Raw genomic sequence first — 71,815 nt, forward strand, 5'->3', positions numbered from 1 at the left:
TTGTATGTCCATTTATTGATAGTTGTTGAACAAGTTGTTGCAGGTTTAGAAGTGTGAAACTGAAAATGAACCAATATGCAAATTGGTTATAAAAACGCACTTATAAAGTTGTGAAATACAATGAAATATGAACGTAAATAATTACATAAGGCATGGATGAATTAAGTTACTTACAAACAAAGCTTCTCCAAGGCTTACACGGATGAATGACGTGAGAGAAAAAATAGGTTTTACTGCGTGGATCTCTGGCTCAAATGACAGATCAAAATGGCTGCCGAAATAATGACCGATCACGTGACTAACAGAATGTGACTCTTATCAGCCAATGAGAATGAACACATATTAAGAAACTACGAAAGAACTGCATACAAGTAATGGCCTGCAGGGGGCTCTAAAATGCCTAATACAAACTCAAAACGTGTAACGTAACATTTAGGGTTAGGTTAGTGTTAAGGCAATACTTAGTGTGTAGGAGGGGTGGGAGGGAGTGGCTATGCAGAATCTAGGTAAACTCTGAACAAGTGAGTCTTTTGCGGGAGCCGGTGAGCGACTCTCTGGTCCAGACATTGGTAGGGAGCTCATTCCAGCATCACAGTGCCAAAACAGAAAAGTTGTATGGCTCTGATGATTGATCTTTGCTTGCCCGTAGCAATGGCAGTACCAGACGTCCAGCTGAATTAGTTGAGCGGAGCGCTCAAGCTTGGGAGTGTGGTCTCACCAATGCTTGGAGGTAGGCAGGAACAGTTCCATTGATCGTCTTGTAAGCCAGTACCATCATCTTGAATCTGATACAAGCTACTACAGGGAGCCAGTGGAGATACCAGAAAAGGGGGGTCACATTGGAGAATTTGGGTAGGTTGAACACGAGGCGTGCAGCAGCGTTCTGGATACGCTGCAAAGGTTTAATCGTGGAGCCAGAGAATCCAGCCAAGAGCGAGATGCAGTAGTTAAGGCGGGAGATGACAAGCGCTTGGACCAGGAGCTTAGCTGCTTCCCTCCTGAGGAAGGGCCTGATCTTGTGGATGTTGTAGGGGGCAAATCTGCAGGATCAGTGCAGCACGCAGCATAACTGATTGTCCAGGACCACACCGCGGTTGGTGATGGAGATACTGCAATGTCCTCGACAGTGACCAGTAGGTCCATGTGAGGGCAATCTTTACCTGGCATAAGCAGGAGCTCAGTCCACTTGAGGTTAAGCTTCAGGTGATGGGTAGTCTGTGCTGATGTCTGCTAGACATTGTGAGATGGTTATTGCAATCAGGGGGCTGTCAGAGGAGGAGAAAGAGAGGAATAGAGTGTCATCAGCATAGCAGTGATAGGATAAACCATGTGATGTGATTACAGAGCCCAATTATCTGGTTTATAGGGAGAACATAAGGTGTCCCAGTACAGAGCCTGGAGGGACACCAGTGTCAAGATTGCAAGGTTTGGACAAGGAGCCGTTCCATCTGATCTGATAGGTGCGATTCGTCAGGTAGGATGTGAATAGGGTAGAGTCAGCGATGCCGAGTTCAGCGAGAGTGGCGAGGAGGATCTAGTGATTCATGGTGTCGAACGCCGTGGACAGGTCGAGGAGAATGAGAACCGATGACAGGGACGAGGCTCTGGCAGCACAGATTGAAGACTCACCACGAGGAGAGCTGTCTCAGTGGAGTGTGCAGTCTTGAACCCTGACTGAGGGTCAAGCAGATTGTTTTGTGAGCATATTATGCACTGTAAAACCGAACAAGTTTGGTTCACTCAAAATGTTATTTGTAACTGATTAAATTAGAATATTTAAGTTGTGGCAACAATTATATTAAGTAAAATATTATGTAAAGAATATATTAATTTCATTCTTTTTTTATTAGGGTTATTTTTTATTTCGACATGCTAAATTAAAATATATTAAATGATGCTTATTACTAAATTCCACTAACTAATTCTTAACTAAATACATTGAATTGTGCAAAACTTATAGCCTGGGGGAAATCTACTCAAATTCTTGTGTGAGTGTGATTAGCCATTACAAGCCGTTTTGTAAACGGCTTGTAATATGCATTTTGTATATCTAGGTGGACAAGCCCACCTGTGATGTCAGAAGCTTCACATTTTCAAAACAGCTTGTAATGGCTAACCACACTCACACGTGGTGGTATAATATATCCCCTTTAAAATGTACAGAAGCCCCAATTTCAGTTAACATTTTGAATACATCTCCACTGTTACAATTCAATTTTTATTTTATTAAAAAATTAAACAGCATTCCTTTTCAAAGGCATTTACCTAATCTGGTAAGGTCCCAGGTTGTGCGGGAGCTCAAACGTACGACACAGACGAGGGTTGTAACCGTTTGAATGTTTATTTGATGGGAAATGAGAAGAAGCTGAATGATGCAGAAGGCCAGCGGTGTAGGAACTGAGCTATAAAGATTGCAGCATACTCTTTGTGCGGGATACGTTTCTTTCTGGAGAAGTGAAGAGGGCGTCCTACTGAACGGAGGTGGGTATCCTACATAATGTTGAAAGAAATTACTTAGATTAAGTGAATTCCCCCCAAAGTATTCCATTAACATGCCGCAAATGTACTTCACTGTATTTTAATGGTCGCCATAACATAAGTTCAGAAATGTTAATGCAATACTTTGGGGGAATTCACTTGAACTAAGTAATTTCATTTAACATAATGTAGGATACCTGCGAGAGTATGCTGCGATCTTTATAGCTCCATGGCTGGCACGCGGTGGGTCCAAGTGTAATTTGAGAAATGCATCCCTGCCGGCGATTTTCATTGGATTAGGAAATTATGGGCGGAACTATTTTGTCCCGCCCACGGACGCTCTGGCATCTACGGATACGAATACTTTTGCTACACATTTAACACCTAGACGTGTTGCAAAACTACCTGCAAAAAAACCCACAGCTGAGACTTGCAGGAGCAGATTCGAGCAATTGTAAAATGGATTTTTGCTCGCTCATTAAAATGCTGAATTAACATAGCGTTCTTTATCATTTTATTTGTGAGGAAATTTTTCACAGATGTGCAACTTCTGATGCATTAGTTTAAATTTGGGTTTACAAATGCACACCTTTTTGGCCATGTTCTCAGATTATGAAACACGGGTGTGCGAATGTGTTTTGCACCAACTGCACTGCAATAATTGTAGCAAAAGGATTTGTACACCTGTAACACAGATTTGCGTACTCGTAGACCCTATTTTGTGTTTACAAAGGTATAAAAAATATTTACGACTACAAATGTACTGTTACACATTTGTGACTTTAGAGTACACATGCGAATTTAAATATATACGACTTCAAATTTACTGTGACTTTAGTGTACGCATTCAAATTCTGCTGTTACAGGTGCTAAAGACTTTTGCTACAATAATACCTTCATACAAATCCCAATTGAAAATGCATCGAAGGCTCAATTTCCGAAAAAAAAGGTTTTAACATTAGAGTCAACGGAGATGGCTTGGGCGATTTTCCACGTCGATGAATTCGCACAGAGGCGGGACCATTTGAAACGCGACTTGAATCTGACGATTCTGATTGAACGATGACAGATAATAGGTCTAGAACACTGAAAACTACTTTTGCCGTGATAGAATAAATAAAAAATAAAAAATCCTTTCTCCCAGTTGGTAGTGCGTCGCCCAAATCGCCCCTATACACCATCCGCCCCTACATTTGAACGTGCACTGCTTTCCCTCTGCCATTTTCATTAATGAGGGAGCTTGTGAACGCAGAGGATTGTGGGTAGTTTGGTATGGAGTTAGAATCATGCCAAAACCCCGCACACACGCAAAACGTGTTTTGCTAGCGCACAATGATTCACACACACTCAAAACATGTTTTACTCACGCACAATGATTCACACACACGCTCAGTGTGGTTTGCAAATACAAAACATCATTCACAATCTAATGCATTTTGCTTCAGAAACAAATACATTATGTTTTACACATAGTACCAACTAAAATCTTTCAAGTACAAACTAAAATCCTTCAAGTACACAAAACAATTCCACAAGTACGGAACACTGAAAGCTGCGCGTGGATTGGAAGGCATTTGCGCGTGGATCAGCAAGGCGGAAAATGAGTGCCCAAAGTCACGTGACAAACAAATGTCCTGTGATTCACACTACACAACAGCAGGTGGCGCTGTTGAGTCAGTTTAAGGCCACCAGGACGATCTTTTTTTCTTTTTGATGCCGGCCAACCGTGTGTGGATTCTATGGAAAGCGAAGGCCACTAACTGGCCCTAGAATGGCGCGGTAAAAGTGTACGGAAAACGTACGGAATCCATGCGGTTTGACAGGAACCAAACAACCAATGCAGCAAAGGGCATTTGCCCTTTGCTGCATTGGTTGTTTTGACGCATACATAACTAGAGGGTGCACTGTAACGCCCCGTGCCCACTACCTCCGTCAGTTGTCCGTTGCCCATTGACTTTGAATGGGGACGGACGCGCAATGCATTGTGGATCCGTCCGTTCAGTTGGAGCGTTCGCCACCGTCACGCCTCGTGCCCACTGCACCGTCAGTCAACGGACGTGGGAAGGCGTGGCTGACGGATGGGGGAGTAGTCTTTGCAGAGGCAACCGTCAGCCAATCAAATCGCTTCGCCGGGTTCTTCCCGCTTCTTCCTGCTTGTTGCGAGGCAAGAAGACCCGCTTTCCCCCTTTCCAGTATCGTCAGAGCCCGAGTCGCGTCACAGTGCTTAAATTTGCATACGCGATCTGATTGGATGACGGAACCGTCGCTGCCGAAAAAGTTGAACATTTTTCAACTTTCTGACGGTGGCGAACGCTCCAAGTCAACGGACGGATCCACAATGCATTGCGCGACCGTCCCCATTCAAAGTCAATGGGCAACGGACAACTGACGGAGGTAGTGGGCACGGGGCGTCAGAAAGTTGAAAAATGTTCAACTTTTTCGGCAGCGACGGTTCCGTCATCCAATCAGATCGCGTATGCAAATGTAAGCACTGTGACGCGACTCGGGCTCTGACGATACTGGAAAGCGGGTCATCTTGCCTCGCAACAAGCAGGAAGAAGCGGGAAGAACCCGGCGAACCGATTTGATTGGCTGACGGATGCATCTGCAAAGACTACTCCCCCATCCGTCAGCCACGCCTTCCCACGTCCGTTGACTGACGGTGCAGTGGGCACGAGGCGTAATAGCTGCGCACCCCTCCCCCTTCTGAAGTCAAAGGTTGAATCCCATTACTTGGCTCGCTTCAAAATCTCAGCCCTAACCCTCGCTGTTGCGCATTCACGTGCCGTGGAGCCATGTCCCAATACCAGTTTAAAGGTAGCTTAAGGGGTAGGGGGAGGGCTAACATCCCCTCAAAATTGAGCTTTTCGATGGGCACACTCAAAGCGCTTCAGTTCTGACTTGCTCCCACAATACCTTGCGAGAAAACGGAAAATCAAGAAATATCCTAGACAAGATGGAGGGCGAAAAGATGCGACAGGATTGGAAAAACACAAATGTAAGTGTTTTCTCTGTAATTAACTAGTAATTATTTTATTAATTATACTCTGCAGCCCGGCCGCGGGCTTCGAAGCCCGGCCGCGGACTCTCGGAAGATCGCGAAAGTCCGCGGCCGACTTTCGCGGAAGATCACGAAAGTCCGCGGCCGACTTTCGCGGGCCGCCCGACCCTCGCGGGCCGCCCGACCCTCGCGGGCCGCCCGACCCCGGTTCTCGGCCGGGCTGCATATCATGTCGTATGATATCCAGATCTTCCATGTTCTAGTGACTCCAGGTTAAAAATAAGCTTTATACTAATAAATTATATTATATTAGTAATATTCTAAAAGTAATATTATATATACTAATATATATTATATTAGTAATATTCAAGTATTATTATAGATACGCTGAAATATATAATAGTCCCCGCCCATTATAATATATATTATATTATATTAGTAATATTACATGGTTAATCAATGTATTTTTTGCCAGTACTATATTGTGTACATAGCTATTATATATTGTACATAACATATGGCCATATCAACCAGTTCTGGCATATAATTCCTAATAATTCCTAAAACGGCCAACGGCCACGGCCAGGTGGCCTAGTGTGAGTGCACCCTAATACCACCTTTAACATGTAGCTAAGTGACATTCAAAATAAAGGTATATTACGAGGGACAAATAGTATTATTTTTTTTTATACTTTATTTAAACATGCCAATTACAAAATATAAATACCATTTCAGGTTAAACATCTTTACAATGGGTCTTGCTCGTTGCCCGAGACAATGGCAGCCAGTCTGTCTCTTGTAACATTACCAGGGGTCTGGTTATCTGCTAGGGGGCACGGGGAGGCCATGATGCCGTCACAGGGTAGGGTTGTCCCATTTGGTAGGGGTAGCAATGAGCATGAGCTATGAGGGTAAGGGTTAGGGTTGAGATGTAGGGTTGAGACAGTGAGCAAAGAAACGGGATTGGGCTCTCCCATTCAAAATGCATTGGTTTACATTTCGTTATGTTTAGCACGAAAAAAGACAGACAACCGGCTCTGGGACACGATTCAATAGGGATATTTTCATTACTATGAGCACGAAATTGTGTGATATCGGGTTGGGTTCTAACACAGTTTTCACTCAATACCTCTGGTTCTAACACGGTACTCACTCCATTATCTCTTGTTCTAACAGGCCCTTCACGCCATTACCTTTGTGTTTCTAACACTGTATTCACTCGATAACCAATGGTTCTAACAGGCTCTTCTCTCCATTAGCTCTGGTTCTAACAGGCTCTTCTCTCCATTAGCTCTGGTTCCATCAGGCTTTTCGCTCCATTAGCTCTGTTACTAACAGGCTCTTCTCTCCTATAGCTCTGGTTCTAACATGATAGGTCCTCACTCCATATTACAGGGGTTGGATCAACTTGTACCTCACCCTGAGCCAGTGACCAATTTACCATGAATCTACAATTAGCTGGCAGTTAACTGGAAACCACTGCACAGGAGTAGGAAAAAGTCTTGAAAATTCAAATGAGGTGGGTTACGTTTTTTACAAAGTCCTGAATTATAACACGCACCTGCTCCCAATGATGCCAATATTTCATTGTGTAATCTTAAAGCATATCACCCATTATGCTGTTTATATGAATGCCAATAACTAAACAACAAACAATAATTCCACTTTCAAAACCACATTGAGTCCAATAAGAAGAAAAACAAAGTCCCATGAAAGAAACAAGGCGGTTTGCACATAGAATGATATTTTATGTAGTCCTTGAAAACACAATACAAAATCAATAATAAGTACCCTCTTATTAATTGCTGGACTGTATTAGACTTTCACGACTGTGCCAAAGTTGTGTCAGAGTTCAAAACCATGTTAAACATATTTAAAAATGCAACTGTTAAAGCCTAAATATGAACCCACTATCGCATTGAGCGGTTAAGGGCTTAGTATAAAATTAGAGTTCCTAATAGTCATGAGGTTTATCAAAAGGACGAGGTAAGAATCCAAAGTGCAGATAAGTATTTTGACAAAGATAATGGGGCAGCATGTCTCTCTGGCATTTAAGCATACCTTCCCCACTGTTCGAATCTCAGGGCCCTGCAAGGAGTGTCAGTCCCCCCCCACTCTTGTAAAGTTTAGCGTGTCGGGCCATCCAGAGTTCCAGGTTGATTAATAGAATTAAAATCAATGGTTATCGTTGTCCTCTTAGGCTTGAACTCCCTGTAAAGAAACACAAGGAGATAGAAGTGAATCCAATGTGATTTATAAATCAGTCTCCCCATCACTACATTTTTGTTCAGTTCAAGTGTTTGCATTTTCTAACCCCTAAACACACACCTACTTCTAGAGAAAGTATCAATGAACACATTTTTTACCTAAATGTTGACTTTTACTGTGACTAGGGTTGATTATTTTATTCATTTAGAAATACCGGATTTCATCCTCCACACACCTCTTTTGGTTATCCCTATGAAAAAGGAAAAAGTACTTCCTTCCTTCCTTCCTAAATTCCCTCCACAGCTCCCGGACCTGTGTATAAACCCCTGCATCCTGCCTAATCTCCCCGTGCATCTGACCAGTGTTCCCTTGACAGATCATTAGAGGACAGGTTGTTGTCTCTACATCCCCCAAGACTCCCACACATGGGCATAAGCCAGTCACAAATCAGTTCAGGCCCACCAGTCCCCGCCCATTATAGATCACAATACCCGATGGAGTTACCTATCGAAAATTCTGAAGTGGGTTTCCTGTGGAGTTTGTGAATGTGAGTGGGTGAGTGCGAGTGTCTCACTTGAACTCTATGCCTGCCAAGCCCAGTAACCTCCTAGAAGCCTTCATCATTGGAGCGTCATGGTACTTGTCAGAGAGATACACCACTTCCTTAATACCTGGTAGGATATTAAGAACACATTAAGGAAATGTTGGTAGACTAAATGCAACTGATACATTCACTACCAAAACGTCAAATAACTTACTTATAGTCCTGACCTCTGCATTACCAGAGGTAAAGGAGAGAGGGGTTCATGACTTTATTTGAATGGATTTATTTGAATCAATTTGTGTGTCCGTATGTGTGCATGTGTGTCTCTTCCAGTCTGCCACCCACCTGCTTGGATGATGAGCTTGGCACACTCATTGCATGGAAAAAGTGCCACGTAAATAGTGCAGTCTTTCACATCAGCGCTGTTCTTATTCATTATGGCGTTAAGCTCTGCATGGCACACTGGAGGGGTGTTGGTGAGTGGGGAGGGGGGGGGGTATATGGCATGTTATGACAATGTTGAGACAAATAAAACAAACAGGATTATGAAAAAAAAAATATATATATCTATATACAAGTTGATGCCTCAAAGCTAATTTGTTGGTTATGTCAGAGCACCCTCTATAGAAATAGATGAGAAACTACATTTCAGAGGTCAATTTCCTTTTTTATTCTGGAAAATGTTCACAGTTTGTAATGAAAAATACAGGTACACATTTGACCCCATAAAATCCAAGTTGAACTCACCATAAGGGTACTTTGTGTCCAATTTGTCGTCAGCCGTTCTTGCCCATGGCATAAGGTCATCGTCACAGCCGTTGGGCATTCCATTGTAACCGATGCCAACAATTTTTTTGTCCTGGTTCACAATACAGGCTCCAACCTGTAGTTAGTGAGATTTTCAAATTATATAAAGTTATTTTCCAATTAACCATAATAGTGTACAACTAAAGTATAGCATTAAGGAAGATGACATCAATATCAAAAATAACACCATGCCCTTGCTCCAAACTAAACAAATTGTCCAGTTGAACAACATGAAAGATACAATTTAATTTATACGATTGTATCACAATACCACCATATTGCCTAAAAACACTAATTCCTGTCCCTACTAACGACTGGTAGTGGAGAGGCACTGGAGTAATACTGCAGCAATTTGCAATCTGGGTGATGGATTTCTCAACTAACGTTTTTTGTGGTCCCATTTGGAACAGTAATGGATCCCTGGCTGTGCATCACACACACACACACGATTGGGTAGATGTCCTCTGTGACTTCAAAGTGCACAATTACAACCTTAATTATACAGATGTTGGCTGATAATTGTGCATCATCTTTACAGCTGGACTACTTTATATCCGTACTCAGTCTTTTCATGGTAGCCTTCTGCAAATCATTATCCACCACCAAATAAAGTGATTATCATGCGTTACTATTTTTTAACATGGGAGTCAATGGGACTTTCCTCTGGTACTTCAACTCTTTAAGACGTTCCTCTGGTACTTCAACTGTTTAAGACGTGATACATTTTCAACCGTTTACCATCGTTCAAACCATTAAACAAATCTAAACATGTGCATCTTCAATACTACCAAAACGAAATTTCGATAGCATTTATACTTTTTTCAGAATCACAGTTTTAGTTTCAAACCAGCATAGTTTTCAGTTGATCTCATTGATTTCCGTTGACGCCAGACATGAGGACGTTCAGGCTGAGTTGATGAACAACACCAACTCAGCCATTCTCTACTCAACTCAGAGTCGAGTGAATGTAGTCTCCAATACTAGAATCCGGAGTTCAGTTCCAGATTTGTGGCTGCAGGCTTACGCCCGCACTCTAGCAAATCATCTCCACATTAAGTTCCAGACACTAAATTAATTTGAAGCAATGGAGCAATGAGTCTGCAAAGTAGCAATGGGTCCAATGGGTCCACATGGGTCGGCAAAGGAACAATGGGTCCAATGGGAACATTTGGTCTGTTGCGTCTAATTACTTATTCAGACGCAAGGCGGACAAGCTTTGCCAATAAACTAGAGAGGATCACTCACTGGTGGAATCTACGGCAGCCTCAAAAGGGTAATCAACAAGGTCAAGACCACTGCTGTCCAACAGGCCCACAATCCTGAAGTAACCCACACCGAAGGAGGTAAAGGGGCGATGCCTGACCGCTGGGAAGGGAGGCCACGGCAACAAAAGCAACGGCTGTGCTTGTCCCCGAGGAGGAAAACCATCGCCATTTGGCAAGGGAGTACGATACAGTGGTAAAACCAGTGTTTCCTCTATAGGCATTCAGCAGAGGACGCTGCTAGATTGTCAGCGGAACTGAAAATAAATATAATAAATAAAATAAAAATAGTTTCTGCCAAGTTCAAGGCACATTTTCACAATGATCTGGTCTCAGCAGATACCTTGACTCTGTTGGTTGTTATGGCATATTTGGAATCTCAATCTTTACATTTTCCCTCAGCAGAAGAAACCATTTTAAGATCCCATGGCATGAGGTTTTCTAACATTAATATGAGTTCCCCTAGCCAACCTATGCTCCCCCAGTAGCTAGAAATTTTGTTGGGTTTAAAACAAGCACTAGGCATTCTGCTCTGCCTTTGATAAAACGAAGCTCAGACGCGCCGTTTTGGAATTTTCCCTGTATGTCGTTATAAGGGGAGATGCCATCTCCCCTTTCTTTGCCTTGCCAGCCCAGAGAATTTGGCCCGCCAATGAGACAATGAGCTACGACCGTGCGAGTGTCATGTGTGTGTGTGTGTGTTACACAAGTGTTGTACACTTCTTTGTTATTTGGATAACCGTTCTGCTGTTGGTGTTATGGCGCATAACACATCGGCTCTTTGTCGTCTCAACAAGACTGTAGTTGGGGTTATCTCAGACATGTTTGAGGAGAAATTGGGGGAAAGGAACTATGGCTTCGACTCCCTGAAGTACATGAACTGCGACATGGAGGAGAAAGGGATTGTTGCCCGTGATTGTCTCCCGCCGGAGCCCGGCGCCGGCTGAATTTCGGGAACGTCTTCAAATACTGTGTTAGGGGCCCACTAATATCGATATTAAAGCATCCATAAAGTAGCATGCCATGGGACCTTTAAAGGGTTATTTTTCCAAATGTTCTTCCGGGGGGGGGCATACCCCCAGACCCCCCTAGCATTGCTCAGTTACCAACTCACAGCACCACTGCTACAAAGAAATCGAGGGGACACACACACACACACACACACACACACACACACACACACACACACACACACACACACACACACACACACACACACACACACACACACACACACACACACACACACACACACGTTGACAGTCCTCCAAACAAATGTTCGGTATGAGGTAAACAATATTTATTTATTCAAATAAATAAATAGAAAATCTACCTGAGAGCTAGGGTCCTTGCTTCTCTGAGCCGACAGGAATGCCACGGCCATAAAATACTCCGGCCATTCCAAGTAGTCCTCCCTCTTTGCAGTTGCACTGGGAGAAGACATAAGAGGAGAGTAAGAATGAGAGACAGATGTAGGAGCAGAGTGTCATTCACACTTTAAACAAAGGACAGACTTACAGTTTCACCAAGTTTGGCTTTTAACTTCATAATAGCCAGCCAATATTTTTACCCAGGTTTGTGAAACTTAATGCTTGTTGTACAAAGTAATGATAACGGAAACCCCTTTCTGACGATTATGAATTGAGCTACCAGAATATGCACCAATATATACCAGTAGGGCTGGGCGATATATCGAATATATGCGATGTATCGCGAGATGTTCTCCAGGGGATGTATAAAATGCCCCTGTCGCGAACATCGAATACAAATTGGCACGTAATCTGTTTCTTTTTGCCGCCGCCGGCATACTCATTGTGCGTTCGGACCAAACGCGACGGGGCGACAAAATCCCATATAAAGTGAACGTAGACGCGTATCGGGCGAATTCTTCGCGAGAGAAAACCGGCAACAAGTTTTGATTTGTCGCGCCACACTTTCGCCGTGCACAGGCGAGCGCGTTCACGAGGATTTGTGGCACGACAAATTCGCTCGAGTTGAAATGTATTTTAATTTCTCGTGATGACAGCCAATCAGCATTCAACAGCGTGGCCACTGAGTGACATGTGTAACGTAAACAGCCAATCAGCGGTGAACCGTCAAACTCAGTGCAGTGCAGTCCGGGGTGAACTGCAGCATGGAGGAGAAAGTGATTGTTGCCGTTTGCGACTCCCGGAGCTCTATATATAATAGTATATAATATAATATAATTGTATAATATCACCGCCAAAAGCTCTGTGCACCTCCGACGTCTCTCCCTCTTCCACAAAAGGTAAAGACATGCAATGGCACAAACACACACTCACTCCCCCCGCCCGTTGCGAGTCCGCGAGATTCTCATGGACGCACGTGTGTGACGTAGACTGGACGGCGCGCTGCTGTAGGTGTGTGTACCTCCGACCGGTGAGTGAGAACAGCGAGAGAGAGGAAAAAGGATGGAAACTGAGGATTTGGTTTTGAAAAAGAATAGCATTGGATCCCTCGTCTGGCAGTGTATATATAATAATTATTATGCAAACAGTTAATAAATAATTAACGGTTTGAATAAATGCTGTGTTGGTAAATCTAACTTGCTGTGATTTTCCTTTTCTTATGTGCAAGTTCTAAATTGTTCCAATACAAAGCACTAATGAGTTTAAACAATATGTTGTTTCATGTAATCTACATGCAGACTTTTATTTCAGGAATACTAGAATTATTACTGACGTAACATTATACCAGACATGGTTGAATCGAGCATTTATGATGTGCTCTAGAGGAGATTCAAAATATATCGAGATATATATCGTGTATCGAGATATAGTAAAAAAATATCGAGATATTCATTTTGGCCCATATCGCCCAGCCCTATATACCAGTATATCATTGAGGAGTAAATTACACGGGCCTTAGCATTGATCACAATAAGTTTGTACCCATTCAACGCATTAGCAAGATATTTATGGTTGCACACAACTCCTGCTCTTGGCAGGCTTTTTTATTCAAATATGTATTACTAGTTCGATATGTGAGACTTTCTTCCCAGGGACTTTAGCAAAAATGTGATTTCCCCAGTTTCATTAAATCACTAAAGGTAAAGCCAGGGGACATTCTGTAAGCAATTTGGCACACAGTTGAGAGATGTGAAATAGCTTTAATAGCTTACCTGCAACTGTTATGCCTGGCTAGATAATCATACGGGCTTTTTACTGCATGTAAAATTCAAAGGACCCCAAATGTCCCTGATGAAAGTGGCTAGGGGGTGTAACCCATCAATTAAATCACCGATGTGATCGTTCCCCAGATACTTAGCCATAGCATCCATGACATAAACCATGGTCATCATGAACCATATAAACTCACCCACACAGAGAATACATAATACAGCCAATCGTGTACTGATTTTACCATTTGGCTGGTATAAAAATAGAATAAGATTAACATTAACCCGAGCACTCATCACTATAGCAGGAATATAGAAAGCCCTGAATGATCCAGAAACCCGCAAAGAAACCAGCAAAGACCCGCAACTACCCACCAGCTACAGCCCAATCAGTCCAATTGGAAAACTCTTGATCGCAGGACACTCAAACCACACTTGGCAACAAGGCACCATAGGACTTCAGGCAGCCTTCTGCAAATCATTATCCACCACCAAATAAAGTGATTATCATGCGTTACTTTTTTTAACATGGGAGTCAATGGGACTTTCCTCTGGTACTTCAACTGTTTAAGACGTGATAAATGTTCAACCGTTTACCATCGTTCAAACCATTAAACAAATCTACACATGTGTATCTTCAATACTACCAAAACGAAATTTCGATGGCATTTATACTTTTTTCAGAATCACAGTTTTAGTTTCAAACCGGCATAGTTTTCAGTTGATCTCATTGATTTCCGTTGACGCCAGACGCAAGGACGTTCAGGCACACAAACAAACGCAATAGCTCCGCCATTTTCTTAAAGACACACACATGTAATGGCTCCGCCAATCTCTTAAGACACACACACACAGCTTTATTCCAATTCGATTTTAACATTTTTTAACACTCTATTCAAATCTCTCACTTGATTAAAGCTATTCAACATTTCTCCTGACTACTACCATCAATACAACTACTAAAATTGTTACTACTACTTCAGCTACTACTACTATTTCTTCAGCTACTACTACTACAGCTACTACTTCAGCTACTAAATACTACTTCAACTGCTACTACTACTACTACTACTACAACTGCTACTACTACTACAACTGCTACTACTACTTCAGCTACTACTACTACAACTTCAGCCACTACTACTACTTCAGCCACTACTACTACTTCAGCCTCTACTACTAATTCAGCTTCTACTACTACTACTACTACTACTACAGCTACTACTTCAGCTACTAACTACTACTTCAACTGCTACTACTTCAGCTTCTACTACTACTACTTCAGCTTCTACTACTTCAGCTACTACTTTCAAATTATTCAGTTCAATTCATTTTACATTTCTTAATTTTCAGCAATGCTTTGCGCTTTTCATTCAGCAGTCAGCATTCACACGCGTTTTCTGCAGGAAATGCAATTTCTAGTTTTTCTTATTCTTCCTCCCGTATTTTGGTCTTCAACTCATCGGCCATACTTATAGCTACAGAAACCATTCAACTATCAAAAGGTTCGGCTTTTTAACAGCATGATGGCTTTATATCAGCGTTTAACTCTTTCAACTATTCAGCTTTTTCCACTTTTTTTTTACATGGAAGTCAATGAGTCTGAAAATTTTGTTTCTTTAAATATTGCCGCCGTAAAGGACTATGGGATACCACTAGGGCTGCAACTAACAATTATTTTAATAATCGATTAATCTGGCGATTATTTTTTCGATTAATCGATGAATCTGATAAAAAAAAGAAACATTTGGAATTGCCGCATCTTTATTCAAAAACTGAACATTACTTCAAATTCACAGTGCAGACTGAAGTGTAAAAACAACAGGTTATTGCTCCAACGTCCCGGAACTATTAAAAGTAATATTAAATAATAAAAAAAATTAAAAAACATAACTGGGATAACACAAAAAAAAAAACATACAATGTACAGTGTTTCCCCCACGTTCACACAGCAGCGGCGCGCCGCCGCTGCTGAATTTTCTCCGCCGCTGCAATAAAAATCCTTCTCCTAATTATTATTTTTTTTTTTTTACGTAGCTCCTTTTAGAATATGTACAGCGCGTAACGTCAATTGCGCAGCACGCGGCACATCGTCACGTAACCAACATCAAAGAAGAAAAATACACAGCGAGTGTGGCAGTTGTTGGCAGTAGGCTACCCTACACGGTTGCAAAGTTACATTGATTCTAGCAGTAGCGAGTGAAGCGGCAGATCGAGGAAAGAGAGAGACAGACAGACAGACAGACAGACAGACAGACAGACAGACAGACAGACAGACAGACAGACAGACAGACAGACAGAGAGAGAGAGAGAGAGAGACACAGAGAGAGAGAAAGTAAGTTGCTAAAATGTGTCGCTACATGACCACCAGTGTTAAAAACCCTTTGAGCCCAATCATTTTATTGTATCTATAAACCGCAACCTCCGTGCCGTTTTTCCTCTAGTATTGTGTGTGTGTGTGTGTGTGTGTGTGTGTAGGCCTATGTGCGTGTGTGCGTGTTGTCGCTCTTTTTGGGATCACTCATAGCCTTTACATGAGCTTATATCCAGTCAGGAATTTATAGCCTAGGTATTTTCGGGAACTTTGAAAAATGAATCGATACTGTTAGATCCGATGTTGTTCTTTATTGCCATATAAAATCTGTTTTCATTGCGTATTTTAGTTAGGGATTTATGCTAATCGCCTGTAAGCATGTGGTCATTAGCATAAATGCAGGGAAAAAACCTAAGGACTTCTTAAAAGATCATGAATAGTTTCTATTATGTATAACTTATATTTATTTTATAATTTTCTCATCACTTTTTGACTCCCAAGACTAAGAAGAAGTGTTTTAAGCAATAACAAGCTTATCATCGCTCTCTTGTCCTCTTCCCCTGATTCTCACTGTCTCACAAAGGAGCTGAGCTCACCTGAGGTCTATTTGTAGTGCTAAGGCTCACACTGATTGGTATTCAATTAGCATGTGTGAGTCTGTGTTATTTTCCAATTTTAGTTAGGTTTATAATTTAAAAAGATGTGTTTTGCCCATTGTTGCAGGAGATTTCATTTTTGAACAAGTGTCTTATGTAAAAAACAGTTATGCTTTGGGCATAGCAACCATGTTTAGTGTTTAAGCATGAGGCAAAAATCTGTAAATAAATTGTGCAAATTGTATTTGCGTTGTGGCGTTTAAATATTACTATACAAAAAAATAAAAATCTGTAAATGAAGACACAAAAGGCAAAGTTACAACACCAATAATCCCATCTACAGTAATACACAGGACTGTTTGAATAGGATTTAAGTGCATATTCTCCTCTCAAAGTGCACCAGATTCATGCATTCCAATGTAAAGGGTACAAAAAAAATTCAGCCGGGGGGGCATACCCCCGGACCCCCCTAGAGGGATCGGGGACCACACCACCGCTGCTGAAAAAAATCCTGCAGGAAACACTGATGTATGATATACTTTTATATGTATATAAGGGATGTCCATGGTTAACCAGTCAAACCTATTGATACCATTTTCGAGACTCCTTGAAATATAACTTGTAATATTGCTTTAATTGCTGATAAGATGATGATAGTTCAAGAAAGGCCATTAAACAGGTCATAATTCTATCTTTACTATCTATTTTATATTACTGGGAAAACAAGTTTTCACCAAAATCTCAATTATTATTTTTTTTCTGTTGCATTTGAACGCATCAATCATATAACTGAGCCGACCTGAACACATCACATTTGACACTGTTTGTGACCATTGGTCAGTTTGTTTTTTTAAGCTCACTAGCTCTATATCCTGCAGATTTTAACATGGATTTAAAAACTGCATTACTATTTTTAACTGACGGGACTTTCCACACCGTCCGGTTGTGTGATTACTACCGCTGCTTTGAATGACTGACGCGGTGCCGACTCCGAGCCCGTCTGCACAACGTCTGCAGCAGCAGCAGCTGACAGAGTTTTCGGTTGGACTAGACGGATACCGAGTTGAAGGAGTTTTTTTAACCCAAAGACAGTGAAGGTACAACACTTTTATGTAGGCCTACAGTCCAGTTTTAAGATATGACCAAAATACAAGCTGTGGTCGCTCACACTAAAGCTTGCTGTGGGCGTGCATGAACCATGAACCAACCTGTCGGTGGCTGGCTGTAAACAGTGCTGCGCCTATGAGTAACTTATTAATCGCGTGACACAACCAATCGACGACTAAATTCGTTGCCAACGCATTTAGTAATAGATTTTTATCGATTTTATCGATTCGTTGTTGCAGCCCTAGATACCACTATCTCCTTTTCTTTCGTAAAGGTTGCTCAGGAATATCCTATGCTAAAGGAGGATTAAAGGATGCATCGAGGCTCCTTTCCTAAGCATTTTTAGAATTCGAATCATCTTTCCTCCAAGTACTTCCGGGTCATCTCGTTAGAAAAGGATATTTCCTATGCAAAAGAGAATTCGTAGAGGCATCTGGTGTGATCCAGATGCCACGGAAACTTAAGAATGTGCACGGATACGTATCAATCGTTTTGTGACAGAACTTTCACTTCAATGTTTCTTTTTTGCAAATACCGGTTGGGTATAAGGCAAGGCAACTTTATTTATAGCACTTTTCATATACAAGGCAGACTCAAAGTGCTTCACATATAAACATTGTCATGCAATAAAATAAAATAATAGATAAGTAAAATAAAACGTATGCAAAGAAATGAGTAAAATAGAAAGTGCAATGTATTTAAGTCTCTCTGGTACCCACGTCGGGACTCAAACCCGACCTGAAGGAATTTCGCTGGCGTGCATCTATGCTCTTTTCATTAGCACAGAGTCGGGATCGGTCGACGAGTCGTCACACTGCTGGTGAAACGTCTCCAAAAGCTCACTTTACGCGATGGATCGAGTGAAATAGGAGAAACACCCGTTACTCTGCCTACTGGATCGACACTCGACAACCAAAAACAGCGCGACAACAACCTTGAATTTGTTGAATTTGCTGTTTAATTTGGTTTGTGTGCGGTCGGAAGTCATTTCTGCGTTCCATGATGCGTTCAAGGGCCGTGATCGACAACGGGCAACGACCCCTTTATTGAGTCTGACTCGCTTGAAATCAAACACAACAGAATGCATTGTTTTCAATATGGCTGCTGCTGATCCAAAAGCTATTGATATCATCAATGGTAAACTACTGACTGTTGCTGATGTTATTTCAAAGACTGTTATCAGCGCATACAGCCTGAGGGTAGCACACTCTAGAAATCTTACAAAGACGTCTGCAGCCAAGTTCAGCCTTCCCTCCCTGGAATGCTGTGCAGACTTTCTTGGCGTCCAGCTGAGGAACGGAAATGACACCGCCAATTTTTCAAGTAAGGCAGCGTTGGCTGATTCTTGCTATCGAGGCCCTGTTCCCCCAACACTGTGGCGAATGCGAGGCTGACTACGCCATCGCCTTCGACTCAGAGGAAAAACCAACTATTCTTTGTTTCTCCTGTTTCCGGGGTTCCCACAACTGTACCCAGATTCGTGAGAAACTAGATGTTCCCGACACCATAACAAACCTCCCATCAGGGTTTGTCTGGCTGTGTCATGGGTGCAAGGCTAAAATAAACCCGGTAAAGCCACCCAAGCGAACCCGGACCGTCAGTGTATATCCAACACCGCTAGTGCTGCTAACACTCCAAAGCACAACACCCAGCCTTCGCCTCTCAACGAGGATGATCTTCAACAAAGACTGTCAAATATTGACAGAGGAGCTGAAGAGCAAACAGAGCAGACAAACGGCGACAGCACCAAAGTCTGCCCACGCTACAAAACTAGAAATTGTCCCCATGGCAAGGATGGGAAAGAGCTAGTTGCAGGAGTTCCCTGCCCATTACGACACCCAAAGCTGTGCCAAAAATACTGTGGACACGGAACGAACGAAGATTCGGATGTACAAAGGGAAAAAGGTGTGAGTTTTTCCATCCCAGGCTTTGCAGAAACTCCCTGCAAGACAAACACTGCCCAGTGGAAGATTGTACCTTCACGCATCTGAAAGGTACGGTTCGAGGTCCCGACAGGCCTAGAAGACCGAGCTCCAGAGAGACCCAACCCCCGTCGTACCCCAGCAGAGGTCGAAGCAACCCGGCTGAAAATAAAGCAGCTGGGGACAACAACGCCTGGCCGCGACCGAGAGCTGCAAGCAGGGCCGCTGAACTCGGACCCGAGGAGAACAGAACTGTAAGCTCCTCCAGCATTGACAACAATGCTAATTTTTTACAGATCATGGGACTGGTGACATCCATGCAAGAATACTTCAGGAAAGAGATTGCAGAACTCAAGAGCAGCCTCTCCAGACTTTCGCCAGTCCCCGCAACAATACCCAAGCCCCTCTTCAACCACCATGTACTGAGATACCCTCAGAGCTACCCCAAAAGCTACCCACAGCAATACTGCTAAATATTCAGTGTATGAACCCCAGTGCAAGCAGCAACACCAAATGGAAGCTTCCCTACCTCTACAACCTTCTCGATCAGGACATCAATTGTAGCTTCCCAATACTTGCACTCACTGAAACCTGGCTCAAGTCCTACATCACTGATGCCCAGATTCACCTACCAGGGTATGATATTATCAGAGGTGATCGTTCCTCCCAAAAAGGAGGTGGTGTCCTACTCTACATCTCTGATCAACTGGTCACCAGCAATATTGAAGTACACGGCGACAAAGACTGCCAAGCAGTTGCCTGCTCTTGCGAAACCTCCAAGACGGCAATTATCCTCGTCTATCGCCCTCCAAGCGCACTACCCTGCAACACTTAAGACCTCTTCAAATTCGACAAAGACTACGCAGCAGCAGTGGAGGATGGATATGATGTCATGTTGATGGGTGATTTCAACCTGCCCAACATCGACTGGTCGAAGTCAATGATAAAAAGTGGCTCCCCGCAAGCAACCATAGATGCAGCAGGAGAGCTTCTTGACCTTATGGACTCCCACTTCATGGACCAGCACGTGATTGAAGACACAAGGTCGACAAACATCCTTGACCTCTTCATCACCAACAACGAAACAATCTTCCAAAATATCGAAGTTGTTGACACCCCACTCTCAGATTATAGGATAGTGAAGATTTCCGTCACAGATGACCCAGCCTACCAGCCTATCCTCACCACCAAAGAGTTTGAAAGAAACACCTTCAGATCTCTTAACCTGGAGAAAGCAGACTGGGAAGCGATTGACCAGAACCTTTCGGACATGGACTGGGTGTCCCTAAAAGCATCCTGCCACGACGAAAACGACTTCCCAGAACTCTTTCGGCTAACGCTTCTCCAAGTATGTCTCCAACATACTCCTCTCAAACCGGAAAATATCAAGCCCTACAAGCCATCCGGATCGCGTTCCTGCCGCATCATCAGCAGAAAGAAGAGAAAACTCCAGACAAAGTTGAAAACTGTACAGAGCCAGCCTCACTGCCCCAGAGTCGAGGAATCTCAAGACTCAGCTAGCTCTGCTCCATATCCAGATGCGGGACACAATCCATGGAGAGCTAGAGCTCAAGGAACAAGAAGCTAAAGAAGTAAAGAAAGTGAAGAAAAATCCCAAATATTTTTACACTGAACGGGGTAGGAGGAGCACCCTGAGCTCCCCGCCTGCTGGTGGGAGGAGCCCGTGAGAATCGCCCCGAACCGGGAACGATTCTCACGGACGGCCTGCTTGTGAGCGAGCACCTCCGAGAACCAGGCCCAAAAAAGTCCATCCGGAGCTAATGGGCCCTGGATGAGGCTGGCCCACTCTCGTTCCGGAACCGCGGTGTGAGAGAGCCATATGGTCCTCTGGATCATTGTGGCCCACGCCATATCCCGGCCGGCCGAAACGGCTACCACAGCTGAAGGATGGCGCTGGAGAAGCGGGAAACCACCAGCCATCTCGTGGCCTCCTCCGGGTCGTAACCCTCCCTGCCAGCCGACAGGGAGACCAGGGCAGAGCAGGGCTATGTTGTTGACCGCCGCCGCAGACTGCGAGGCACAGACGAACACCCTGTCCGTCAGGCCGGTAATCTGCTTCTGGAGGCGGTCGGGGGGCAGCGGCTTCTCATTAGGACGCCATCCGGCGCCCGGACAGAGAAGCGCTGCCAGGGAAGGCTCCAGGCGAGGGATCCCTCGGATGGCCTTAGCGAGATCCATCGACGGGGAGAAAAAGAGGTGCCTGGAGAGGAGCCCCTCTTCAGGCAGCGCGCGGCAGGCGGCGCAGGAGGCGGGGGCAACCAAGGCAGCCGCGGCGTGCTCAGCGCCGAGGCACCTGAAACACGCCCGGTGTCCGTCACCCGGAGCCAGGGAGGCAGACAGGAGGCTCACTGAGGCCCTGAAAAGAGACGTTGGTCCGTGGCCTCGCCACGCCGCTGCCACCGGTCATCTTAAGGTTGGAAGTCATATCTTCGTTTTCCGTTGATCAGTACAAATCGCTCAAAGAAAAGGGAGGATGGGCGGCAGTTTGCGCCGCCTTATATACACGGTGCCGTGGGAATGTGGGCGGTGCCCACGTTGATAGGTGCATAGTTGCCTTATGGGACAAGCCCATAAGGCTAAGCCTAGACGGCGTAGCCTACATGAATTGCTCAGAACATTATTTAAAAAAATGCTAAATTTGTGATTGGTTGCAAGGAGTAGCTGAGGCTGGCCTCCCTTCCTATGTTTAACAAGGTATATGATTTACCTCGCAACAGTGAAACTGAATTGTGATTGGTTATTTTTTATTCTCAAAGGCGGCAAAAGTGAGTTTGGGCCTCTTTGCCTCCGCTCCCTTCAGTGGTTAGCCCTGGACACAACATACTGAGAGTAACGTCGGCCAGCCTCCGCGCTTGCAGAGGCACTTCGCATTTTTTTTTTCATGTAATTATTCAGTAATAAACACACATTGCACATAGATCATTTTGAAAAATTAATATTTTTTAATAAAAGAAAATAAATTTTTTGGAGGGAAAATCAGGAGGAGGCGTTGCCTCCTCTAAGGAACCGCCACTGCTCCAACCCAGACAGAACTCAGGTCTTTCTCTGGGACTCCAACCTGACTTAAAGGAACTTGGTCCTTTCTCTATAACTGCAATAAAATAATTTTAGCGGGGGAAGTGTTCTTCTACATTCATCATTTATAAAATTCCCTGCGCGCTCGCGCTCTGCCCTGTCTCTGTCTGTTACGAAGCACAAAGCTTCCCCTGCATCACTGCATGTTGGCAGGCCTCTCGCACTGTGATTGGCCACCCACACAGATTGAAAAGCAAACTACACTATTTCAATGTTTTAAGCCTGGCCCAAAATCTACTGCTGCGGCTGCCGCTTCGGTTGACCCTGCAGCAGCAGATGCCACTACCAGAGCTACGGAGACTAGCAAGACACAACAGAAAGTAAGTGTGTGTGTTAGGGATGCAAACAATTAATCGATTATCGATTAATTGTCGATAAGAGATTACTCGATTAAAATAAATGACTTGCAATTAATCGCATTTTTAACCCGTAATTCCCCAACCGTCCACGTGAGGGCGCGCTTGACGCCAGACGTACTTGACGCACACGCGAACACAAGCGAAGAAGCAGGACAAGACAAACGAAAAGCGGGACACTAGAGCTGTGTTCGAAATCGTTCCCTATCATGGATGTAGTGCACTAAATAGGGTGCACGGCAGGTGTTCGAATTCTCAGTGGTCCACTATATAGGGCACTATATAGTGGACTTAAAATAGGGTACATACGATGTTCCCTACATGTTACCTCCGTATACCACAGTGCAATGCGGTTGTATTTTTCCAGGGGCGAAGAAGAAGCTGAATAACCGCGAAAACTCTTTCCCTATTCCCTATATAGTGTACATGATATAGTGCACTATATAGGGAATAGGGAACGAGAACTCGGACACTACGTTGAACATTTCTAAACTTCATTTGACTCAGTAAATGCACCGGGTATTTGTGTGAATTGATGCGCCGACATCATCGAAACAAACCGGGCTGGAGGTTGTATTGATGTTGAATGTTACATTTCCTTGTTCAAGTTTTTTTAAATTAATTTTGAATGTTAAATATTCTATGTTAAATCCCAAATAAATTGTTGACATTTCTAAACACAAGCCGGAGACTCCATCATTAAATGTATTCGTTTTCGCGGTTATTCAGCTTCTTCTCCCCTGGAAAAATACAACCGCATTGCATTGTGGTATACTGGAGTAACATGTAGGGAACATCGTATGTATGTACCCTATTTTAAGTCCACTTTATAGTGCCCTATATAGTGCACCCCTGAGAATTTGAACATCCTACAAAATGGCGTGCACCCTATTTAGTGCACTACATCCATGATAGGGAACGATTTCGAACACAGCTACTGACACGATGAAGAGGGCAAAACGGAGTGCAGTATGGAGCCACTTTAAGTTGGTTAATGACGACAAAGACGCCAAATGCACAATATGTGGAAGTATTTTAAAGTACAACTAAATGACTTCGTTGAATTACCACCTAAATGTGTCACATTCAGAAGGAAATTCAGCTTCTCAGAAGAACTGCCGCTTATCAATTAATCGATCATCGATCGATAAGATGAAACAACTATCGATTAATGAATTACTCGATAATTTGCATCCCTAGTGTGTGTGTGTGTGTGTGTGTGTGTGTGTGTGTGTCCTCCCATATTAATGTGTATACCACATTAACGGCCTTATGGTGCGTTTGAGTTTTCTCTGCGAACCGACTCGGATCTGACGCCACGCCCACAATTCAAGCGTTTTATTATTTCGCTCGGTCGTTGGAGGAAAACATGGACGCCACCCGGAAAGCTGTTGTCGCGGTAGCATTGGCAGAGGACAAGGTGCTTCAAAATAAGTAGGCCATAGGCAGAGATACGGACGCAGTAAGGTATTGCAGCAATACGAGTCATTGAAATTGCCATTTAAACCATCATTCTGTGACTAAAACTCGCAAATAACAACTTAAGAAGAAACGTCCCCTTTTCTTTTAACAACCAAAAATGAAGTTTCACCTTGGGGATTTTTGTCCACAATGCTGATCGAATAAAACCAACATTAACAGATAATCCAGTGTCTGGAGCAAACTTTGCAACTAAACATGGTGTTTTCGATCAATGAATAAGAGAACGTTTCTTAGGAAATAGGTAAATTACCTTCAATCCGAAAAAACATTCTTCAGCGCAATCTAGTGGCCATATGTGTATTTACGAGTGTTTGGCTTGGTGCATTCGATTATATTTGCCCTGAACTTTAAATAGAGGTGCCAAGTGTCAAAATTTGAAGATATCTAACTTTATATGTGTCTCATAGTAAGACAGCGCTCCCAACTGATTACGACAAACTGATAATTATTTCAGGTGGAAATGTTATCTTCCACTTATGCTGTGTTCCATGGCTTTATTCACTTTAACCAAGTATTATCCCCATTGAATATTTCACTTGCACAACAATCTTTCTTTTGGCACAAAGATGACATTATCGCCCTCTCAGTTGTGGAGATATACTCTATTTACTTTGGGTATGTTCTTTCCTGAAAAAAACTTTTCCCCTGATATCGAAAATGGTATAGAATATATATTTATATATTTTTTTTTTCCAGGTAGTGTCGAAGTTAGGAAGTCCAGTATCGTGACTGACAACACTGCTAGAAACGCGATTGTGATTATTCAGCTAGAGCTACAAGAAACGTGAAAGTTAAAAAATACTCTTGGGCTGGGATGATGAGGCATCAGACAATCAAGTAATTTTAGCCTGAATACATAGGTAAGAAGCACCAGAGCAGGTTGCTAGTACCATGGAGAGTATCAGAACGATAACCTGTTGAACTAAATGGATGTGGTAGGCTACACCACGGGATGCATCTGCAGACCACTGCCTCATAAATAAAGGAAAGACGCGATATTTATTGCTTAAGATTTGCTTGTGCTGTGGCGAGGTCTTTAGTGTTTTTTGCACTCAAGTGGTCGGCTGTTTTAACTTGCAATTGATAGTCGGTGGAGTCAGTCTCCTGTTGACACAAAGTGACTTTTGGTCATTCTTGCTTTGCATGAATTCTGGAATAATTGTGGGGGGGGAGTTCATGAGTTTTGTTCAGAATGCCTGATGTAGGCTAATTTTGATGGAATGCGTGTTGTGAAACAGCCAGCTCCTGATGTGATACAGCGTTCAGCTGTGCAACAAATATTTTTTTCTTGTTCAATCTTGACGACTTTTGTAGTGCTGTGTGTAGCCACACCTTTGGCCCTTCTGAACTTAAACATGCAGTTAAATTCCTTTCCTAGCTCCTCTTGTTTATGTTGTTAGCTTAGCCATATCATGTCACGTTGTCAACATTGGATACATGGAGCAGAACATAGTGGGTCATATGTCCGATGCTTTTTGAAAACGTTTTCTTCATAAAACGTGCCTGACAGATTGTGTATACATTTTATTCCTTAGTAATTAGCTACATGGTTATGCCGTCTTTCAGAACCTTTCAATCATTACCGGCACTAAAGAGAGAAAAAAGAGTGCATCCTCATTGTACCCAGCACTTCTAAAAATGCACTTCTGAATGCGTCTGTCCCCAGTACATGACGCCATGAACCTACCGTGGTAAAGTTAGTTTTATATTGGACGTTGGATATTCGACACATTCGAAAATTCTATTTAGCACTGGCTTCGATGGACGAATTTGTGTCAAACCAACTTAGATGTGTAAATACAAGGCCTACCTATGTAAAACAAAGCTTATTTCTTTAAAAAAAGAACATTTGATTTTCTAAAAAAGTGTAATGTTAAAAAAGGCTATAAATCTATTATGCGGCTTGACCTTTTGACCTACACATATCAAAACACATCTGGTGAACTCAGCTAACTGCCCCACACATAACACAAAGCTTATTTTCTCAAAACACCTACCCTTTGATTTTATATTTTTTACTCTCATAAAATGCTATAAATCTATTATGCGGCTTGACCTTTTGACCTACCCATTTCAAAACACATCTGGTGAACTCAGCTAACTGCCCCACACATAACACAAAGCTTATTTTTTCCAAAATCCCACCTTTTGATTTTATGCTATTTTTTTAATGTAAAAAAAGGCTATACATCTATTATGCGGCTTGACCTTTTGACCTGCCCATATCAAAACACATCTGGTGAACTCAGCTAACTGCCCCACACATAACACAAAGCTTATTTTCTCAAAACACTTACCCTTTGATTTTATACTATTTTTTGAATGTTAAAAAAGGCTATACATCTATTATGCGGCTTGACCTTTTGACCTGCCCATATCATAACACATCTGGTGAACTCAGCTAACTGCCCCACACATAACACAAAGCTTATTTTCTCAAAACACTTACCCTTTGATTTTGTACTATTTTTTTAATGTTAAAAAAGGCTATAAATCTATTATGCGGCTTGACCTTTTGACCTATCCATATCCAAACACATCTGGTGTAATCAACTAACTGCCCCACACATAACACAAAGCTTATTTTCTCAAAATACCTACCCTTTGATTTTATATTCATTTTTTACTCTCAGAAAAAGCTATAAATCTATTATGCGGCTTGACCTTTTGACCTACCCATATCAAAACACATCTGGTGAACTCAGCTAACTGCGATGTATAGCCTTTTTTAACATTAAAAAAATAGTATAAAATCAAAGGGTAAGTGTTTTGAGAAAATAAGCTTTGTGTTATGTGTGGGGCAGTTAGCTGAGTTCACCAGATGTGTTTTGATATGGGTAGGTCAAAAGGTCAAGCCGCATAATAGATTTATAGCCATTTTAACATTAAAAAAATGGTATAAAATCAAAGGGTAGGTGTTTTGAGAAAAGAAGCTTTGTGTTATGTGTGGGGCAGTTAGTTGAATACACCAGATGTGTTTTGATATGTGTAGGTCAAAAGGTCAAGCCGCATAATAGATTTATAGCTTTTTCTGAGAGTAAAAAATATATATAAAATCAAAGGGTAGGTGTTTTGAGAAAAGAAGCTTTGTGTTATGTGTGGGGCTGTTAGCTGAGTTCACCAGATGTGTTTTGATATGTGTAGGTCAAAAGGTCAAGCCGCATAATAGATTTATAGCCATTTTTAACATTAAAAAAATTGTATAAAATCAAAGGGTAGGTGTTTTGAGAAAAGAAGCTTTGTGTTATGTGTGGGGCAGTTAGTTGAATACACCAGATGTGTTTTGATATGGGTAGGTCAAAAGTTCAAGCCGCATAATAGATTTATAGCTTTTTCTGAGATTAAAAAATATATATAAAATCAAAGGGTAGGTGTTTTGAGAAAAGAAGCTTTGTGTTATGTGTGGGGCAGTTAGTTGATTACACCAGATGTGTTTTGATATGTGTAGGTCAAAAGGTCAAGCCGCATAATAGATTTATAGCCATTTTAACATTAAAAAAATTGTATCAAATCAAAGGGTAGGTGTTTTGAGAAAAGAAGCTTTGTGTTATGTGTGGGGCAGTTAGTTGAATACACCAGATGTGTTTTGATATGTGTAGGTCAAAAGGTCAAGCCGCATAATAGATTTATAGCCATTTTTAACATTAAAAATATTGTATAAAATCAAAGGGTAGGTGTTTTGAGAAAAGAAGCTTTGTGTTATGTGTGGGGCAGTTAGTTGAATACACCAGATGTGTTTTGATATGTGTAGGTCAAAAGGTCAAGCCGCATAATAGATTTATAGCTTTTTCTGAGATTAAAAAATATATATAAAATCAAAGGGTAGGTGTTTTGAGAAAAGAAGCTTTGTGTTATGTGTGGGGCAGTTAGTTGATTACACCAGATGCGTTTTGATATGGGTAGGTCAAAAGGTCAAGCCGCATAATAGATTTATAGCATTTTATGAGAGTAAAAAATATAAAATCAAAGGGTAGGTGTTTTGAGAAAAGAAGCTTTGTGTTATGTGTGGGGCAGTTAGCTGAGTTCACCAGATGTGTTTTGATATATGTAGGTCAAAAGGTCAAGCCGCATAATAGATTTATAGCCTTTTTTAACATTACATTTTTTTAGAAAATCAAATGTTATTTTTTTTAAAGAAATAAGCTTTGTTTTACATAGGTAGGCCTTGTATTAACACTTCTAAGTTGGTTTGACACAAATTCGTCCATCGAAGCCAGTGCTAAATAGAATTTTCGAATGTGTCGAATATCCAACGTCCAATATAAAACGAACTTTACCACGGTCATGAACCTGACCTGTACTTTCCCGATGGCCAAGTGCTTTTGAAACCTTAGTGTCAACCTCTGCACCTGAATAGGTCTGTTTAGTAATCAGGATTTGATGCTGCATTCCTACACTTCGAAAATGCAATTCAATGTGGAAGTAATCCAAGTATTCAGAATACCAAACTCAGTTTGAGTGATGAAACTGAATACGTTACATATTTTGGGCATTTATTCTGTAACTGGATACATTTTAAAAGTATCCTTACCAACACTGATCATCACAGTATACAATCTACAATAAAATAGACTACATCACTGCGTGAAAGTAACTAGTTGAACGGGTTATAGATATCAGATATCAAAGTTTGCATTTCTGAACATATGAACAGATTCCAGAGAAGGGTCTCTGAATTGTCAATATAGTTCATCTCCAAATTAATACGTTACCTAGCTGCACCAGGTGTCGATTCCTCGGTCGTATTTTGCTCCATGTTGTAGAAATGAACGTTACTATCAGCGGTGTAAAGCTCCTGAACTCGTTTTGTTGACAGACGTGTACACACAGCAGCGCGTCAAAACCGGACAACATAGAATTCTCCCGCCATGGACCCGGTGACGTGTTTCCGTAGTTCTTCTTCTTCTTCAGTTTCCGGCAGTTTGGACGCTGTCCAGTGTATTACTGCCCTCCACAGGTCCGATGATTAACTACAGTTTTACGCGTAGTCCTGTACCATGCAGGAACTGCAAAACTGCCCTAGAGATCCGTTTATGGTTATCACATTGCCCAAACAAGGAAAAAACTGAAAAAGCCTGACCTCCTAGTCCCAAGATGCACTACCAAATAGTGCATGTCTTTCTGTCATTTTCGACACTCCAGAAAAACATGTTTTACTGTCTCAGAACTCCCACATTCACATAAACCAGACACATGTTTTCCTACAATTAATAAAAAGTGATTTAGCCCACAGTGACCCAGCCTCAATCTACACAGTTTAACTGCGTCCCTACGGGACTGAAAAGTGCAGGTACATCTTTCTTTTACTTGAGATTGTAAAGAGAAATAGTACCCCTGCTTTCTTTTTCCCACCCTCTCTGCCATTCCTTCGTTAAGCCTTCTTTAATTATTTCTCTCAGTTCCACTCTCCCCCAGAATATATGAACATCTACCTCTCTACTATCTAACTCTGTTTTGCAATCTGATCCACCTGCTCATTCCCCCCAACCCCAGCGTGTCCCGGAACCCAGCAAAAGGATATGTTAGATCTAAACCCAATTCTAAAAAACAAAGTTAGAATGTCAGTAATAATATCAGGTCGAGCCTTAGATTTCCCCCCTTTTAAGGCTTCCAGAGCAGCTGCAGAGTCAAAACAGATGATAACCTCTCTAGGTCTGGTTTCTTCAATCCACCTTAAAGGGACACTGTGTAATATTTTAAGTCATTTATTACCTCAAATCAACGTATTAATTCATAAATAAGTCCTCATTGGTGTAAAATTATCTCTGCCAAAAATCTCCCTTATCCTCCTGAGTGAAGAATTATTAATATGTAGTTACATAGGACGGGTAAGCTTCATGGAGGCTTCCATGTTCTTACGGTCTATGAACTGCCGAGAGGGACAAAAAGCACCATGTGGTACAGGAAATGCAAACGCGTTTTCACTCTGAGCCAGCGTGAATGATGACTGAAATAATTCACTATCTTGCTCGAGGAATAATTACTCATACATCATTAGCTTACACTAATGATTCAATGCAGTTGTGTTTGAAATAACAAACCTCATCATCACTCGAATGACTCGATGAGGTAGTATTGGATGTCATGACACAGCTTCTTGGCACATACTGCCCACCGTAGTTTTTGAACAAGCGAGCACTATTAGTTTGAATGCAATATACAATTGTACCACTACATGGGAGTACTTTTTACACAGTGTCCCTTTAAAGCCCATAGGATTGCCATGAACTCAGATGTGAAAACAGAGCTCCCATTAGAGATGCGCCGGCCAATCTTCACCCCAAGCTGCTCCACATACATCCCAAACCCAGCTCTCCCACTAACTGGGTCTCTAGATCCATCTGTAAAAATAATCAAAGTAGGGCCTACTGTTTCTAATTGAGTTCAGATGTTCTGCTATTTTTGGAGTTACCAGCTTCTTATATTTTTCCTGTAGAAAGACCATTTCAATGTTCAGCACGGGCAGCACCCAATATGGTTTCCGTAGGTTCCAAATATGGATTTGTGTGTAGTACCGCAAGACCAGTGCAGTGGTGAAGTCACGCCTCTTCCGGTAGAGCCCATGGGACCTATGAGATCGAAAAATATGGGTTTCAATCGAGAGAAAGTAATTATTTCTTTATATGCCCTGGATTACACATATGTTGTTTTTGGATGTAAATGATAATTTTTCATGTCAAGAGTTTGACAGTTTATTGTGCAATTGTTCAATTAAAGGCTGTAGAGAAAACACTATGAGAAAGACTACATGTCTCGTATGTGCCGTCACGCTCCCTGCGACTGGCATGGACAATACCGACAATCTCCCCATAACTGAAACTCTCCACATGCCCCGATTTATAATGGTTTTCACCTCTTTCGATGCTTTTATTCTCCCCTTGGGAAAAACCTAAGGAAGGGGCGTGACTTCGCCACTCTATTGGAGTGGCGAAGTCACGCCCTTTCCGGTAGAGCCCATGGGACCTATGTGATCGAAAAATATGAATGGGTGTCAATAGAGAGAAAATAATTATTTTCTGGTCCCAGTCTTTATATGCCCTGGATTACACATATGTTGTTTTTGGATTTAAATGATAATTTTTCATTCAAAGAAAACTAAAAAATTTCGTGAAGAAGTTTGATAATTTTAGGTTTTATGTGAGGCCGCTTTGTGAACTACAGCTCTTCGCTGCTCTCGACGCATATGATATACGTCACCACACCCGCACTTGGAACTCGGCACAGAGATGGCACATAGAGATGGCACATAACTAAAACTCTCCACATGCCCCGACTTATAGTGGTTTTCACCTCTTTCTGTGCTTTTATCCTCGCCTTGAAAAAAAGTGGTGAAGTGGAGCAGAGAGATCGCCATCTCTGTGCCGAGTTCGAAGTGCGGGTGTGGTGACGTATATCATATACGTCTAGTCGTATATCGTATAGTATATAGCGAGCTGAATGACTTCCGACCGGTGGCACTCACTTCACACCTGATGAAGACGTTGGAGCGGCTCTTCCTCAACCTCCTCAGACCCCAGGTACAACACACCCAGGACCGCCTGCAGTTCGTGTACCAGCCAGATGTTGGTGTGGAGGATGCCATCCTCTACATGCTACACCGAGTCCACTCCCATCTGGATAAGGGAAGCGGCACAGTGAGGATTCTCTTCTTGGACTTCTCCAGTGCCTTTAACACCATCCAGCCCCCTATGCTTCACGACAAACTGAACAGGATGGGAGTCAGTGGAACCCTATTTGGTGGACTGGATTGATGATTACCTCACTGACAGGCCACAGTACGTCAGGCTGAAGGACATCACGTCTGACACTGGTCAGCAGTACTGGAGCCCCCCAGGGTACAGTCCTGGCCCCTCTTCTCTTCACCCTGTACACCTCAGACAGCTACAACTCTGAGCTATGTCATCTACAGAAGTACGCCGATGACACAGCCATCGTTGGGTGTATTAGGGGTGACAGAGAGGAGGAGTATCGGAGTCTGGTGGGGGACTTTGCTCTCTGGTGCCACACTAACCGGCTACAGCTCAACACCTCTAAGACAAAGGAGCTGGTCATTGACTTTGGAAGATCCAGACCAAGTCCGAGACCAGTCCTTCTAGACGGAGCTGAGGTGGAGGCTGTGAACTGGAAAACACACACCAGCTACCTGTATGGGAAGACACAAAGCAGGTTGTACTTCCTGAGGAGATTGCGGTCCTTCAACATCTGCAGCAAATTGCTGTGGATGTTTTACCAGTCTGTGGTTGCCAGCGTCCTCTTCTACACTGTGGTGTGCTGGGGAGGCAGCATAAGCAAGAGGGACACCTCCAGACTGGATAAGCTGATCAGGCGGGCTGGCTCAGTGGTCGGCATGAAGCTGGACCCACTGGTGACGGTGGCAGAGAGGAGGACACTGGACAAACTGCTGGAAATTATTGACAATGCCAGCCACCCCTTGCACACCGTCATCAGCAACCAGAGGAGCCTGTTCAGTGGAAGGCTGCTCCTTCCCAAGGTTAGGACCAACAGACTCAAGAACTCCTTTGTCCCTCACGCCATCACACTATACAACTCCTCACTCGGAGGGAAGTAGGAGGAAATAGAATAGTAAGTAATAGAGTAAAGAGGACAGATACATATAACCTATTCCACCGCTTGATTTGAACTGCTAATTTATTTTATTTAACTGTCAGCCACCCCTTGCTCACTGTCATTTCATTTTATTTATCCACTATATTATATGATATTTATCCACAATGCCGTATGTGTATGTGTGTATGTATGTATATATATGTGTATGTATATGTATATATGTATATATATATGTATGTGTGTATATGTATATGTGTGTGCATGTGTATGTGTATATATATATATATATGTTTATTTATGTTTACATTTATTATTTATTTATGTATATATATTTATTTATATTTATATTTATATCAATCCTCTATACAGTTCTCTACATTTATCTTATTTTATTTTACTTGAATCCTGTTTTACTTCTATTATTATCTCTAATTTCTATATTAGCTAAGAGTTTATTGTTTACTGTTTTTGTTTACTTTTTATAGTTAGTTAGTTAAGAGTTTATTGTTTATTTTATATTATTATTATTATTATTATAATTATTGTTTACTGTTTTACTTTTTGTTTTACTTTTTATAGTTATCTAAGAGTGTATTGTTTATCTGATATTGTATATAATTTAATATTGTGTTGTGTTCAATAAAACCTAATCTAATCTAATCTATCATATGCGTCGAGAGCAGCGAAGAGCGGTAGTTCACAAAGCGGCCTCACATAAAACCTAAAATTATCAAACTTCTTCATGAACATTTTTAGTTTTCTTTGCTTGAAAAATTATCATTTAAATCCACAAACAACATATGTGTAATCCAGGGCATATAAAGACTGGGACCAGAAAATAATTATTTTCTCTCCATTGACACCCATTCATATTTTTCGATCTCATAGGTCCCATGAGCTCTACCGGAAGGGGCGTGACTTCGCCACTCTATGCATCCTCACGAGATTATTTGACCGCCGGCGATACGCCCTTTCTCCCACTAGAGGGCCCAGCACGGTAAGGCACCGGGGTATTCATCTGAGCGTCGGCGATACGCCATTTCCCCCACTAGAGGGCCCAGCATGATAAGGGACCGGGGGTATTTATCTGAGCGTCGGCGATACGCCCTTTCTCCCACTAGAGGGCCCAGCAGCATGGTAAGGGACCGGGGATATTTGTCTGAGCGCCGGCGATACGCCCTTTCTCCCATACTAGAGGGCCCAGCATAGTAAGGGACCGAGGGTATTTTAAACATCGCTCTGAAGACGCAGAGATGTCGTGCTCTTTTCCAATTGGCTTAGATGGATCAAAACATGTTACGTCGTTCACCCGGAAATAAATATTTTGAGGAAGTTGCGTTTGCCTCATAGGAGGACTATTTTGAAAGGTCTCGGTTTATTCATAATATAACCTACAGAATCTGTTACGATATAGTCAGACTGTAACCTTCGTTGCGAACATGAAAAGGTTCCTACTACTGGTTGCACATTGTCTCTTTGTGGTACAAGTAAAAAGTTGGAATCAAGGTTGGTTGACAGCTACGTTATTAATTGTTACCAAAAATGCGTTTGTGATGTCTTAAATCAATATTCTAATGCGTTTGAGTTGAGTTATAATTTTCCGTGGCTCGAGGCTAGTCAATTAACTTCATGTTTTGCAAACATCCCCCGGAAGTCTTCCTTCTAAAGTCTTATGTGTACTGCCAGGCTCGGGCAGCGTCCTGCTGCGGGACGTCCAGGTGTTGACTCTGTACAAGGGCCGCTTCACCACCGCGGGCCGCTCCAGCGCCATACCCCAAATCAAGTGTATCGGGGGCTCGGCTGGCTGCGGAGCATTTGTCCCAGAGGCTGTTCAGTGTAAAAACAAAGGCTGGGATGGAGTCGACGTGCAGGTGATTCTCATAAAATATCTGTCCAGATAAAAGTTACAAATATACACCGGGTTAATCAGAAGCAGAGATGCAATACGACATTCTGTTTAATATGCCTTTTCCCTGACACCCTTGGAATGGTCGGGGTCGGGGATCAGAGGCTCCAACTCATACTCAACTGATACGTCCTCCCCTTTATCACATCTGTCATGGCCATTTCTTTAAGAGGTATTGCATCTAGAACAGATGAGACTTCACATTTCAATTGGCAATGATCAAACATCCTATTTACCTAAAGGACAGAGTTTCCTGTGTTCTCATCAAGTAGAAGAATGGGGATCCCTGCTCCCTTGTGACCGGTATATCCCAGACACAAATGTTAATGTTAGATAACGCTAGGAACAGGTTGGTTGGCTAGACAGTTCAAGGAGTAGGAGACAAAGCTTAGATGATGAAGGGGAAACAACATAGGACTCCGCCGAGGACTACACAGCTGTTCTCAGCATTTCTGAGACCTGTGCCACAGTATCAAAAGTCCTTGCTTTGGACAATGCATTGGACTTCTGCTTGCAGAGCTCTTAGAGAGATTGCAGGGTGAACTCTAATTTGAGGCCTCGGTTTATTGTATGTTTGTAATACGTTTTTGGTATGCTATTGCATGTTTATTATTTAAATGCATTAGCCTAATTGTTGAAATTCGGATTACTCTTCATTCTTATACGGTTTAAACAGAAACGACGAATGGGCAATAGAGAATTTTGCAGTAGAGTAATTTCAAAGAATACATATTTTAATGTGTTTTTATCCTCTTTCCTCATTGTATGTCTTGCCGTCTTTAAGTGGGAATGTAAGACTGATATGGACAACTCCTACCAGTTTGGTCACATCGAGGTGAGCTGTGAGGGCTACAGCCATCCAGACGATGCCTACATACTGAAAGGCTCCTGTGGACTGGAGTACACCCTGGAGCTGACCGAAGAAGGGAGGGCAAGGCAGAGGTCCGGTTCCACCCACGGATCCAAGCAGTCTGGTGGTAGGAGAGCTGGGAGTGTGTTTGCAACCATGTGGATGTGTGTTTGTATCATCCTAGAGTAGATCTAGGTCCTAGTAGGGGCCATACATCACAGGGCTTTTAGATATGAAGACAGCTGGCTGACTATGTTTTGCCACCATGCTAATATGTCCTGCGATGCCACAGGTACATGCAAACACGTATGGAGTGGATAGGGGACAATGCCTTGTAATGGAAAGAATGCTTGCAATGTCGGTTGATTCAACCTAGGAAGGCTACACAAAAGGGTAGCTTTAAATAGATTATACGTTTAAAACATCAAAAAGTATCTATAAAATCTATTTATCTATAATCTATTCTAATATTTTATTTGTGTATGTTTAAAATGAAATTTAAAATGAAAAGAAAATGTTCTTCGTCCTTAGGCTTTGGGGATTTCGCCTCCAACTTCTTTAGTGGTTTCTCTGGTAGCAAGCATCAACCGCAGGGCAACCATCAGCACCAACAGCATCAGGGCTCCTCGTCAGTAGGCAGCGAGGGTGGCTCAGGTAGTATGCTGGGACTGGCCATTCTACTACTGCTAGCCTATGGTGTCTACAAGCTCTTTCTCAGTGGAAACTCAGCTCAAGGTGGCCATCCTGAACCCGAGCCGGGAAGCTATCGTACTGGCCACGATGACCGTGGCCATACCAGCGGACCTCCGCCCCCTGGCTTTAAACCCAACTTCACGGGTAAGTAAGTTAACAAGAGGTGCGTAGTCTGCGGAAGGACACAGGGTTGTTGTTATACGGGGGCCTGTATAACTACAGTTATTTCATTGTAAATGATATGGGGGTGCCCAGCCTACACCCTACGGTGTAGCCTGACTACAATGCAATCGAATGCAGGAATGCGACTACTAGTAGAGATATTTTGGTTTATTCATAGAGGGACGCGCAGACGCACGTGAAAATAGGCTTGGAGTCTATTCTAGCATTTTGCGACACAGCAACATGCTTTTTGCGTCACGTCTTGCATCAAACAATAAATGAATAGATGACACTAAAATCGTAATCATCAGAGATAAAACATAGCACACGGAATCAAGTTTCTTTTTCTTTTCATTGTCAACAGTCCCCTAGCTTGTGGCCTGGCAAGATGGATTCTCGCGGGATCCTAATCAGGCAAATCAGGCGGCCTCCCAAGGCTAGCCTCACCTCACCTCCACCTGAGCAGTGTTTGAATAGATGTGACAAAGATCCTTCTGCTTTAGGTTCCTCAGCAGGCTACCCTGGTGCTCCTCCTCCAGCCTACCCTGGTGATCCTCCTCCAGCCTACCCCGGTGATCCTCCTCCAGGCTATGGCTTCCAGAGTGGGTACAGCTCTGGGAGCCAGCATTATCCACGGCAGCAAAGGGCCACACCAGGAGCGGGTGGAGGCGGCTTCTGGACCGGGCTCGGGACAGGAGGAGCACTTGGATACCTTTTTGGAAGTCAAAGGTAAGTGCAAGGCTATTTATGAGGGAAATATACGAACCACGTGTATGAGGGTCATTCATTCCAAGATCTTAGGCTTTCTACGGGTATCTTTTGTTCAGTTTTAAGGTAATTGGATTGGGTTCAACAGTTTCAATGGGATTGTCTTAATTACCTAATTACACCTGAGTAAAGAGGAGGCACCATGAGTAGGGTCAGCATGGCCATGGATGAGGTAAAAGAAGGCTCTTTATGGGTCCGGCACATTCTATTTTATGCAACTAACTACACGATGTGTTAGCGGCAGTGACAGTAACAAAAAAGGCTTTGTATTAAAGGCATGGTGTGACCATTTTAACCAAACTACATGACCTACGTCGCATATCTTAGTGGTAGGGCAGGAGATTTGAGCCGAGAAGCACTGACCACAAACACTTGGGAAGCCAGAAGTTTGCATATTTGATTGTCTTCTAATTCCAAAAAAGCGTTTGGCTTGCATTAGCTGTAAGATGCGCATTTTGTAAATCAGTTCCTCAGCTATTTCTGTTAAACTGGTACTAAATATAATATAATATTGAATGCAAAGTAGTGGGAGCAGGACACATACACCTCTACTCCATTTGTCCTCTTCCTAGAAGTCTCCTTCCTCCGGTTTCAGAGATGATTTGTTTTCAATTATATAAATGTTAAGATGGTTCCGTTAATTATTCAACAATATAATAGTTGAATAATAAATAATGGTATTACTGCAGTCCATAATATGGGGTGTCTTGAAATAAGTTTTTCCATTATTTGTAATTTTTTTCCATAATCAGTTGTTTTGTTGTTTGTTCTTTGCTAAAGGAACCAACCTTACAATTCCAACTTCAGCGCATCCGGCCACATCCCACGTCCCGCACAAGCGCCCAGCTTTAGCAGTGGGACCCGCAGTGCTTCAGGTACAACAGAGGACAATGTTGGAATGACCCATGTATTGGTGAATTTAGTTACTTGTATCACACGCACTTAAGTAGTATGTAGGAAGATATAGTATATAAAGCTATAGTAGTAAAATAATTGTCATGTTAGTACATTTCAATGGAATATAAGTTCCTCCCAGGTGAATTTTCTTTCCCTACTACTAGTCCATTAGTGTGGTTATGAATGTTTTCTAGCGTGTGACCAATCACACGCTTCAAAATTGTATTACCAGAACAAGTTTTCACATATCTAAAAGCAGGGGTGAAACCAAAGGAAAATGTGGCCCCATTTGGTGTTTGTACTATTTGTTCAGCAGCCGGTGCGGAACAACACCACAACATCCCGCCCTGAACAGACTGTGTAAGGGGCTAGCATGGTTGTTCTTTGTGTCCAGGTTTTGGAGGAACCAAAAGAAGATAAAACTCATTTGGGCGTGTGATCTCCTGTCTGCCAGCTGAGCTACACATCACAAAAAATAAGAGGCCAGAACAGGATGAAACATCTGGGAGACATCAGCAAGTCTCGGGTGAATTAGATGTTTTATTGTGATGCGTTAAATGCTCAATTGACCACATCTATGAATTTGTTCCAATCCAAACCTTTTCTGATGGGTGTTAGATATGTGACCATCTTGATTAATTACAGCAGATGTTTGTGATGTTTTTTATTATGTCTATCAACAAAAATCTGAATATTTTGGAAAATTATGAAATAACGAGATAACAAGTTCATGTTGTTACTCTGCTCTTTTTTTCTATTGGTAATTTTAGAATTTTGAATATATTTATTTTTGATCAAACACCAAACTATCTTGTTTTTACTGATGGTTGAAGTTTTTTCAGAAAAATATGTATTCTAATAAATATAATCTAGGCAAACTGAATGTCGTTATACTATAACAAACATGAACTATTTTGTTTTCATTTAAGTTATATTTGCAGTTTCTTGTATTTTCCTGTTTTGAATATAAACACAGCAAAGCTTATAAATACTTTCCCTTACGTATAGTCAGTTGGGGCAAATCAATGATTGTAAGCTTTTATATACAAATATATGAATTTAAAGCTGTCATCCATTTGCCATTGTAGCATTATTATTAATAATAATAATAATAATAATAATAATAATAATAATATATTTAATTTGTAGAGCACTTTACATTCAGAAATCTCAAAGTGCTACAGAGTTTAAGAGAAAGGAAAATAAATAAATGGTATCATTATTTATTATCACGTAGTTAATACAGATGGAGCATGGGAGGAGGGGGTCTGATAAATCAGCACGGTAACAATGCAGCATTTTACTCATGATACATTTGGTCTTGTGGTCTAATGCGATGAAGTAAATACAAAATACAAAAAGGGATTCAACAGTGTAATGGTTTAGGACCTAAGATATGCGTTGTATTTTGCAATGAAAATGCTAGCATTGGCTAAACATAGGAAGAAATAACATCATGAATAATACATTTTGTTCTCCCTACTTATATAAAATACATATATAAAAATAAAAAAATAATGAAAAAAATAAATATATATATGTAATTATTTAGTTGATATAGTCAGTGTTTTATCCAAAGAATGCCGTAAAATGTATTTAGGGCTGTAGTTTCCTCCAGTCTGGCTATCCCTGTGGTGTACAACATTATCAATAAAATCGGACAAACAGGAATAGATAATTTAACAGCACCTGCCGATGGGATTTGTTCGTGAAAAGCATTCATTTATTTTGCTCTTGAATAATTTGGATAAATCTTCGTCCTCATCTGTGTAATTAAATGACTACAAAAAACTCAAAATACACCGTAGTCCGATATGTTGGCAGAATGGGCCTTTCCTCCAATAGAGCTTAGAAAGCGCTGTGCTAAATGATACCCAGTGTTTCATAGATGACATCGGAGAGGCCCTCGTCGCTAGAGTTTATCGCGGTGGTCAGGGCAGACCCTGAAGGTGAGAAAGGGATTGTTTTTTCTGGGGAAGGAGTTAGTTTGCAGACTTGTGCATAAAGGTCCGTGAACAGGTCAGGTCTGTCATTCTTCTTTGCTACTCCCTCAGCTTTCCTCACAGGCTCGGCATAAATGGGTTCTTTCTCTATTTCCCCTTTTTGGGTCTGAGTTGGGTGAGCTCTGCTTTGGCCTGGACTTAGTTTGTCGTACACTTCTGCGTAGATGGGCTCTGAAGGATTGGCATGGTCTGTAGAGGGCCCCGGTGCTTCCATCGTGCTGGAGGTGGTGGGTGGTTTAAGAGGAAGGAAACTCGCTGGGTCGGCGTACACACTTTCGACTCCCAGATGTGGATTTGACGTAGACCTCTCCGTGACGTCAATGCTGGGGTGTTCTGAGAACGTCACACAGGACACGGGAGCAGACGCTTTGGTAGATATCACTTTGTCGAGAGGCTGAGCGTTAACACATTCAGATGCACTTATCCAGTCTGCCGGCTGAGAGTACAAGCTCTCTTCCGAGTCCACGAGAGAATTCGATTTGATTTTTTGATTTTTTTGCAAAATAGCATGTATTAAGTCCATATCGGGTATCTTGGGCAAAGGGGAACGGGGAATCCGACTCGGCAGTGCTGCTACCCCATCTGGGGTTGGGAGGACTGTGTGGATGGCAGGACTGTTGGTGGGGACAGCAGTGGAAGATGTTTGGTGTTTGATAGCCTTCTCAATTAGGCTAAACAGAACACTGGCTTGGCCGGTCTCAAACGTAAAGGTCCCAGGTCCAGAATCACACCGCCTGCCAGCTTCGATGGTTAAGGAAAGCTGTAGGGATGAAAATAGAGCAACTCATTTAGGTGTCTTCTTTTATCTATATTAACAGTACATTTAAACTGAAATACTATAATCATATAATACTATACTTAGTCATAACTCTATTCATCCACAAAATATAACAATTGTACTGAATATAGTTATATAGTAGTAGAAGTAGTACTAGTGTAGTTATTATAAAATAACAACAGGTGTTTTAGTTAAGTCCACATACTCATTGATAATCATTCATTAATTGGGGGCCAATGATCAAATGTTGATGACCACCAAGAAAATTGTATTAAACGTCTTGCATCAGTGCATTCCACCCTTACATTATCTTTTCCATATCGTCTCAGGAGGCGGTATGGCCAGCTCAAGATGGTCCTTGGATTCTCTGCCTCTCTTAACGACAGATCACCCTGGCCCACGTGTAACTTGTACACCCCCTGCAGGCCGCAACGTGCTGCGGCATCAGTTTGCTGCACCACCACCGAGAACATACCCACTGGAAGACGAAGCATGAGGCAAATACAAAAGATGTTTGGCGAACCAATCTGTACACTATTCTTTGTTAAATGGATTTGAACAGATAGGGTTGGCGTATTGAGGGGTGAAGATGTATGGGAAATCACCCTCTTCTGTCGAGGCATAAATCACATTGTCTTCCATTTGAGACTTAGAGCTGGTTCCGCTCACATTGGGATTCTAAGAGAAAGAGAAGATAGAATAAAGAGAAGATCCTTTCCATATTTTAAGGAGCTCTGAATTGTCAACTTTTTCCAAGGTATATATTTACAATTTCCTATATTTACAATTTCAGTTTTTACTATTAATTAGTGTATGTATGGAGACATTAGTAACTTGCTGGAATATAGCCTATCGTTGTATCAATCCAATCATCACTTGAGAGGCTCAAGGCACTGCCTAACTAATATACCTGATGTTATCAAAATTATAGGATTGTCATGTTTTTCCAAATAATTGAAAGAAAGCCAACTTCAGAAAGAGGTACTGAACCATTGTGATGAAATCAATGCTTTAAACACTGTTGGACTAGTTTCCTTAAATAACAAGGTTCTTGGCAGTATTCAACCAATCAGAGGGTTGTGTCTCACCTGAAAGGCAATTTCGCACACCTTCTCTACCCACTCTGTACTCTCCTCTTTCATGGCAGAAAACACCAAGTTTCTCTCCTCCGTCTTCACACAGAATGCTGCCATGTTATCCTACAACAACAATCATCTGAGTTGATGTTTTTCAGCTTCATTCTATTGACAGTACTTGCTATAACTAAGATGCTATACATACCATTCCACTTTGAACAGAAAAGGTTATATCTTATCCATTAGTATATGCTACACGTGAACCTCCTAAGATGGCGCAATTTGATTGGTTCGCTATCTCGGGATATTGGGCAATATCCCATGATTGAGATCTCAAACTCGGGATATTGTTTAGCACACATGACGATCGTCTTGTCACGCTAATAAAAACAAATAAACCACTATTAAAAACAAATAGATCCCGGCAAAAAGTGTTATTTTGTTTATTTTTGGAGTGTTCACGAGTAGTATATCCTAAAACAATTATTCACCTCAGGCTCTGTGAATAGTAAACACTAAACATAAACATTTTTCACTTCACCTCAGGCGAATAATTGTTAAATACTTCACATACAGCACCCTCCATAATTATTGGCACCCCTGGTTAAGATGTGTTAAAAGCCTTAAAATAAATTAGATTTGTATTGCAGAAGCATACTCTCACACTGAAAATTGTAGAAAAAAATCCCTGACTAAGAAATAATTATTCTTCATAAAATCACCTGTTCCACAATTATTGGCACCCCTAACAATTCCTAGGAAATAAATGTAATTAAAGTATTTCTGTCATTTCTACAGTAGTTTACAAAGTTGATCAGAGTATGTAGGAACATTAGTAATTCATAACTTCCTGTTTCCCTGGGGTATAAATATGCAACCCAGTCGCCAAGAAAAAACGTCAGTGGTGTACGTTTCCATGAACACTGGATACGTAGCATTTCAACGTAAAAAATAGCGTGTTATACCTACGGTATCCACGTGTGCCGCTGTGGAGGCGGGTTTCGGGGTTTGGGTTTCACGGCTTTCGCGGCAAATTGTGAACACGATTGTTTAGGGGGGGGGGGGGGGGAGACGATGTTGTTGACCGGGGAGGGGGGGGGGGGGGGGAGACACGTTTGTTGAGGGGGGACGACGACACACGATTGTAGGGGGGGGGGGGGGGGGGGGGGGGGTGGGGACACGTTAGTTGAAGGGGGGGGGTGGGACACGTTTGTTGAGGGGGGGGGAGACACGTTTGTAGGGGGGGGGCACTACGCTCGACAACGAGAGTTGGTTTTTTATGAACGCTCGACAAACGAGAGTTGGTTTGTTATGACCGAGACCTTCAAACACGGAACAGCTGCGCGAAAACGATGGTTCACGTCACTCTCGGTGACGGTGTCAGACAATAACTGAACACACGAACAATGTTAAATAGAACAACACACAACCACATAACATCCCCGAACCCTTAACCCCACTTAATCCTAACAACAAAACAAGTTAAAAAAGGCCCCATTTGTCAACTGAGAACCCCAATTCCCAGAATCCCCCGCGGTCTCCGGAACACTGCGTAGCTTATTATTAATCGTTATTATCTGAATGGGGAAATGCAATATTTTAGGACAGATACACCATAAACCGCGTTTTCTAATGACATTTTCTAGCGAGAAAGTACATTTTCTTAATAATCTTCAGTCAGTGAATGTGTATGACTTTTTATTAATCTTATTATCTGAAGGGAAATGCAATATTTTTAGGTACCGATTCACCGTTTAAACGTGTTTCTAATAAAATTTAGCGAGAAATATACTTTTTAATTGCATAATTCAGTCGTGATGTGTTCTGATCTTTAGGTTTTATAGTATTAGGAGTGATCGGCCTCGCTCGCATGTCTTCAACGACGTAGGTTCTTTCGCTAAATGCAGCTCCGTGTTCCTGCGTTTGTGTATTAAAATGTTACTTTATGTAACTTTAATGATATCATCTTGTTAGAAACACGTATATTCTGAGAGCCAACACAGTCGCCAAAATCATGCCTACGTTGACAGTGTACGTTTCGTGAAGACTGGATTACGTCGCATTCAACATTAAAATAGCGTGTTATACACACACACACACAAACACACACCCACACACACACACACACCACACGCACGCACATGCACAGACACACACACACAAGCACAGACACACACACACAAGCACACACACGCACGCACAGACACACAGACACAGACACAGACACAGACACAGACACACACACACACACACCACACACACACACACACACAACACACACACACACGTGTCCCCCCCCCCCCCCACACACACACACACACAATAGCGAATCAATTCATTAGTCAATCAGAAGCATGTAAATATCTTTCCGGTGGCGTTAGAGGACGAACAAGGTGTCCTTCAAAATCTACGCTTCCAGGCGATTGCAACGGTGCCACACATGCGCATATTCGAACCATGTTTAATGGTAGTAAATTAGCTGTCGAAATTTGAGGCCTTATCAATACTGAAGCAGCTATTGATTTGCTTCCGATAAAGATTTGTCACAAATGACAATGTTATTTAGCATCTACACGTTGAGCTGAGTCCAATGACACCAAGAACGACACTCTAGCTAATGGTAACATGTATTTTACATGGTCACACCTAGGTCTAGGACATGATCTCGGTGTAGGCAAGAGGCCGAGCTTGATCTCATTGGACTCAGCTTAACGTGTAGATGCTATTAACATGTAATTTGTCAAAAATCTCCATCGGGAAGCAATCTATAGCTGGTCATTATTGATAAAGGCCTCAAAATCGACAGCTAATTACTACCCCGAAACATATTCAAATATGATCATGGTGGCACTGTTGCAATCGTCTCGAAAACGTAGATGTCAAAGGACACCTTGTTTGCTCTGTTGCACCACCGGGAAAGATATTTCATACTTCTAATGGATTGATTCATATTTTTAGGGTTCTCGGAGTGAGGACTTTAAGTGGCTGCAGCAGAAGTGTTGAGACCGAAAGATGATATCAAGAGATTTATAGAATATTCCCATTCACATTATGATTCTTCGTCGTAACATCCGACCAAACATCCTTACATTCACAGAGCGAAGATTATGAAAGTCCAGGCTCAGCAAGTGCTCCATCTCGTTGCACCTGCACCCAGCGGCTCGCTTGCAAGATTTTGGCCTGAAGTTCTTCCCAGACCAACACCCGCCATCCAACATGCATATCTGAGAATCAGGCCTCTCTTTAATAATGACAAAAATTATGAGAGAAACACACATTAACTTTTTGTTATCTCATAAGCGGCGTGGTGCCGGCTCCTTTTGACCCCCGACTTCAAAAACGTGGCCACAGGCCAGCTGTGTCTACACACCTTTAGCCACAAATGTACACCTCCATCCCACAAAAAATGGGGACTAGAAACTAACCTCTGTCTTATGTACATTTACTGTACTGTTGGAGGTCACGCCCCTTTGCCGACCTTTTCGAGATAGCTAGATGCTAAAATGTTTACACACATTTCCCGGGGCCCCGTGTACGACATATCCGAGATTTGGAGTTCTAGCCCTTAGAGAAAAAAAGTTTTCCCAAATGGAGTGTCATTTGGACAAAGCCCCTCAGAAGTGTAGCCTGCAAGACCTAATGGTTCAGAATGTGGTGGAAAAACAGTTTTTGAGATAGGAAGGTCCTACCGCCCTGAAATTTTAATACCTTATTCTAGGGCCTAACTGGGACCTCCGCACCGAAACTTGGCCCGGTCGGACCCCGAGGGCAGGAAGGGGGGGCCCTTCCTGCCCGAGACTTGGCCCGGTCAGACCCGAGGGCAGGCCCCCCCTTCCTGCCCTCGGGGTCCGACCGGGCCAAGTTTCGGTGCGGGGGTCCCAGTTAGGCCCTAGAATATGGTATTCAAATTTCATTTCAGGGCGGTAGGACCTTCCTATCTCAAAAACTTTTTTTCTGAACCATTAGGTCTCGCAGGCACACTTCTGAAGGGGCTTTGTCCAAATGACAGTCCATTTGGGAAAACTTTTTTTCTCTATGGGCTAGAACTCAAATCTTGCATATGTCGTTCTCGGGGCCCCGGGAAATGTGTGTCAACATTTTAGCATCCCTAGCTATCTCGAAAAGGCTGGAAAGGGGCGTGACCTCCAACAGTACAGTCAATGTACATAAGACAGAGGTTAGTTTCTAGGCCCCATTTTTTGCAGGATGGAGGTGTACATTTGTGGCTTAATGTGTGTAGACACCGCTGGCCTGTGGCCACGTCTTTGAAGTCTGGGGTCAAAAGGTCAAAAGGAGCCGGCACCACGCCGCTTATGAGATAACAAAAAGTGAATCTGTATTTCTCTCATTACATTTTGTCATTATTGAAGAGAGGCCTGATTCTCAGATATGCATATTGGACTGTAGGGTATAGGTCTGGGAAGAACTTCAGGCCAAAATCTTGCAAGCGAGCCGCTGGGTGCAGGTGCAACGAGATGGAGCACTTGCTGAGCCTGGACTTTCATAATCTTCGCTCTGTGAATGTAAAGGATGTTTGGTCGGATGTTACGACGAAGAATCATAATGTGAATGGGAATATTCTATAAATCTCTTGATATCATCTTTCGTCTCAACACTTCTGCTGCAGCCACTTAAAGTCTCACTCCGAGAACCTTAAAATATGAATCAATCCATTAGAAGTATGAAAATATCTTCCCGGTGTTGCAACAGAGCAAACAAGGTGTCCTTTGACATCTACGTTTCGAGACGATTGCAACAGTGCCACACATGATCATATTTGAATATGTTTCGGGTAGTAATTAGCTGTCGATTTTGGAGGCCTTTATCAATAATGACCAGCTATAGATTTGCTTCCCGATGGAGATTTTTGACAAATTACATGTTAATTAGCATCTACACGTTAAGCTGAGTCCAATGAGATCAAGCTCGGCCTCTTGCTACACCGAGATCATGTCCTAGACCTAGGTGTACCATGTAAAATACATGTTACCATTAGCTAGAGTGTCGTTCTTGGTGTCATTGGACTCAGCTCAACGTGTAGATGCTAAATAACATGTCATTTGTGACAAATCTTGATCGGGAAGCAAATCAATAGCTGCTCAGTATTGATTAAGGCCTCCAATTTCGACAGCTAATTACTACCATTAAACATGTTCGAATATGCTCATGTGTGGCACCGTTGCAATCGCCTGGAAGTGTAGATGTTGAAGGACACCTTGTTCGTCCTCTAACGCCACCGGAAAGATATTTACATGCTTCTGATTGACTAATGAATTGATTCAGCTATTGTGTGTGTGTGTGGGGGGGGGGGACACGTGTGTGTGTGTGTCTGTGTCTGTGTCTGTGCGTGCGTGTGTGTGCTTGTGTGTGTGTGTCTGTGCATGTGCGTGCGTGTGTGTGTGTGTGTATAACACGCTATTTTATGTTGAAATGCGACGTAATCCAGTCTTCACGAAACGTACACTGTCAACGTAGGCATGATTTTGGCGACTGGGTTGGCTCTCAGATATACGTGTTTCTAACAAGATGATATCATTAAAGTTACATAAAGTAACAGTTTAATAACACAAACGCAGGAAGCACGTGAGCTGCTAGTTTAGCGAAAGCAACCTGACGTCGTTGAAACATGCGAGCGAGCCGATCAACTCCTAATAACTATAAAACTAAAGATCAGACACAATCACTGACTGAAGATTATGCAATTAAAAAGTATATTTCTCGCTAGAAATGTTATTAGAAACACGTTTAACGGTGAATCGGTCCTAAAATATTGCATTTCCCATTCAGATAATAAAGATTAATAAAGATCATACACATCCACTGACTGAAGATTATGTAAGGAAAATGTACATTTCTCGCTAGAAATGTCATTAGAAACGCGTTTAATGGTGTATCTGTCCTAAATATTGCATTTCCCATTCAGATAATAAAGATTAATATAAGCTACGCAGTGTTCCGGAGCCGCGGGGGATTCTGGAATTGGGGTTCTCAGTTGACAAATGGGGCTTTTGTTAACTTGTTTTGTTGTTAGGATTAAGTGGGGTTAATGGGTTCGGGATGTTATGTGGTTGTGTGTTGTTCTATTAACATTGTTCGTGTGTTCTTTATTGTCGACACCGTCACCGAGAGTGACGTGACCATCGTTTCGCGCAGCTGTTCCGTGTTGAAGTCTCGTTCAATAAAAACCAACTCTCTGTCGAGCGTTCAATAAAAACCAACTCTCGTTGTCGAGCGTGCCCCCCCCCTACAAACGTGTCTCCCCCCCCCTCAACAAACGTGTCCCCCCCCCCCCCCTTCAACTAACGTGTCCTCCCCCCCCCCCCCCCCTACAAACGTGTCCCCCCCCCCTCAACAAACGTGTCCCCCCCCCCCCCCTTCAACTAACGTATCCTCCCCCCCCCCCCCCCCCCCCTACAAACGTGTCCCCCCCCCCCTCAACAAACGTGTCCACAATTTGCCGCGAAAGCCGTGAAACCCAAACCCCGAAACCCGCCTCCACAGCGGCACACGTGGATACCGTAGGTATAACACGCTATTTTTTACGTTGAAATGCTACGTATCCAGTGTTCATGGAAACGTACACCACTGACGTTTTTTCTTGGCGACTGGGTTGAAATATGACATGCCACAGAAGCCATTCTCTTCAACATGGGAAAGACAAAGGAACACACTGTTGAAGTAAGGCAGATGTGTGTCGACCTTCACAAATCAGGCAATGGCTACAAGAAAATAGCCACTCGCCTACACCTGCCCATATCTACTGTCAGAGGAATCGTCAAGAAGTTTAAAACAACTGCAACAGTGGTAAACAAGCCTGGACGAGGACGCAAGTTCATTTTGCCACCATGCAGTGAGGAGGATGGTAAGAGAAATAAAAAAATCTCCAAAGCTCACTGTCACAGAATTGCAAGGAATGGTAGCATCTTGGGGTCACAAAGTCTCCAAAAGAATCATCAGGCGCTATCTACATGCCAACAGGCTGTTTGGGAGGCATGCACGGAATGCACTTGAATTAAAGGCTGGATTTCACATTTTCTTTCATTGTGGTCCTATATTATTTAGAAAAAAATAAATAATTATTAGAAGCTAAAGAACACCTCTTAACGAGGGGTGCCAATAATTATGGAGGGTGCTGTATATATATCTGACAAAGAGAAAACCTTTAATAATGGATTAACCTTAGTCGACATCTATTAAGAGTTAAGTTGACCCCGACTTACCTCCCACTCAGACAAGACTTAATGACATCACCATAACCCTGATCATCACGTTTATGACATGGATGGTAAAAACCAAGTCCTGTACTTTGTGTCAAATGAGAGAATAAGGTGATTACCTTGGGCAGGGCCTCAGCATGCGGGGGCAGTTTGAGTACACTGATGATGTCGGACAGTCGGACAACCTTCAGCTTCCTCTCCTTGTGGCCCTGCTGGTGTCTCTTAGCATCCCCTCCGAGCCCTGCGCTGGGCCGTTCCCCCCCCACACCTGCCCCTGTTGGATCACCAATGACAGAAATAGTGGAGCTCATCATAATGATGGTGGCATCTTATCCTGATGTAAACCACATGTATTACATCCCAGCCAGGGAGTGTTTGAGGTTTGCATTATGTTCGGATAGCAGCACAGCTAGAGCTCTCTAAGCATGCACAACATTGTCTCACTAACATCAGCTGGCCAATGTTCAATTAGCTAAATCCCCAACATACTAGCATTAAAAAAACCAATAGCAGAAAGGAACTCCCCTACACTAAACCATTTTTTTTTTTAGATAGATTCATCCTGAAAGGTGGTGTTACTACTCTGGCATCAGCTTCCTGTAATCTGATAGGGTCACGGTTTGGTGTGTTATCTCGGTCTACCGCAAAGCAATTTCCGTTCTTGTACTTCCTATGAGGGTTATGAGCCAGTTAACAGTGCTCGGAGTGAGAAGAATAGGTACATGGCGAGAAGCAGAACAACAAACTAACACTGCATGCAAAGCAATATGTCAAACATAAAATGGAAATGTATTCCTGTTCCTCACATATTCCAGAATTGGTGGTCTCTCCCTCTCTGATGATGCCTCTCAACACTAAACCCAAGTTTATCAGAACCATGTTGGGACGTCCCGCCCTCTCTCTCGCCAATGACGCTCAGCTGAGCTTCTAGCAGAGGCGGGCCGTCTGGGCCAGCAAAGCCTTCTCTGCTGGCCTAGACACTTTCAGAACAATACATTATTTTTATTGTTATAAAATATATAATTTATACCTTTTAATATATATATTTTTTCATTCATTCTATCTATTTTAATAAGTTTGTTCACATAAGTCTAAATACGTATTTATTTGTTTTTCCTTCAGTTGCGTTGCCTCCAGCGTGGTAATACATATATTATGCCGCGTTTCCACTGCAGGGTGCGGAACGGATCGGATCGCAAAGGTGCGGTAGGGAGGGGGTGGTATAGCCCAGGGCCTCGTTTCCCGAAAGCGTCGTTAGCCTAAGTGGATCGTGAAGTGCGTCGAAAGGGCATCGTAGAGTTTTCACCGCGTTTCCCGAAAGCATCGTGGGGAACGAACGTCTTGAAAACGCTCGTAGCTAACGAGTACTCCAGGGGTGCTCGTAGGTACTCGTAGGACGCTAAGAGCATCGTCAGCTATAGCCTCAGTGGCGACACCATCGGACATTCCGTCTATTGGATGCGTTTTATTAAAACGCATTGCGCCTTTATGTTCTTAGTTTGGTAATTAATAAAGATTATTAATTAATTTATTAATAAAGATGTTAAAATGGCCAAAATAAAACGGGACAGTCCAGAAAATGTTTGCGCAGGCAGGGCACTCAAAATGTGTGAGAGAAAGTGGTGGGATTTGTGCAGACTGACTAGGCTACTCATAAAACGTAGCATAAAATAATGTAAAAAAAAAATTAAATTAAACAAATTAAAAAAAAAAAATAACGAAATAAAAAAATTAAAAAAAATAAAAATAAAGAAAAAAAAAAATTATAAAAAACAAGCAAAGGAGCAGGCAAAAGGCTGGGATATGGTGGGGATTGGTCACGTTGACGGGAATGTTTAGTGACATGAGGGAGGGTGGAGGGGGTTAAAAAAAAGTCTCAATCACTATTCGACGCGCATGAAAACCAGCCGCGTAGTTATGAGGGAGGCCGTCCTCACACCGATCTTCCTCATCATCGTCATCGTCCTCAACGTCCTCCGGTTCAAGCAATGTCACCCCACCCTTAGCTGCAATGTTGTGCAACATAGCCGTCACACATATCACGGCGCATGACTTGGCCGGAGAAAACTGGAGCCCTCCGCCTGACTTGTGAAGGCATCTAAAGCGTAACTTCCACCTCCCGATCGTGCGCTCAACGATGCACCGGGCCAGACGGTGGGCTTCGTTGTATTCCTCATCATGGACCTCTCCCGGGTTATTCACAGGTGTGAAGAGGAATTATTTAAGGGGGAAAATGCCGTGAAACGCACAGTGCATTCAGGATTAGGACTGATATATGTCGGTTTAAGCCTAATCAATTGTGTTTTAATGTCTTTAGCATTCATATAATTGCAGTCTATTTTTTTCGTAGGCTACTCTGCTGTTGTCCTTGATGGGGATATATTTTAACCCTTTTTAACACAATTTTCCTGCGACATTCCTGCGTCTCCCCCTCCTACGGAGCCCATTTCAGCACCGTGTCAGTAATCCTACGACGTCGTGAGTGCAGCGAATGCGCGTTCACGTTAAGAGGAGTTTCGGGAAACGCTCCAAAGAAATTGACGATGGATCTTGCGATCCATCGTGAGAATGATCGTACGAGCGTGGATCCATCGTTATCGGGAAACGGGGCCCAGCTCAGTTCCGAGGTCGCGTTTCCACTGCCGACAGTACCCTTTGTGGTAGGCCGGATGTCGATCACCGCGGCAGCTACGTAACATCGTAAACAACGTCTTCCTCCCCAAGAATGCAGACGAACGTCTCCAACTCCTTGTTTGCCCAAGCAAGCGTTTTACGAGACATGTTAATTGTAAAGAATAATACCTCAAGGCTACTGTTTGTTTGTTTTTATCCCCGCGTCACCGGAAGTGATGATTCTGTCGACCAATCAACGGAGGGGGTGTGTAGCTAGAATTTCCCGGGACCCTTTCAGGCGTCTCGTCTCGTTTTCGGTACCCCAACGGAGGAGTCCCGAGAACGAGGCCGGAACGGGTACGGCAAAATCCGGGTCACGGCCACTTTTGGCGGTGGAAACGCGACCCGATCCGCACCTTTGCGATCCAATCCGTTCCGCACCCTGCAGTGGAAACGCGCCATTAGAGCCCTTATCCAATCAGATTATTTCCCTACACTGTCTCCGGGTAAAAAATAATCTAGCAGAGGCCTTCAGAATCCTGAGAGAATCCCCTCGCTGTTGACGCTAATTGGACTATGTTGTTGATTGACATGTTCTTCAACCAATCAGATGTCGAGTATGCCGAGCTGGGCGTATCCTTTTACACGTCTAGGCCTTCTAGCTGGCCTTGTTGTTTGGCGCTGTCACGTTAAAATTGTACCGGGGGAGAAAATTGTACCGGCCTACGTCATCAGTTGTTGACAACTTGACAACTGATTTGATTGGGTTGTCCGTTGCCGGGCAGGTTTCAAAAAACATTCTCATGTTTCCAAAGACGAAATAACACAATACAGATAACGAATCGCTAGATAACACTTGTTTTTACTTTATATTTGTATTGTGTTGAATTGTTAAATCGAATTTAGCTAGTAAACTGAGTGTTTAAAGCAGGTTTCAAAAACCATTCGCGCTTATGTTGCCGAACACCAAATAACATAATACAGATAACGGATCGCTAGATAACACTTGTTTTTACTTTATATTTGTATGGTATTGAATTGTTTTATCGAATTTAGCTAGTAAACTGAGTGTTTAAAGGCAAGGCAAGGCAAGGCAACTTTATTTATATAGCACTTTTCATACACAAGGCAGACTCAAAGTGCTTCACATATAAACATTGTCATACAATAAAATAAAATAATAGATAAGTAAAAGAAAAACATATGCAAAGAAATGGGTAAAATAGAAAAAGGCATTTTAGTATTAAAATAGAAAATAAAAGCAAAGTTAAAAAAGCTTTTTAGAAAGTGCAATGTATTTAAGATTTTAGCAGAAAGCTATAGCAAACATAAACGTCTTCAGTCTTGTTTTAAAGGTGCTCAGAGTTGGGGCAAGTCTTAAATCCTCTGGGAGTTTATTCCAGCTATTTGTTGCATAGTAACTAAATCCTGCTTTCCCATGTTTTGTGTTTACTCTGGGGATAATTAACAGATTGGTCTCAGAGGATCTTAGTGGTCTAGAAGGCTGATGTAGTGGAAGCATATCAGTTAAATATTTTGGGCCTAAACCATGTAGGGATTTATAGGTTAGCAACATGATTTTAAAATCAATTCTCTGACCTACAGGAAGCCAATGTAACGATTTCAGAATTTGTGTAATATGATCAAATTTTTTGGTCTTTGTTAGAACTCTAGCAGCAGCATTCTGAACAAGCTGAAGCTTCCTCAGAGTTTGTTTTGGGAGACCTGTGAGGAGACCATTGCAGTAATCAAGCTTACTAGTGATAAAGGCATGTACGTTTTTGTAAGTCTTCGGTGGACATGAGCCCTCTAAGTCTTGCTACATTTTTAAGGTGATAATATGCCGATTTTGTAACTGATTTGATGTGACTGTCAAAATGTAAATCTGAATCCATGATAACCCCTAGATTTCTGGCTTTGATTGAGGTTTTCAGGGACAGAGAGTGAAGGTGTTGGGTTACTTTAAGCCTTTCCGTTTTAGAACCAAATACAATTATCTCTGTTTTGTCCTCATTTAGTTGAAGGAAATTTCGGCACATCCATTCCTTCACTTGCTCAATGCACTGGCACAGCAGATCTATGGGCCGATAGTCATTTGGTGATAGCGATACATAGCATAGCAATGATGGTCAATATTGTTATTTTGCATGATTTGCCCTAGTGGGAGCATGTAGATGTTGAATAAAGAGTGTCCTAAGATCGAACCTTGTGGGACTCCACATGTCACGTTGGTTGATTCTGATACAAAGTCGCCAATGGAAACAAAGTAGTTCCTATTTTGTAGGTAGGACCTGAACCAATTTAAGCAGTGCCTGAAAGCCCCACCCAGTTTTCTAACCTTTCCAGAAGTAATGTATTGTCTACAGTGTCGAATGCAGCACTGAGGTCAAGTAGCATTAGTATTGAGCTTTTGCCAGAGTCTGTGTTAAGACGGATGTCGTTTACAACTTTAATAAGGGCGGTCTCAGTGCTGTGCAGGGGTCGAAATCCTGATTGGAAGGTGTCATAGCAACCAGTTGATGCCAGGAAGTGATTTAGTTGCTGGAGGACAACTTTCTCAATGATTTTACTTATGAAGGGTAGATTTGATATTGGTCTGTAGTTGTTAATAATAGAGGCATCTAGGCTCCGCTTTTTTAAAAGGGGTTTAATAACTGCAGTTTTCAAAGCTTTTGGGAACTTGCCTGACTGGAGAGAGTTGTTAACTATCTGCAATATGTCTACTGCTAGGCAGTCGAAAACATTCTTAAAGAGGTTGGTAGGTATAGTATCAAGGCAACAGGTGGATGGCTTTAGTTGTGTCACAGTTTCCACAAGATTTTGAGAGTCTATAACATTAAAGCATGCCATCCTTGCCACGTAATTTTTGCCTGAACAGGGTGGTAGTCCAACATTTTTGTTTGACGTGGAGATATTGATGGCGCGTCTGATACCTTCAATTTTATCAATATAAAAAGCTGCAAACTCATTGCATTTCTGCGTGGAATGGAGATCAGGTGGAAATTTCTGTTGGGGGGTTGGTCAGTCTGTCAACAGTTGCAAATAGGGTTTTTGCATTATTAGTGTTGGTTTTAATGATATTGGAGAAAAATGTTTCTCTAGCATTTTTTAAGTCTAAATTGTAGGCACGGAGGCTCTCTTTATAGATATCATGGTGAATATGAAGTTTTGTTTTACGCCAGATGCGTTCAACCTTCCTGCATTCCTTTTTCTGTGCTGTTACAGAAGCAGCTTTTCTCCAGGGTGCCTTTTGCTTTCCAGAAATCGTTTTAACCTTATAAGGTGCAATGACATCTATGACTTTCAAAATTTCAAATTAAAGTTTTCTACAAGATCATCAGCAGAACATGGGTTTAGAGGTGGTAGCAAGGAGATGGCCTTTTTAAAAAGTACATTAGAATCTTCATTGATATACCGTTTTTTGACAGTGTTTGATTTTGTCTGTATGTCGGGAATAAAAGATATGTTAAAGAAAACACAAAAGTGGTCAGACAAGGAAGGATCAGTCACAGAGAGATCAGAAACATTGAGGCCCTTTGTGAAAACCAGGTCTAGAGTGTGCCCCTTACAATGAGTAGCCTCTTACACATGTTGAGACAGTTCAAATGTGTCCAAAATGGTAAAAAGTTTTTTTGCACACTTGTCATTCAAATCATCAGTATGAAAATTGAAGTCACCAGTTATAACTAGACAGTCAAATTCTGTGGAGATGCTAGACAATAATTCTGTGAATTCATCGAAAAAATTTGCAGAATATGTGGGTGGCCTGTAAATAATTAATAGGAGAACTCTGGGGGAGCATTTCAATACAGCACTAAGGTATTCGAACGATGGAAAATCACCAAATAACATCTGTTTCCCCTGAAATACATTTTTAAATATAGCAGCAACCCCTCCACCTCTTTTTCCAGATCTACATGCATCAAAAAAGTTATAGTCGGGAGGAGCTGTCTCTATCAGAACGGTTCCACTGTTATTTTGTTCCAGCCATGTTTCAGTTAAAAACATAAAATCCAGTTTGGAAGTGTTAATAAAATCATTAACTAAAAATGATTTGTTATTAAGAGATCTCACATTAAGTAGAGCCATCCTGATGGTGCTGTTGATAGGCTTTAAGGTTGTTTTTGGTTTGGAGGCAATAGATTCGAGATTTGTGAGGTTAGCAGTGTGTCTAAGTTTCCCTTTGTTTACTCTCTTAGTGGTTACAGCATGAATGCGAAAGTTGCCCTGCTTTGACGTAGGCAACCTTGGGTTTCAAAAACCTGTCCTTGCACTCGAGCATGAAAGTTTGCGAATGTTCAAGAACCTTCCTACGTCATTCGACGCGATCGCCCGTTGCCAGGCAACAGACGGTCGCATCGTCTGTTGCCAGGCAGGTTTGGAATTTGTCAACAACTGATAACGTAGGCCGGTGCAATTTTCGCCCCCGGTACGATTTTAACGTGACAGCGCCATCAGGAGGTAAACAAAAGGAATTACAACTAGCTAGCAGAGAAATTATATAGATCATTAGGTTAGATTTTTTTTAGATTAGATTCACTTTAATTACAATGGATGACAGAGGAGAAGGACTGGATATTGCGGCCGAAAAAAAAATATTTTTCGAGAAGGAATTTCTCAGAAAAACACCGCAGCTAGCTGCTCTGACCGAGCCGGGCAAAGGATTTGTGCGGCACTTTCAATCCAGCAACTACGTGAGGTATAGTTGGCTGACAGCGTCAAGTGGTCATTGTAATCTGTATTTATGGGAATGCTTGCTTTTTGCAACGTATCGATGTGGTGTTTGGAGGTTGGGGTTTTCCAACCTGAGTTGTCTTAGAAAGTCGGCATTGAGACACAAAAGTACGGCGGGCCACTTGCATGCAACAGTCTTGTTGAAGTCGTTCGGAGACACCCGAGTGGATTTCAACTCAATGAGCAAGTAAAGAAGGGAAACAGAGCTCCACAACGAAATCGCACTTTTGTTGATTTGTAAAGCCTATCCTATTAATATTCTTTTGGTTTAAAAGAAAATACCTGTGTTCGTTAAAGTAACATGTTATTGTTTTGAATTGGTTCTTGTTTGGTAGTAGGCTATTGAATATGTATGAATTTATTGCAAAAGTTCTCTAAATCAAGCACAGGTTCTATGAAAGAAGCACGTACTTTACAGCGTTTTGCTAGGCTTAAATGACGGAAGATTTTTGGCTGCATTCTTGGACAGTCGGAAATTGTAGAATCTGACGAATATTACGGTCTTTTCAGCTTATGACTAGGGTAGGCTACGTGCGTTTTGTTGTGGTTGTTTTGGCTTGAAAAAAAATAAATAACATTTTCTTAAAGCCCGCTCAGTTGTCAGGGTTATATTGGGTAATATATTGAAGGCCTCATGGTAGTCATTGCAAGACTGAACGCCTGGGGTGCTTGCAATGAATGTTAATGGCAGCAGAGAGGGAACAAGGTTACATTCGTTAATGGTGCTATAAACTAATACCTCCGCCAAGCTCAGCCTACGTGATTAAGACGTGGCTAAGTCTGCATGACGTTACCTGCCCATGAACTTCTAATGTCACTGATCTCCAACCGGCCCATGCTGCATTGACTGGCGGGGTACAGGGACAGCCACACTTGATTCCATTTCTGACAGAGAAAAGAGATGTGAAAGAGTTCATGTCAAATCGGATATATATTGTTAGAGAGAGAGAGAGAGAGAGAGAGAGAGAGGGAGGAGAGAGGGGGAGAGAGAGAGGAGAGATGGAGAGAGAGAGGAGAGAGAGAGGAGAGAGAGGAGAGAGGAGGAGAGAGAGAGGAGAGAGAGAGAGAGAGAGAGGAGAGAGAGAGGAGAGGAGAGAGAGAGAGAGAGAGAGAGAGGGAGGGAGGAGAGAGAGAGAGAGAGGAGGAGAGAGAGAGGGAGGAGAGAGGAGAGAGAGAGGAGGAGAGGGAGAGAGAGAGAGAGAGAGAGAGAGAGAGAGAGAGAGAGAGAGAGAGAGACTACAGGAATGCGGTAATGGAGTTATGTCTGAACTTGTGAATCTGCCTCAACACATTTCAACTTCACACATCAATGAGCTATGCCGTGATTTTATCAACTTTTCCTGACTTCATGTAGCCTAGGCCTAGATCGTTTCGACATGACGCCAGGTAAGTATTTACCTAGTTTAGGTAAATATTTACCTAGTTTAGATAATTCAAACGGTGTGTCATTACAATTTCTACTTACTTTGCCGATTTTCCGTGGTTGGAGGTAGACCTGTCCTGCTTTAACGTGCGTATCCATTCTTCCAATTTGTGGAATGCTTAAAAAAAAACTCCTTCAAACGTCCGAAAGCCTAAATCGTTGGGTTGAAATGTTTCCTGTAGCTCTGAGCAGGCCTAGTTAAAGGAGCTCCGTGGTTTAACAATGTCCCTGGCGAATGAGGCTCACCCCCGTCAGTGGGCACCCGCACAGGGGGCTGAAGGTCTGCGTAACCGCTGCGTCACGACTACAGGTGCGTCACCACTACAGGTGTGGTACCCATACCATACTAAATATGGTGTTTTATACCATATACCTTATTTATACCATACATACTATTTAGTATGGCTGCATTCCAATACCCATACTACCATACTAAATAGTATCGTAGTATGGGTATTGGAATGCAGTATTGGAATACTACCATACTAAATGGGCATTGGAACGCAGCCCAGGCGTGCGCCGTGGCTCCACTCCCCTCGCGTGAACGCTCAGGGGCGACCAATGTCCGAAGACAAACCATAAACGTCCCCTAGGCCTACCCAGAGCCATAGAGAGAAGAGTTGCGACACTCCCTGATCTCGCCGGCAGGGGGGTCACGTGGTTCAAGTAAGCCTGTATAGTTCCAAAATACGCCGCGCTGTCATGTTCTTCTATGGGACTGACATCAGGATTGCAATATTGAATGGTACATATAGAAATTAAAAAAACACATAACGAAGTACTTTTCTGACTATTGTTGCATGTTTCATTTGTAATTGTCAGATTTACATTTGGAGTGGTAGGGTGACAACTGAAAGCTACTTAGATACGTTTTTAAGTTTGAGTGAAAGCTTCACGTTCGTGTTTGAATGGGTAGCACTAGGCTACTGACTTTAGTGGCTTAACCTTAATTTTTACTTTACTACATCTGTTCTGAAATCAAAGACGATTCAAGATGTTCATTTTTGCGCACCTGGACTATTGGATTTCCTTGATTTTGCTTGTAATTCCGACACACTTACCCTTGGTCAGAGAGCGATTGAGAAAGCAGAGTAGCAACAGTCCATTTAGCATTTAGTATCCAGGCAACTTCTTCTGATGAGACAGGAGCTGACCACACAATCATGATACTTTTAAGACTAAGCCATACGTATCAAATTTATTAAAGAATAACAAATGATTACGCTTAGATGAATGAAATAGTATTTTTTTATTAAACAATGGGTGAGACAACAAGAATGTGTGTGTGTGTGTGTGTGTGTGTGTGTGTGTGTGTGTGTGTGTGTGTGTGTGTGTGTGTGTGTGTGTGTGTGTGTGTGTGTGTATCCAACTTGAAAAACTAGAACAAAGTGAAGGAACAGGGATGAATATTGTATATATAAGTGTTAACAAGAGAGGAATACGGTGAGGAAAGGAGACAATAAAATGGACCACTTGTTATAAAACCCTCCAGCAAATGCAGATTCCACTGCCTAACATCTGTACGCTGCAAAGGAGGATGCACCATGTAAAGCTGGACCCAGTGTTTGAGATGCTGAGTGTTTAGAAAATACATATATGTACACATATATCAGGCTGCGTTTTGTGGAAGTTGAAGTTGTGAAGTTACTTGACGGCCAGCAATGGAAATGAATGATCTCATACGCCGTGGATGTTTTGGAACTATGCGAGGCTCCAGACCCCGGAAGTAGGCGGCAAAAAACGCTACAACAGAGTCCAATGGAAGTGTCGCCACTCTGTTTTATCTATCTCTCTGGGCCTACCTACATACAGATATGTGCGATTCAAAATGTTCATAGTCCTCACTTATGTCATATGTATGTTAAAATAGGGAAATGTACTGTGTTTCAATAGTTTAAGGGAAGCACCATTCGGCCGTTCTTTGACACAAAGCATCAGCCATACAACTTCAACGCACAGTCAAGTCATTCTTTAGCTGTTATCTGCATAGGCTACTAATGATCTGGTAGTATCTGCGCGGCAGCCATGACATTTTTTTTTATTCTCTTAATGCTAAGGAAAGGTGCTTCAATGCTTCCTTCCTTATCTCCTTTAGCATAGGTTACAATGGACCATCCTTTGCGAAAATAAAGGAGATTATAGCCATCCCACAAATCCTTGCAGCAGGAACATTTAAAGCAGGGGTGCCCAAACTTTTTCGGCTTTCAAAATGACCAGGTGAAAATGTTCTACATACATTAAAATGCTAAAAATATATTTATTTATCAGTTTTTTGATGACTTACACTGAATGGAGACATCTAGGGTTGCATAGTCTGGACAGTAGTTGCGGATAGGTAGTCGCCAGCAGGCTTCCAAATGACCATCAGTCATGGTGGAACGGTACTTAGACTTAAAAATCTTCATGCGGGAAAAGGCTGAATGGCATAAATAAGTATAATAATAAGAGCCAAATAATGCAGTCAAGGAGGTAGCAGATTTCCTCATGTTTGGAAACCTTTCCTTTGTGAGTTCCCAGATTGTCCATTCTGGACTTAAGCTCAATATCAGCTTGTACTGTCAAAATGTCGACCTCCACTGCAGACGAGTTCAGGTGATAGTGTGGGGCCCCCCCATTTGATGACTGCTCCTGGAATGCAGACTGGCCAATAAAATAAAACCATTTAAAATTGCCAATTCAATTTTTGGCTGTACGAGCATTGTAGAAGCATTTTATTACAGGAACTCTTGTCATCCACCTGTTAGAAATAATAATTTTCTCAGTTAATGAACTTCAGGAAATACATTTCGATAGTCATTGACTCTTTGAGTCATTGACTCTCTTTCTTTTAAAGTAATTTTAGCAGTTCCAATTGAGAATACTTACCAATTATATATGCTGCTGGGGCCGCTAGCCCAAAGCCTGCTTCTGCTCCTGGCCTCAGTAGCTTGAAGCCTGCTGCTGCCGGCGGCCTGGAGCCTGCTGCTGCTGCCGGCAGCCTTGAGCCTACTGCTGCTGCCGGCAGCCTGGGGCCTGCTGCTGCTGTTGGCGGATTGGAGCCTTCTGCTGCTGCTGCCGGCGGCCTGGAGCCTGCTGCTGCTGCTGGCAGCCTGGAGCCTGCTGCTGCTGTTGGCGGATTGGAGCCTTCTGCTGCTGCTGCCGCGGCCTGGAGCCTGCTGCTGCTGGCAGCCTGGAGCCTGCTACTGCTGTTTCCAGTGAAGACTTCCCAGATGGTTTTGTGTAAAAAAAAACAGTGGGGCAAACACAAAATGTGCAATTTGATAAAAGCTGGCTGATTTATCTTAATGCTAAGGAAAGGTGTTGCAATGCTTCCTTACTTATTTATTTTTACAATGGACCATCTTTTACGATAAAAGGATATGCGGAAGGAAAATTTTAATGTAGGCCTATTGCTGGTTTACTCGATTAGGCCTAGGCCTACATCTGATATCCGATATCACAGCTTATAAAGCACACCACTGCCTTAAGGTTATATTTCCAATGACATTACATTGACTTATAGGGTTTGATTATGTATACTTTTACAATAAATTTCAGCACTTGAGTTGAGACGTTGTTATTGTCATGATTATATACTGGTGCTTATTTCGATGGAGGCGAAGGCAATATAGGTCATGATAAGGATTTCCCGGTTCACATTTGAATGCATGCCACCTGTATCATCATAGTTTCGCCATTGTATCTCAGTAAAGAAATACAAAATAACAGTCTTTACATATGGGAGGTCTGATTCATCGCCTGTTTTGAGACGATGAATTGAGGGTCCGGGTCGGTGGGGTTGAGGGTCTGGCGTCCCCCCCGTTCATAGCCAACTGCCATAAAAAGCAAGAAGAAGATGCATTTGCATCAGATATTTCCATCTCTCTCAAGCTTTTGCACGATATCTCGCCAGGTGATCAATGCAATTGCTGTGTTTATATTCTTTCATTCATCCATTCACCCATGGGAACGAAGTGTGGATCGGGAGTCGCGCATGCTGATGTTAACGTATTTTCCCTAAATAATTGTATTTTTCTGATGAGCATGGTATACTGTGTGTATTGTACCAGAAAACAGTAGTATTAACAGTTTTTGTTGTTTTCAGAATTCTTCCCGTTTGGCCTACCATAAGCAGCCCTTTCCTCAAGTACCAAATTCTCTTCCCGTTCTGATCCGATTAGTACAGAAAGAAGATGGAAATGATTGGCAATTTTGAAAAACAATAATCCGGAACAGTTGTGAGTTCCATTGCATTGTTTACATTCAGCATCTAAAAAACGTCATGAATGAACTTCAAACCTTGTTCACTCGCACATGCAAGGAAGATGAAAAGATATATGGTAACCTTTTTCCCTACTGCCATTCGCTTTATAAACAGTAAAAACCTTTTATCTTCTTTTCCTAATTGTTGTTGGACTTGAAGACAAAATAAGGGACATCTAATGCCTACCCCTCAATATCCATTGATCCCTTAAGAGCCATAGAGGTTAGAGACAAGTATGACAGGGAGGAGGATGAGAACAGCATGAAGGTGAATCCACGTCAATTGTTTTACCAATTCTTAAAAAGTAATGTGGGGCTAGAGACAGATGTTTGGCAGGGAGAGGGATAATAACAGGATGAAGACTAAACATACTTACTGTCTAATCAACTAACAGTGAGGTCAGAGACAGGGGTCTGGCAGGGACGGGGATAAGGCCACTGCAAAGGTGTAATAACTGTTTGATCAGCAAATAGTGTGGGTCAAAGACACCTCTGGCAGGGAGGGGGCGAGTGCAGGGCAAAGGTGTAAGTAGGTATAAGCTTTTTGGTAAACTAACAGTGGGGGTCAGAGACAGGGGTCTGGCAGACAGGGGAATAAAACAGAATGAGGTGAAACCATAATAACTATTTAGCGATTAAAACACTCTTCTTCAACTGCTATAGTGTCAATGAGGGGCTTTTGGATTAAGATATTGGGGATAATATAAATATATGCAAAACAATAGGTGATGAAACAGAAATCTCTTGTTTAAGCCTTTATTCTACTAGGTCTATTGGAAATAGTAAGCTATCCTATCAGATTCAAATGCTTATTTTCAGAAACCAACAATCTTTAAAAAACTCAATGTCCAGGCTGCAATTCACTGCTTTGTCTCTGTGCCACTGGTAGCCCATTGACATGCTGCTGCAGATTTGTGGCCGCCTCATGGCAGGAATGAGGTGATGACAACCTGCATTGTTTGTGTGCGCCATGAGGTCAGGACGGGATGAAGCAATCCTTTCCTCATTCGACATTTCATGGAAACAGCATTCTATTAACTCATGATCCAGAACCCACATGTATTCAGCAAAATGATTGGCCTCGCCCACTCCGTCTGTCTCGTTGTGACCTTACAGACGGAGACAGAGCCAAGACCTTATCTCCCCCAGATGCATGCTTCAGCACCCTGGCCCTTGCTCTTCTGTGGCTTCTCCTGGGGTCTTGGCTGGCTCTAAACAGCTTGTCCCGGCTTGCAGGCTGAGAGGTAGTTGGCATAGGGGCATACATGCGTCAAAGGGGAATACAGGAAAGGGAATGAGAAATCTGAACAGAGGACTAGCTAAACTACAGTCATACTAGCAAATGCAGATGCATGCAAACATGTGACTTCTTGACTTTGTCTTTGCCAAGCCAATAAATTACTTGTGAAAGTAAACAGTAAGTTCTGATAGCATGAGGGCCTGATAAAACGTGTCTGTAGACTAGATAAAGCAAGTCCACAAAAACATATACCAACTTGCTTGATTTAATATTGAAAATGTTCTTGGCAGGGTCCGGACCAAATACCGGGGGCAATTCACTGAGGTGGTGTACACGGTGCACATGCCGGGTTGGGGTGCGTAGTGGTGCTGCACAAAGACAGACATAGTCCCAATCGGCCCCTCCTGCTGCTGGGGACGAGGGTGAGTCCAGTACCCCACATCCTGCCCGGCGCACGTCGCCCACAGAGACATCTTCCTCGATGCTAGACATGCTAGACATGATTTGGTCTAAATACAGTCTGTTCTTTATTTTCTTAGCTAAAATATTTGGATTTCATTATGTTGGGCCATTGTATAGGCATCCCTGGCCAACAAATGTTAGTTGCAATGAATATATGAATAAGGATGTATATGTGCTGACAGCCATTAAATGGTATGCCTCTAGCCTGCAGAGGGCACTCATGGCTAGAAATAAGATACACAATGCATGTGTGACAAAGACGGCTAGGATTCCCTGATACGGGAGGACTTTAAAAATGTGCTTACATGATCAGATGTAATACTGTGACGTCAGTGACATGATCAAAACAGGGGACAATGCAGAGCCATTCAAGCTTCAAGAATGAAACAAAGATCAATCAGTGTAGTTCACAAATCAGTCAGGGAAAACAACGTAAAATGGAATTATGACATTGTTGTTGAAGCGATTTTACTGGGGAAAGAGATTGATTAATATAGTCCTCGATAACTAAGGGGAAAACATTGTGGTCATAAGGGAGTGTACTTACAGATGCAACAGATATGTTGTGAGAATGCATTCACTCCAGTGTGTCTGGTTAACAACCCTCAAGAAACCTGTTTACACATACATATGTATGTCTGACGGGGATCCCCCCGTCAGAGCTGGTCAATGTGGCCCGGGAAAGGGAAGTCTGGGGTCCCCCTGCTTGAGCTGCTGCCCCCGCGACCTGACCCCGGATAAGTTTGGCGATGAGGATGAGGATGAGGATGAGGATGATTGAAACAGGCTATCCACCAGTGTTTGCCAAGCTATTTGGTGAGTGTAGTGAGCTAAGCTATGCTCCAAAAACCAACTACTTGGCCAAGTAGTTTACTACACAAGAAGCTACTTTTATTTATTTTTCTTAACCAACTTCATGCTTATTAAATGCTATCTAAGCGATAAATATACATGTAAATCAAACAGATAAGCAGGTCAAAATTCATTTTTTATTATACTATTTATTAAACAATAATAAAGAGATCTCAACTCCTATCACATGCCAGACTTGATCATGCCATGTCAGATTGACAGGTGTTTACTTAGGAATAACAGACACCATGCAGGTGACTTGCTCTGGTTAGAGCAAATGCCCTCATGTTTGACCTGTTTGCAATTCTACATAGAGTTGGTGTTGTATGAACTGCTGTGTGAGTCTTTGTATGAATTCAATCAATAATATGAATGTAAATACTCAAAGTCGAAATTAAACTAAAAAAGACATCAGATAGATCAACAACTTAAATATTTTTCTACAATATTTGTATTGGATTGTCCCGATACCACTTTTCACTTCCGATACCGAAACCGCAGCTTTGGCTATATGCCGATACCGATATCAGTCTGATACTTTGTTTTACTCTTGAACAAATACTACCTATAATAAAACAACTACCAGCGACTCCTGTGTTGCACTTCAGGAGAATCCTCATCAGCGGCAGGGCTTGGAATGCATTGACAAGGTGTCCGTCTATTGCAAATAGCTGTTGTTCTCCCTGATGGGACGAATGCAGTGACTTCATCATTGCTATAACTTGGGTCCTTGCCATCAGTCTGCATGTGATCTGAAGATTGAGGTAGTGGTAGGTTTACTTCTGCTTTCAGGCTTGACAAAACATCGCCTTCTTTTCGCTGAGAATGTAGGCAAATCTGCACACAGGATGAATTTTTTTTTTTGAATGGCTTAAATCAAGTGAAAAGATTTCAACATAGTTCAAATGTCTAGATGGAGTAAACAATGTAAACATGCAAAGCATTTAAAAAAATTAAAATGGTTGGAAACACATAAAGTGAAGAGTTAAACAAACATTTAAAGTGATAGAGTTTGTAAATATTTTAGATAATATATAAAATAGCTGAGCTGTTACAGCTGATAGTTTGAAATGGTTGAATCAAGTGTGTGCGTTTGTGCATGTGTGTGTGTCATCACTTGTATTAACCAGGAAAAGTGTTATTGACGTTATTCTTTCACATGTAGTTAATCGAGATAAACTCACAAAAGGATATGGCTTGTACGGTTGGACTCCTTGGAGTCTCTTTCATATGGCATATCGTTTGTGTAGATAGCATGACGAAAAAAAGATTGTTTGCGTTAGCATTCACGCGTTCGTGTTACATGAACGTGTGATCGCACTCTGCAACAGCTGAGCAGAGCCTGTACAGCCAAACTACTTGTTGTGTCTCTACAGACTGTGTGGATACTTATGATGAAAAACGACGGAGAGGGATATGCATAGAAACGTGGCTACTTTAATAGCAGGAGTACAGCAACATGAACATGTCTGTTCCACTTACAGACTGGCTTCTTCTGGCAACTCATGGTTACACGGTTACTTTGATTCTACCGCGCCCCCTACAGGCATAACAGGATATAACATGTTTTCCATTCAAACACCACAGCTCCTCCCCTGTAGCTTTAAACTTAACTTTTTCTTTTTTTTCCTTTGTACCCTTATTTTGAACAACAATTATCCTGGTACAAAAAATACCAAAGCAAATAAATGTACACACCTACCAGGTATTTAAAACAACTTCCCCTGTGTACAAATAATAATGCATTTCTATAACATGACTTTTCTTTTAAAAGTCTCTTTCTTTTTACAAGTCCAAACGTTGAGGAGGGCGCACATTCCTTTTAGAGGCGCTCCGTGCATCCTGAACTTGAAGTGTTTTCGCGAGCTTGTTCAGTCTCCCTTGAGCTTTGGTGGAATCTCATGCATCTGCTCACAGACAGCAGGAACAGTGTCAATGTCACTCATGTCATCTCCAGGATCAATGTGGTAATCCCAGTTACCTTCAGTGTTACTCATAGTCTTTTCTGGAATGGCCTTATTTTTCTTTGCATCTAGCATCTGATTTACATGTCTTTTTACACATGTCCCATTTACAGACTCCGAGTAAGTTACAGGACTCAAAACATCAGTTATTACACCATCCAACCACTTCTCTCCTCTCCTGTAGTTTTTAACAAGCACAGCCTGACCCATAGAGAAAGATCTGATTTTCCTTTTCATCTCTGACTGTTTTGGAAAACTACCTGTGTGGAACGATGGAGACACTTCTGGTTTCACTATCGAAAGTCTAGTCCGGACCTGTTTTTTAAGAAACAGCTCTGCTGGTGTTTTCTTAGTTGTTGTATGTGGCATGTTCCTGTAGCCATACAAGAAGTTAGCGATACAATGCTGCAACATCATGCCACCCACTGCTCTGTTCTTCTCTAAAGACTTTTTAAAGTTTTGGACCAGTCTTTCAGCCAATCCGTTTGAGGCTGGATAAACTGGAGTTTTAATGTGCTTAACAGCATTCATTTTAAGGAATGTCTCAAATTCACCTGAAGTAAATTGAGGTCCATTATCTGACACCACCTCTTTTGGTAAACCGTATGCTGCAAAAAGGTTTCTTAATGCTTCAATAGTTCTCCTGGCTGTAGTGGTTTGCATGTGTATTATTTCAGGCCAGCTAGCATATGAATCCATAACCACAAGACACATTTCATTTTTGACTTCTGCAAAATCAAGGTGTATTCTCTCCCATGGACCTGAGGCCCATCTCCATGTATGCACAGGTGCTGTGGCAGGCATGCTACGCTGCTGCTTACATATGTCACACTGATTTACCTCACTTTCAATATCCTCATCAAGTGTAGGCCACCAAAATAAGCTTCTGGATAGAGACTTCATTTTCACCATGCCCCAGTGGCTGTCATGTAACTCTGCCAATAACCTGCTTTGCAGCTTTTCTGGTATGACCACCCGAAAACCCCAATGTACACAGCCCTCTTCAACAGTAAGGTCCAACTTGCGTTTTGCATATGGTTTTAGAGCCTCATCTGGAACATACTTTGGCAAACCTGACAAAATATGTTGCTTTACTTTAGCTAGTACAGGGTCTCTCTCCGTTTCCTGTGCAATATCTTTTGCCGTTAAAGGCAGACTGTCTAAATACGACACTCTGAATACTGGGTTTGGTCTGGGAAAACTGTCGTCCGTTATTGGTAGTCTGGAAAATGCGTCCGCATTTCCATGATCTTCAGATCGTTTGTACTGTATCTCATAGGTATAAGCAGCTAAAATCAAGGACCATCTCTGCATCCTAGCTGCAGCTAAGGGAGGTACCCCTGTTTTTGGACCTAAGATCATCAGTAATGGCTTATGGCCTGTTATCAGTGTAAATTTACGACCATACAAGTATTCATGAAATTCACTACTCCAAAAACCAGGCCAAGTGCTTCTTTTGCTATCTGTGAATAGTTTTTCTCAGCGCTGGTAAGCATCCGAGACGCAAAAGCTACTGGTTTTTCACTGCCGTCCGGCATTTTGTGTGAGATTACTGCACCTACCCCTACTGGTGAAGCATCACAAGCTAGTATGAGTGGCAGGCCTGGGTTGTAGTGAACAAGGACTCTGTTAGAAATAAGCTGTTTTTTAGCTTCCTCAAATGCCTTCTGGCGTGATGCTGACCACTCCCACTTTACATCTTTCTGCAGTAACCCTGTCATAGGTGCTATTCTTCGTTTGCAACTGACGTCACAGCTAATTAGAATTCGTAACCAAACTGGAAGTCGGCCATCTTGGTAGGAAAGCCATCACAACATTGCGCCCCGCTACACGTGTTTCAGTCACATTAGATTGGAGGTCATTCAATCGCAAAGCGCGTATCTAACCTCAATTGTTTCGCTATTGTATTATTTTTGTGCTGTGCGAGCACCATTGATTCTCGAAGAAGTCCAAGTAGCCCACAGCATTGCACCGACATGGGAACAGCACTCATCCAGCCCAGCCATACAATCAGTGTGCCGCTAAAACAACTCTGTCTTTCTGAGCTAAAAACCATGACCCTAGCGGCGTATACCTGGCCCTTTGGGAGTGATTTAAAAAAAAAAAAAATCAGTTAATCATGTTATTAACAATCCACAACCTCCTTGACATAAGCGACCGCTCATTTTCTTTGTTTACTAAGCCGAAGAAGCTCTATAACGAGAAGTCAAAAATAATTTACTCACCCTCGCATGCACGAGAACTTTATCCGAAGACACAGGCTTGAACTGTAGGGTATTCACCCAACCAGATACTAAGAAATTGTAGGAATCCATCGACTTCCAGGCACACATTTGCTCACCGGTTGCCCCAGACGTTCTATACACGAGGTAGTTCGCTATGTCAGGGTAATCTACGCTCGGTAAAAGGGCCTGATCCTCGCTAAAATCGGACTTTTTCAGATTGTAGGGATCGAAACTTAACAGGTTAACTTTCTGCTGGTATCTTCCCCTGGCGGGACCGCTTAAATTTGAGAAATATTCAGACATTTGTATCGCACTATTGTGTTCGCTGCTAGAAGACGCCATTTTTATCGCTTGTGTTTTCCTACCAAGATGGCCGCCGTCGTGACGTAAGCACTTTTTACGTCATTTTGATCACGTGGTTGCAAACGAAGAATTATGGTAGAAAGGTTCGGAATGAACTTTCCATAATAACTCAGCAGGGATAAGAAAGACTTAAGCTCAGTGGTAGTTGTGGGAACGGCTGCCTTAGCAGTAGCTTCACATTTTTCTTGCATTGGGTGAATTCCCTCTGCATGTCCCAAATATGATACACTGTGCTGAAAGAAGGCACATTTATTTTTGTTAACCCTGAGGTTGTGGTTTTTTAGTCTTTTCTGCAGTTCTTCCAGGTTTTTCCTGTGTGTTTCTGAGTCCTGGCCTGTGATCAATATGTCATCTAAATAATAGATTACACCATCTATGCCCTGCAGAACTTGATCCATTAGCTTTTGGAATATTGCAGGTGCACTGGCCACACCATAGGGCAGCCTGTTTACTCGGTACAGCCCTTTGTGTGTGTTTATGGTCAAGTAAGTATGGTCAAGTATGGTCACCTTATTCTTCATGTTTAACCTCTGTTTTTCTTTTATTCCTTGTCTGTCTTACATAGTTTTGTTAGGGCAATATGTAAAGCGTCTTAGAGTACCATATTAAGCGCTATATAAATTTCATTTATTATTATTATTATTATTGAGTACTGTTTCGAACTCTGTTCTAGCTCTACTTGTTGGTATGCTTGTGATAAATCAAGCTTTGTGAATCGTTCATCTCCTGATAGTTTTGTGAACAAATCCTGCGGTTTTGGAATGGGGTACTGATCTACTTCAAGCCAGGGGTTAATAGACACTTTATAGTCCCCACAGATTCTCCCTGTTTGATCTACTTTAGGGAAGTTTACAGTGGGTGCAGCCCATTCACTGAAATTAACAGGTGTAATAACCCCATCAGCCTCCATTTTGTTTAACTGGGCTCCGACTGCGTCCCGAAGTGCGTAAGGCACAGATCGTGGTTTGCAAAACTTGGGAATGGCCCCTGTCACGACATGAAGTTCAGCTTTTATCCCTGTCACCTTGCCTAGAGTGGGCTGAAACACCTCTGGGTACCTGTTACAAAGCTTCTCAAAACTCTCAGGTGCTACTCTGTTTACAGAGGACCAATCTAGGTTTAGCTTTTTGATCCAGTCCCTCCCCAACAATGCTGGACCATTACCTTTGACCACAAGTGGGTTGAGTGTGCAAATGTTCCCATTACACTTTACCTTAACAGAAATACTCCCTCTCACGCTAAGTGAGTGTTTACTGTAGGTTCTTAGCACACAATTTGTAGGCATTAGCTTTGCTCTCTTAAACCTACGCTTGTACAGTTCTGAAATGACAGACACGGCTGCTCCTGTGTCTACTTCCATTTTTAACCATTCCTCATTTACCCTTACATACATATAATAAGGTTTTTCAATCCCTGTATCACATTACAGCTGCTGCTGTCTTGGAAATGGCGTTAGCCTTGAACGAATTGTGTGACCACTGCTGTGCATTTTGTTTAGTCACTTCGTGTGCCAGTCCTATATCATAAGCACGAGCCAGCGTCAATTCTTTAGTGTGGGCGGAATTTAGCATGCGGTCACAGAGTTCTCCACTTTTTACTCCGCACACAAATCTGTCTCTGAGAGCATCGTCCAAAAATGCCTCAAACTTGCAAGTAGCTGCTACCTTCCTTAAACTTGCCATGTACTCACTTATGGACTTGTCCTCTCTCTGGTTTCTCGAGTTGATCTTGTACCTTTCTGCAATGCCAGTTTTGTTCGGAACATCACGTGTTTGCGCATTAAGTCAATTAGCTCCGACAACTTTTTAACGGACGGCTTTAATGGCGCACACAAGTCCATAAGCAGGGTGTGGTTCTTTCTGCCCAACACTGTCAGGAACACGGCCTTTGCCTTATCATCGTCATAGGACAGACCATTTGCTACGAAGAATTGTTCTAGCCTTTCCAAATAGGCGTCAAATTCCTCTTCATTTTCGTCGAAGTGAAGGTCTTCACTTGTCCCGAATGCCGTGAATGCCGTCGCCATTTTCTCCGCCATGCGTCCCCTCGTCTCGACAGAGTTTTCACTTGCTGAAAACTCTTTTCACATAAGATATCCCATCCTCGTCGCCAAAAGTCTGTTGTGTCTCTATACTATGATGAAAAACGACAGAGAGGGATATGCATAGAAACGTGGCTACTTTAATAGCAGGAGTACAGCAACATGAAACCCCCCATTTTGTCTGTTCCACTTACAGACTGGCTTCTTCTGGCAACTTCATGGTACACAGTTACTTGTTAGATTCTACCGCGCCCCCTACAGGCATAACAGGATATAACATGTTTCCCATTCAACCACACTACTGACATTACTTTTCAACAGGTAGCTATCATGCACTAGCTCTCATGCGCCTAATTGGCTATGACAGTTATCACGTGACATGCTGCGCAGATTGGATCATTTCTTTTTTTTCCTCCGATATCCAAT

General features: G+C 42.4%; 3 protein-coding genes across 7 annotated transcripts; 1 reads left to right on the forward strand and 2 right to left on the reverse strand.

The window, feature by feature from the left end:
* Positions 1-6,176: 6,176 nt before the first annotated feature.
* On the reverse strand, positions 6,177-29,212 carry dctd (dCMP deaminase). 3 transcript variants are annotated; one of them, XM_056585933.1, is made up of 7 exons: positions 29,025-29,207; positions 11,634-11,730; positions 8,979-9,114; positions 8,577-8,693; positions 8,446-8,460; positions 8,262-8,358; positions 6,177-7,690 (listed from the first exon to the last, which is right to left on the reverse strand). In XM_056585933.1, the coding sequence occupies exons 1-7, from the start codon at positions 29,066-29,068 to the stop codon at positions 7,606-7,608; spliced, it is 591 nt and encodes a 196-aa protein (XP_056441908.1). In that variant the 5' UTR covers positions 29,069-29,207; the 3' UTR covers positions 6,177-7,605. The 3 variants fall into 3 exon arrangements, 2 of the variants coding, with proteins under 2 accessions (XP_056441908.1, XP_056441909.1); XR_008895100.1 differs by having other exon boundaries at positions 7,601-7,690; positions 8,192-8,358; positions 29,025-29,212; XM_056585934.1 differs by lacking the exon at positions 8,446-8,460 and having other exon boundaries at positions 29,025-29,203.
* Positions 29,213-34,184: 4,972 nt separating this feature from the next.
* On the forward strand, positions 34,185-40,986 carry saraf (store-operated calcium entry-associated regulatory factor). Its single transcript, XM_056585566.1, has 7 exons — positions 34,185-34,386; positions 34,567-34,751; positions 35,571-35,763; positions 36,168-36,473; positions 36,995-37,220; positions 38,040-38,134; positions 38,551-40,986. The coding sequence occupies exons 1-7, from the start codon at positions 34,320-34,322 to the stop codon at positions 38,574-38,576; spliced, it is 1,098 nt and encodes a 365-aa protein (XP_056441541.1). The 5' UTR covers positions 34,185-34,319; the 3' UTR covers positions 38,577-40,986.
* Positions 39,297-58,481, reverse strand: dok1a (docking protein 1a). 3 transcript variants are annotated; one of them, XM_056585553.1, is made up of 7 exons: positions 58,043-58,481; positions 57,372-57,462; positions 49,350-49,504; positions 42,026-42,136; positions 41,543-41,615; positions 41,243-41,415; positions 39,301-40,919 (listed from the first exon to the last, which is right to left on the reverse strand). In XM_056585553.1, exons 1-7 carry the CDS (start codon positions 58,097-58,099, stop codon positions 40,020-40,022), a joined length of 1,560 nt encoding a protein of 519 aa, XP_056441528.1. In that variant the 5' UTR covers positions 58,100-58,481; the 3' UTR covers positions 39,301-40,019. The 3 variants fall into 3 exon arrangements, with proteins under 3 accessions (XP_056441537.1, XP_056441535.1, XP_056441528.1); XM_056585560.1 differs by lacking the exons at positions 57,372-57,462; positions 58,043-58,481 and adding an exon at positions 50,037-50,311 and having other exon boundaries at positions 39,298-40,919; XM_056585562.1 differs by lacking the exons at positions 49,350-49,504; positions 57,372-57,462; positions 58,043-58,481 and adding an exon at positions 42,584-42,866 and having other exon boundaries at positions 39,297-40,919; positions 42,026-42,504.
* Between the last annotated feature and the right edge of the window lie 13,334 nt (positions 58,482-71,815).

The sequence above is a fragment of the Gadus chalcogrammus genome, chromosome 3 (assembly GCF_026213295.1).
Source record: "Gadus chalcogrammus isolate NIFS_2021 chromosome 3, NIFS_Gcha_1.0, whole genome shotgun sequence".
Taxonomy (NCBI): domain Eukaryota; kingdom Metazoa; phylum Chordata; class Actinopteri; order Gadiformes; family Gadidae; genus Gadus; species Gadus chalcogrammus.

What these genes read in the sequence shown, in the direction of transcription:
- dctd (XM_056585933.1), bottom strand. Translation starts at nt 29,068, where the DNA reads ATGGAGCAAAATACGACCGAGGAATCGACACCTGGTGCAGCTAG. An exon ending in TCGACACCTGGTGCAGCTAG is followed by an intron (nt 11,731 to 29,024) that starts GTAACGTATTAA and finishes GTCTTCTCCCAG; the next exon opens with TGCAACTGCAAAGAGGGAGG. An exon ending in GGACACAAAGTACCCTTATG is followed by an intron (nt 8,694 to 8,978) that starts GTGAGTTCAACT and finishes ACACCCCTCCAG; the next exon opens with TGTGCCATGCAGAGCTTAAC.
- saraf (XM_056585566.1), top strand. Translation starts at nt 34,320, where the DNA reads ATGAAAAGGTTCCTACTACTGGTTGCACATTGTCTCTTTGTGGTACAA. An exon ending in CTTTAAACCCAACTTCACGG is followed by an intron (nt 36,474 to 36,994) that starts GTAAGTAAGTTA and finishes CTTCTGCTTTAG; the next exon opens with GTTCCTCAGCAGGCTACCCT. An exon ending in TACCTTTTTGGAAGTCAAAG is followed by an intron (nt 37,221 to 38,039) that starts GTAAGTGCAAGG and finishes TCTTTGCTAAAG; the next exon opens with GAACCAACCTTACAATTCCA.
- dok1a (XM_056585553.1), bottom strand. Translation starts at nt 58,099, where the DNA reads ATGGATACGCACGTTAAAGCAGGACAGGTCTACCTCCAACCACGGAAA. An exon ending in ATGCTGAGGCCCTGCCCAAG is followed by an intron (nt 42,137 to 49,349) that starts GTAATCACCTTA and finishes TTGTTGTTGTAG; the next exon opens with GATAACATGGCAGCATTCTG. An exon ending in TTATGCCTCGACAGAAGAGG is followed by an intron (nt 41,416 to 41,542) that starts GTGATTTCCCAT and finishes TTCGTCTTCCAG; the next exon opens with TGGGTATGTTCTCGGTGGTG.